The sequence below is a fragment of the Calidris pugnax genome, unplaced genomic scaffold (assembly GCF_001431845.1).
Source record: "Calidris pugnax isolate Ruff unplaced genomic scaffold, ASM143184v1 scaffold2, whole genome shotgun sequence".
Taxonomy (NCBI): Eukaryota; Metazoa; Chordata; class Aves; order Charadriiformes; family Scolopacidae; genus Calidris; species Calidris pugnax.
The window spans coordinates 2,960,824-3,028,174 of NW_015090766.1; the positions used below are offsets into that span (position 1 = coordinate 2,960,824).

The window sequence follows — 67,351 nt, forward strand, 5'->3', positions numbered from 1 at the left end:
GAAATTTCCTCTTGTCCTATTGCCTCTGACTTGTGCAGTCAGGTGCAGACAAATAGTCTAATAGATTGGTTAGTAGCCAAATACTGTACTTTACTCTGGCCTTTTAACCATTACTTGAACATAATTAAGTAGTAGGAGTAAGTAGCTTAAGCCTGATTCTCTAGTCACTTAGAAAACCTTGTAGGTGCTATTTCTAAAAAACCTCTTTGGTGTTACAGATCTAATACAGAAGATCTTTGTTGCCAGGGTTCTCTGGTCTGACAAAGAATTATCCTAACCATCTGGGAAGCTACAATTACCTTGGAAAACCTTGTGCAAGTTAGGGCCAAATTCAGGCCATTATTCTGAATGTCATCTCGATTTATCTGCTTATTAGTCTGCAATATAAAAATGTGTCAGGGAGGGGAGAATGCTGTACGTGGAAGCTACAGGCTTTAACCAGATCTTTTTTTCAGTTGCAAAAAGAATTTGAAGATGATTCTCACGTCTTTCGAAGACCAGCGAATGATATAACATCTCAGCTGGATATTAATTTTGGGAGTCTTCCTCGCCCTGGTGGTGGATCAAGAGGAGCACAAGGCAGTCGTGGTCATAGCAAACGAGCTGAGGAAACAGGACCTCGACCAGAAGTAGTGGTAATGGGTTTTATGGTTTGGGGTTTTTTTGTCGTTTGCTGGGAGATTTTTTTCGGTTACTGGTATGTTTGTGTGTCCTGCCCCTTTTTGTGTGGAATTACTGATATCTGTAGTGACAGACTTTTTTCTGATGTCTGCCTCATAGTGTTGTTGGCCTGGTTGTTTTAAGTCCCTGATACATATCATTCTACTCAAAATTAAATACCAGCTCATGTTCATAACTCTTAACACATAAATTTCAAAAGGTCTTATTACTAGTAGCTGTAATGGTAACTAGAGAAAAGGATGCAATGAAGATTTGTTTCTGCAGTGAGTTTTGATACAAATTGGGAACTAATTAAAATAACTCAAGGCTTGTATCACTTACCAAAAAAAAAATTCAATATAATACAGTGATAGTACTTTGATTACTGAGAGTGAGATCATCAAACTGGGATCCTACAGATGACAGAATGAATTGCACAGCATTGTACAGAATGATACAAATGTTCAATATAACCATTAAAAAAAACTTCCTCTGCCTTTTTCTCTTAAAAAAAACCCAAACATTTGCACACTGAAAAATGACATCTTTATTTTTCATACTGACTAAAGGTCTCAGTTTATCTTTGTCTAGTGTAAGTAAAATACTTTAAGGTTGGGAACTTAGAGAATGAGATGGAAGTGATTTAATGCATTTGTTTTATCTGAATGAAAAAGGCTCTGTGTAATAACAGAATATAGAGTTTAAAACTATAATCCAATATGTGCAGTAGCCTTAAAATGGTTAAAAGATAATTCTAAAACCAGACAGTATTTTGGGTGAGATTGTTTTACTCTTCTTTTTTTTTTTTTTTTTTTTTTCCATCACTTTAGTGCAGCAGAACTTGCGATCTTCTGGTCCTCCCCAGGCAGTACATCAGCATTAAATATATATTCCCTGGATAAATACTGAAGAAACTATAGTAGTTATAACTTCTGAGATAAATGCTTTGCATTTCTGTCATAGTGATGGATACAAAGCATTTACCTTTAATAGAAGAATGTACCCTTTTCAGGGGTAAAATACATATACATAGCTGTCAGATGCTTTTGAAATACATTCAATTTTATAAAGCTTCCTTTCTTACTTTATAGGTGCAGCTTGTTGCTCCAGATCCTGATGATCCTGAGGATTTTCCAGCTTTAGCTTGAGGAACTGTCATGAATGGTGATACCTCAAACTGGCTTTGGCGTAGCTGTGAAGAGACCAGTTTTATGCTGGTGTGGATAAAGAAAGTCTGTTTCTACTGGAAAAGCTGTTTGGGTGTTTGGTGGGGGATGGTAGCAGCCATCTGCTAATGGAGTTGGGTTCTGGAGATACCAGTGGTCCTGGATCCTGTCAGAGGTCCTGGTGTCTGCCTCCTTTTGTGAAAAGTGAGTGAGAGCTTAGAGTATTTCATTACAAAGATTCAGATGAAGTTCAACAGTCCAGTGTTTAAAAATATGTATATAGAGATTATGTCAAGTTATCCTCGACACCATGGTGAAAAGTAAACTGTCCAACATGATCTGCAGTTGGGACCCTGTTTCACTGCATATTTGAATGCTCCTTTGAGTGAAGTGTGTATTTTACACAGTCACAAGTTACAGTTCTTTATAGAGTTTGACAAGTAAAGGAAAGTGCTCATTGATTTGGGTGTGAGGTATTATTGGCACAAATCAGAGTAGCACATTGAAGCTTTTGCTTTTTGGATGTAGTGTGGAAAGAGAAACAAAATCCAAATGTAAACAGTATGATTTACTCACACAAAACAGTGAACATCTTTCTAAACTAAGTGATCTTTAGAGCAGCACAGACACTTATAATTGATAGCTAACAGTAAGTCTTGCTTCAGTAACATGATATAATCTGCAACTACTTTGAAGATGTTGAAGGTGAAATCATATAATCATAGAATTGCCCAGGCCGGAAGGGACCTCCAAAGGTCATCTAGTCCGACCTCCCCGCAGTCAGCAGGGACACCCCCAACTAGACCAGGTTGCCCAGGGCCTCATCGAGCCTCACCTTGAATATCTCCAGGGAAGGGGCTTCAACTACCTCCCTGGGCAACCTGTTCCAGTGCTCCACCACCCTCACAGTAAAGAACCCTCTCCTAATCTCCAATCTAAATCTGTTCCCCTCCAGCTTGAAGCCATGGTCCTTCCTGTTTTCCCCAACTTTGTCCTAAGGGCTGCAGGCAGCCGACAAAAATTAGTATCCATCCACTTCTGACTTAACCAAGGCTGGGAATCAACCCTGCGTGCATCGGCCCCACACACGGATGGGTTCCTTGCACTGTCCTTGGCTCCCTCCTTTAAGTAACTTACGCAAGTAGGATATAATCCTCCTAGGAAAACTACGGACTCTTTTATATATGCTCCAAACAGGTGGTCTGCAAAGTACTGCTACCCAAAGGACATTTCTTACATTGTTAAATGACTCATATGACGATTCGTATGAGTTTGGAATGCCACAAGGAGCTCATTTTAGTGACTCTGACAACCTGTTGTAGAAAGAATGTACAAAAGCCAATAAAGTGTTGGTGTTAGAGGAACATGTGCTGCTGCTTCTTTTTGAGTAATTCAACTGGATGAAATCACATAAATGACTTTCACCTTTTAGGAGCAAGCTACTATTTGAAATCATTGCTAGTACTCTTTCAATAGGTGTTAGGGTGTTTCGGCCAAAAATGGCAATTTCATGATTATAGAACAGAAGTGACTTTTTTCTATGTGGGTCTTAGAATTTTTTCACTTCTTCTTCCCTTCCTGTCCCATCAGACAGGGAAGAACGTGCCTGAAATTTTATTTATGGTTTTGCTTGCAGGGATGAGCGTATGTATTGGTGTGGAAAGCTGCTTTGCAAGTCACAAGGTCTATTTTCTATCACGTTTTGGAGATATAGCCTCTTCTTTAACTGGCACCTGGTTTTGCTAAAGAAAGCAGTGAAATACTTAAAGGACACCCTTCCTTTGCTTACTAGAAATTTGATACCTTGTTATGCCAGTGGGCGGAATGTGGTGTAAGGCAGTTGGTTCAGTTCTGGCTGTTCTCTGGGGAGGCTGAAAGGGTTGGTTTTGTTTTTCAGTCTGGTTCCTGATGCTGCAAAGTTACTGTTTGCTCCTCTGGCTTTTGTTTGTTTTTCAAAACAAACAGGTTCTTTGGGGAATATTTTAAAGGACATGTCAAAGTGTATCTGTATAATGAGCATTTGGTCAGCAGCTTGTTTAAAAACTCCTGGTTAAAAAAAAACAACCAAGTGGGCTGGTTTTAAGACTATTTAATGAAAAAAACCCAGTGCAATCACACAAAACAAACAAACAAAAAAAAACCCAAAGCAAACACACATACACCCCCCAACCAAACAAAAACCACAACCTGTCCAACACAAAACTCTGTGAGAATAAGTTTTAGTATGGTTGGTTACTGCTCATCAAATCAAAAGTGTCTTAGAGCAGCTAGGTGTGACAATTTTCTTTTACAGTTTGTCAGACTTGAATATGGCTTCAGGGTTTCTCTAGTTGATAGTATATAAGTATAGAGAAGAAATTGCTAATTTTAAGTGGTGACAGTGATCAGATTCCTTTGCCTAGCTGTGAAAAGAGAACTAAATCTCAGTTATCATATTTAACGTACCAACATAACTGTATCTGTTAAGCACATGTGTACTGCTAACAGTCATTCCTGGTTTAGCTGTACTGAGAGCTTTACTCCTTCATGCAAAGCAGATGGTAGTATATGTACACAAATAGTAGTAAAACATGGCACACATCAAGGAAGAGATTAAACTCTGTTGTAGATCTTGGTCATGTTACTCTGTAATGCACTACTACAAAGTACTTTGCTGTTTGGATTACTGTAGTGAGTGGCCTAGGAAAAACTACTACATTTCAGCTTTGATTTTTATATAGAGTAAATCACAGTAAGTTTGCAGAGAAAGGAATTCATCTGTCTCCACAACTGTCATTTGTATATGATAGTGTTGAATTGAATTTTTGTCATAAGATGGTATAGGATTGTAAGAGTATATTCCTATGAAAGTGACTTTAAATGAAAGAGGAGAGGAATGTCTGTGCTTAACTTAAGAATGCTGAAGAATAACTAAAGAGGCTTAGAAGTAAAAAGCCCTGGAAAAAAACTTCAGTTAATAAGTAGGAATATTAGGCAATTGAGCCCCTGGGGGATGAGCTTTCAACTCTGGTTACGCTTGTTGGTGTGAAAACAGGGCTGGGGGGCAAGTACATAGAATCAGAGAATAGTTTGGGTTCAAAGGGGCCTTTAAAGGTCATCTAGTCCGACCTCCCCTGCAATGGGCAGGGACATCTTCAACTAGATCAGGTTGCTCAGAGCCCCATCCAACATGACCTTGAATGTTTCCAGGGATAGGTCTCTGGGCAACCTGTTCCAGTGTTTCACCACCCTCATTATAAAAAATGTCTTCTTTACATCTAGTCTAAATCTATCCTCTTCTAGTTACCATTACCTCTTTTAGTTTAGAACCATTACCTGTTGCACCACACCCTGCTAAAAAAGTCTGTCTCCCTCTTTCCTGTAAGCCCCCTTTAAGTACAGAAGGACCACAAGGTCTCCTTGCAGCCTTCTCCAGGCTGAACAACCTCAACTCTCTCAGCCTGTCCTCATCCCCATTCCATCCCTCTGACCATTTTTGCGGCCCTCCTCTGGACTTTCTCCAACAGGCCCATGTCTTTCCTGTGCTGAGGGCTCCAGAGCTGGACACTGCTCCAGGTGGGGTCTCACTCTAGAGCAGAGTAAAGAGCAGAATCGCCCACCTTGGCCTGCTGGCTACACTTGTTTTTGATACAGGCCAGGAAATGGCTGGCTTTCCGGGCCAGTCTGCAAGAACGGATTGCTGGTTCCTGTCCAGGTTTTCATCCACAAGTGCACCCAAGTCTTCTCTGTAGGGGTGCTCCAAATCCCTTCATTGTGCAGCCTGTATTGGTGTTGGAAGTTGCCCTGACCCTGGTGCAAGACCCTGCATTTGGCCTTGTTGAACCTCATGAAGGTTCTTGAGCTTGTCCAGGCCCCTCTGGATGGCATCTTGTCCCTCAGGCATGCACACTGCACCACTCAGCTTGGTGTTGTCAGCAAAGTTGCTGAGGGTGCACTCCATCCCACTGTCTGTGTCACTGATGAAGGTATTAGGGCCACGAAGGCGATGAGAGGGCTGGAGCAGCTCTCCTGTGAAGACAGGCTGAAAGAGCTGGGGTTGTTCAGTCTGGAGAAGAGAAGGCTCCTGGGAGACCTCACAGCAGCCTTCCAATACCTAAAGGGAGCCTACAGGAGAGATGGGGAGGGACTCTTTGTCAGGAAGTGTAGTGACAGGAAAAGGGGTAATGGTTTTAAATTGGAAGAGGGGAGATTTAGATTAGATACTGGAAAGAAATTCTTTCCTGTGAGGGTGGTGAGGCACTGGAACAGGTTGCCCAGAGAAGCTCTGGATGCCCCTTCCCTGGAAGTGTTCAAGGCCAGGCTGGATGGGGCTTTGAGCAACCTGCTCTGGTGGGAGGTGTCCCTGCCCATGGCAGGGGGGTTGGAACTAGATGATCTTTAAGGTCCCTTCCAACCATTCTGTGTAGTGTAACCATTCTGTGATTCTATGATTGAACAGTGCTGGTTTCAATACGGATCCCTGAGGGACAACATTCATCAACGATTTCCATCTGGATATTGAGCTGTTGACCACTACCCTCTGGACCCAACCATCCAACCAATTTTTCATCCACTGAACAGTCCACCCATCAAATCTGTATCTCTCCAACTTAGAGAGATGTGAGGGACCATTTTGAAGGCCTTAGAAAAATCCAGATAGATGACATTCCTTGTCCACTGATGTAGTTACTCCATCATAAAAGGCCATGAGGTTGGTCAGGCAGGGCTTGCCCTTGGTGAAGCCATGCTGGCTGTCTCAAATCACCCCCTTGTCCTCCATGTGCCTTAGCATAGCTTCTACGAGGATCCATTCCATGATGTTGCCAGACATGGAGGGGCTGACAGGTTGGTAGTGCCCAGGGTCCTCCTTTCTACTGTTTTTAAAAATGTGTGCAATGTTTCCCTTTTTCCAGTCACCAGGAACTTCACCTGACTGCCTTCTCTAATATCATGGAGAGGATCTTGGCAACTACAGCAGCCAATTTGCTTGGGACTCTGGGACGCATCTCATCAAGTCCCATAGACTTCTGTGTGTTCAGGTTCCTGAGGTGGTCACAAACCTGGTCTTCTTACAGTGGGAGGGACTTCGCTCCCCAGTCCCTGTCTAGCTGTCCATCCACTGGAGCAGTGTGGGGAGAGAGGTTGCCAGTGAAGACTGAGGCAAACAAGTTGTTGAGAACCTCAGCCTTCTCCTTGTCTGTTGTTACCAGTTTGCCAGTCTTGCTCATTAGAGGAGGGTACACTTTCTTTGACCTTCCTTTTCTGGCTGACATACCTGTAGAGGCCCTTCTTGCTATTTGCATCCCTTGCCAACCTCAGCTGCAGCTGTGCCTTGGCCTTCCTGACCCCATCCCTACACAAGTGGGCAGTGTCCCTGGACTCTTAACAGGATGCCTGTCCCTGCTGCCAACCTGTCCCTGCTTCAAATGCCTGTGCATTTCCTTCTTGCCCTTTATTTTGACCAGCAGGTCTCAACTCAGCCGTGCTGGTCTCTTGCCTTCCCTTCCTGATTTCTTACACCTGGGGATCAAGAGCTCTTGCACCATGTGGAAAGTATCCTTACATATCTGCCAGCTCTGTTCTGCTCCCTTGTCCCTGAGGGCAGCTTCCCAGGGGATCTTATTGACTAACTCCATGAAGAGCTGGAAGTTTGCTTTCCTAAAATTCAGGGTCCTGAAAAAAAAAAGGTGGTTTCCTGTAATTCAGAGATCTGAAAAAAAAAAAAAAGATTTGTATCCCTGGTAGATCTCTGTCATTGAGATTATTCTAACACAATGTTCCAGCCTTCTCCTTGTCTGTTGTTACCAGTTTGCCAGTCTTGCTCATTAGAGGAGGGTACACTTTCTTTGACCTTCCTTTTCTGGCTGACATACCTGTAGAGGCCCTTCTTGCTATTTGCATCCCTTGCCAACCTCAGCTGCAGCTGTGCCTTGGCCTTCCTGACCCCATCCCTACACAAGTGGGCAGTGTCCCTGGACTCTTAACAGGATGCCTGTCCCTGCTGCCAACCTGTCCCTGCTTCAAATGCCTGTGCATTTCCTTCTTGCCCTTTATTTTGACCAGCAGGTCTCAACTCAGCCGTGCTGGTCTCTTGCCTTCCCTTCCTGATTTCTTACACCTGGGGATCAAGAGCTCTTGCACCATGTGGAAAGTATCCTTACATATCTGCCAGCTCTGTTCTGCTCCCTTGTCCCTGAGGGCAGCTTCCCAGGGGATCTTATTGACTAACTCCATGAAGAGCTGGAAGTTTGCTTTCCTAAAATTCAGGGTCCTGAAAAAAAAAAGGTGGTTTCCTGTAATTCAGAGATCTGAAAAAAAAAAAAAAGTATTTGTATCCCTGGTAGATCTCTGTCATTGAGATTATTCTAACACAATGTTCAAGCCATTTTTTTTGCCTTCAGGGCTGTTGCAGGCACATGCATATACACCCACATCCACATAAAAGTATATATATATATATATACACATATATATATGTAGTGTTGAAAGTAATGTAACACTGACTTACTGTCACTGGATCAACAATTGAATGTGAAACACGGTTATCTTTGCAGAAAAAGTACATTTCAGTCATTGAGTAACTGGCATGGAATTAAGAGCTTTTCTCTTTAACACGTGCTGGGCAACTACTGAACAGTTTGGGCAGGAAAAGCCTTCAGTCTTTCGAAGAAGTAACGCTTTGTCTGTATTAGAATTGAATGTGAAATATGTTAAGTCATCAGCTGGGTTTTATTCGTGTGCAAACAGGCCATTTTGAAGATGTGATGCAGCAAATGTTGCAGATAGCTGTGTCTTCAGAGCAGCTTTAGATACTGCACCACATTCAATGGCAGCGTTATGTTTGAGATGAATGACTTAATGAGACAACGAATTGAATAAAGTTCTTGCTCGTAGCCAGTGTGAATATCCATATTCTGTTTTCTGTTGTCTCTACAGTGTTTTACAGCTAGTTAACAGGACTCAGTAAGCTGCTGTCTACTTTTAGCAATGGCAGTTCCTCTGTCTGGGTTTGTAGACTAGTTACTCTTTGAATGAAAGATACCGTTTTGCGTAATGTAATTGAATTGGCAGGATAGCTTTGCAAAAAGGTAAAAATGGCAACAAGATACAGATTTATTCTCTTCTGGCAAAGAGAAAAACTAAGTTGATGCTCTGCAATCCAGGAATTCTGTGCTTGGTAGTGGTTTGGTTATATTTCTGTTACTTATGGATCGAATGCTCAGAGATTTTCCTGGCGTCAGCAAAGGCTCTGAACCTTGGAAGCTACCATGGGAAAAGTGAAAACTAGTAACCTTTTCAATGAAGCTTCCACTGAAGTGAGAGAGGACCATAGGCTGGAAAAGGTCTGGTCGTGGGAGGAAGGGAAGGAACCCTTCAAATAAGGGGGAGGAAAACCCAATAAACCAACATTACATAATACTTCGCTCAGAAACAGAGATGATGTTGGTGTGGAAGAACTGGACAAAAAGCTCCTAGAAGCAGGACACCAGGACAAATGTCACCCATGTGAGTACTGAGCAGAGATTCAGTCCTAGAAGCATGACGTCTTGGGAGGAACATTTTTGAACAGAAGTATTTGAGTTGATCAATATTTTTTGCTGTTGTGTTTGGATTTTTTTTTTTAAAGACTAAACTAGACCACCATCAGCTCTTATGCAAAAATAAGTGTTCCTGAAAATGCTTTTGAGAAACTTTCACTTTCATGGTGTCAAAATGTATCATATTTAACATGATGCCCGTTTCCAAAAATGAGTACTGTATAATCATAGAGGAAAGAAACAAATTAACCATAACCCTACCTGTGTTTTTTACTCAGTAACAGTATCCCAACAATTCAAATACAACTACTGTTGTTTTCCAAAGTGAGTCCCCTGAAATATAGAGCCAGAAGCTCCCTATTTTTGAAATTTGAAAAGTATGTGTTTTCAGGATCTGTGCTTAATTAAAGGTTTTCAGGCAGCTGAGATTCTTGCATTATTTTTCAGAGCACATATGGGTCAGTGTGGTACAGATATTATGGTTTTGTGCTGAATTTTTTAAGAAAGCTGGAAATAAAAGTGAGAAAACAAACATCTGATTATTAATTTAATTTTGCACAATTCATGTTTACATTTATTACTATTCAATATTTTGTATAAAATCAAATACAATATGCAGTATTTTTAAATGAGACACAAATGCTTATTGAACTACATAGTATTACAAGGTATTATGAAGCTTTATCTTAAAAATACCTTCAGCAAAATAAACTCCCATTCTGTCAATCGAGGTTAAAAAAATATGATTAGAAATATACAATTTAAAAGTAATTAGGATGAACAGTACCGATTAGTCAAGAAATTTTAGATCTTGATAGTCTGTACATGAATTTATGCAGGACAAACAGTCTGCAAACCATGAATATAAAAACTGCAGTGCAACAAACTGGTGAAATCACATTTTTCTTTTTTTTTTTCATTTTAATGCATGAGTTTCTACAATTTTTTTATTTTTTTATTTTTTTTAAATCAGCAGCACTTCCTCTATTGTCATGTTCGGGCAAAAAGGTGAGGTCTGGGTTAACATTTGAGTTATTGATGCTGTAATGGAAGCATTTAGAACCATAGAATGGTCAGAGTTGGAAGGGACCTCAAAGATCATTGAGTTCCAACCCCCCTGCCATGGGCAGGGACACCTCCCACTAGACCAGGTTGCTCAAGGCCACATCCAGCCTGGCCTTGAACACTGCCAGGGATGGGGCATCCACAACTTCCCTGGGCAACCTGTTCCAGAGTCTCACCACCCTCACAGGAAAGAATTTCTTCCTAATACCTAAATCTCCCCTTGTTCAGTTTAAAACCGTTACCTCTCATCCTATTGCTCCACTCCCTGACAAAGAGTCCCTCCCCATCTCTCCTGTAGGCACCCTTCAGGTACTGGAAGGCTGCTGTGAGGTCTCCCTGGAACCTTCTCTTCTCCAGGCTGAACAACCCCAACTCTCTCAGCCTGTCTTTACAGGAGAGGTGCTCCAACCCTCTGACCATTTTTGTGGCCCTCCTCTGGACCAGTTCCAATAGGTCCATGTCCTTCCTGTGTTGAGGACTCCAGAGCTGGACACAGTACTCCAGGTGGGGTCTCATGAGAGCAGAGCAGAGGTGTAGAATCACCTCCCTTGACCTGCTGGCCACAATTCTTTTGATGCAGCCCAGGATGCGGTTGGCTTTCTGGGCTGCCAGCACACACTGCCAGCTCATGATGAGGTTCTCATCCACAAGCACTCCCAAGTCCTTCTCCTCAGGGCTGCTCTCAATCCATTCTCTGCCCAACCTGTATTTGTGCCTGGGATTGCCCAAATTGGGATTTGACCCAAGGTACTACAGCTTTTGAGTATACTGCATACTTTTGAATAAGAGATCAAGGGAGAATGCATCTGTCATGCATTTTAAAGAAGGGAAAGTATTTCTAAGGAAAAACTCCCAACTGACGACAGCAGAAATAACTGCTGCTGTCACAGCTCCCCAGCTGCTCTGTGGAACAATGGTGATGCAGCTGACACCACGTGTTCCATTTTGGCACTTAATACTTCACAGTTCAAAAAAGATTGAGAAACCATCCCTCCCCATGCCTACTCTTCATTCTTGTACTTAAGACAGCTTTGGTATGGCATAATAAAAAAGCTAGACAAAGTACCAAAAATTCAGAACAAACTAAGCAATACAATTAGATGGGACACAATGAGGTAATGAGGTAATTTTCCATGTAAGGCCGTTTGGAGAGTTCAATGACATCTATGTGTTTCTCACTAAGATAATAAGGTAGTGGAAGGGGTATCCTGAAACACATTGATGCCAAACATGCAGTTTTGGTTTAGCTAGAGTTGCTATTGTGTGTTTATGCATTTTTTTTTATGCAAATTTACTTCAGATGAACATGAAAGTGCTAATGGCTCTGCTGGTTACTGTAAAAGGGAAAATTCCAATTTGGAATTTGGAAGGAGTGTAAAATAGACTGATCATTTTTCGTTTAAAAACAAAGACTAAAAGAGGAAGCTCAGCTGAGAGAAGAATATTACTACTTCTTTCTTGCTTTGACTCTTATCCTCTCACTTTGATATCTATCATCAAATTTAAAATTAACCACGGCTCTGTAGTTAATTAAGCTTTTAGGTACTGACTTTATAGTTAGGGATGATTGTAGATAGTTGCTAAGGAGTGGGTCAAAGTGAATTGCTTGAAGGAACATCTGTAGCCTAATTATTTGGTCTTCCTGGGACATGTAAGACCTTAAATGGACGTGTAATCAAGATGTTTCTACAAACAATGGCAATTTGGCAGTGAAAACCCAAGTCCAGGCATTCTTAACTGAACTGTCTTCATTATAATACTAAAACACACACAGAGATGTCTAAAAGATCCATGTGAAAACCCTTCCTCCATGCAGGCACAGTGACTGAAGAGAGTGACACAGCAGATACTATAATTGTATATAAATTACTAAGCAATCCTTGTAACTGGGCATGTACTACCTTTCACTTTTGTTTAGAAATATATCAAGGAAACCAGCATGGGGTATGCTTGATTTGTGGAAATCCACCAAGCACCCAGGCCTGAATAAAAAGCAGTAACTTTCCTGTGTGTCAGAACTGGTTCATTGCACACCAGGCAACAAATGTGCTTTTTGGACAACAACCTCACCAGTTGCATCCCTTCTGCTTTCCAAGATAAGAATTTTCTTCCAAAATAAACACAGATTCATAGTTGCACAATAGAACTACTATTGTGGTTACCTGTAGTTCAGCTTTTGGGCAAGTGGCTTAAACAAAAAACAAAACCAAGAGAAGACAGGAAATTTTAACCACTGTATCAGGGTGAATTCTGTCCCTCTCTTTTAGGTGCTTTTTCACCTAGAAGAAAATGGTCGTGAGGGCGAAGGTTAAGAGGAAAACAAAAAGTATTTGGGGTCTGAGCCTCAACAGTCCTTTATTTTGCACCACACAAGCCTCTGCTATTTTCTTTGTATTCATATTTGCAAATTTTGACAATCCAAACTCATGGATGCTAACTGTAAGCTTACACTTCACATCCCACTTCCCATCTGAATCATGATGCTCTTGCCAGAAAATGTTTTCAGGCCAATGTGTGGTTATCCATACTGGCATTCAAAAATCACCAGCCTAACAGAAAGCTCAATTTGAATTTAAAAGGATGTAGACTGAAACAAGTCACTGAACCTGCCCGTTTACATTCATAAAAAGGAACTTCTCCCCTCCTTTCAGAAGTAATGTGCATCTTTAAAAACTTCAGTCATTCCATTGCTAACATTTCAGATCTCTCAATTTCTTCTACTTTCTACTGTAAGAGTCACTAAATCAACAGACAGCTATCATATTTAAGGCTATGTGGTAACAGTCCTCATCTGAAAGATATGCAGCTATAAACTTCAGTTGGCAGAGAAGGGTACATCACTGCAAAGTCAGCTTTGAGATCTCATAATGTGAAAAGTGGTGGGGAAAAAATGCTTGTAGTAGATGAAAATTTCAGTCTCAGACAGATTCCTCTAAAAATTACCCTGCTTTTTAACAGAGGTAAGCTGTATAAAAGCTATACCTACCCTTGAGTTCCACTACTAATCTCAGTGAACAGCAACCTTATTTTCCCTTTTTTGTGTGTTGCACTCATTAAGTGTCTCAAAGCTAAAAATCAGTGACACCCACATGTTAAGTGTACTGATAAAACCTGGGAAAAATTCCAGTCTTTTAGATACATTGATCTAAAGTTTCACCTAGAAGACTTGAAGATAAGAGAAGAAACAGTAATGATATTTCAATATGACAGCACTGCTTTAAATGGTACGCTGTTTTTCCTCCCCTTTAAAATCATACCAGGTTTAAAGCAATTACAACTAGTTAAAAGAGCCACCGGCTGTGAACAACTGAAAATCTGTTACTATTAAAACCAAGTTAATTATGTATAGTTAGCTTTTTCAAACTAATCAAACCACACAACCTTTGAAAATAAAGCACTCTTTGGTGGACAATATTTACTTCGTGTACTCAATACTGCAGCTTCATAAAAAACTTCATACAAAATAATAAAGAATAGCCAGTTAACACAGGAGAGTACCAATACTATAGGAAATATGCTTTTGTGTTTGATTTTCAGTCTCAAGTGGGGACTTGAGACCAGTCTGAATGAACAACACAGATTTATATACTTAAAAGCTCCCACCATCTTTTAATTTCTGGTGGTCAGCAGCTAAGTGATTGCCATCACAATTTATACACATGCATCATACATACTAGCAAACCCTCTTTATAATAGAGAGCGTAAGTATTTACACCTGAGTCTAAATCTACACAGATTTTGTTGGTTTTGTCTGGGGAAGTGATAGTACATTAGAAAAATGTCTACCAAGTATGTTGACATTCATTTTATTCTACAAGTATGGAAGAGATTCTTCTGTTTCACTTTTTTCTGAAAAATGGAGCCATAGTAATCTTCCTTGAATAGCATCAAGTCCTCTCTAGAGATCATATCCCCTTCATTCCTGAATATCCTCTTCAATGTTGGTTGCTTATTTGAAATTTAACACAGTACTTTTCTAGTCCTTGAGATGGACTGGCTGCTGAAATAAAACATATTTGAGGAAGAAAGTTAAATATGTACTCAATGTATGTAAAGCAAACATTTCTGGCAAGGTAAAATGAGCAAACAATACTTCAAAGAAAGAAACAGAAGATAAAAGTCACTGCATTTAAGAACATAGCAATATTGGTTGTAAAAAAAGCATAGGCTGGTCTGATTACAGACAGTATGAAGAAAGGAGGTGTTCCATATAGAAAAGTAACAGAGGATTGAAAGTACCATAATTTCATTAAGCGTATTTGCTGTAAGGTGTTCCTTTTCTTTCTCTCCCTCTGAGATACCAGACTGTAGGAAAAGTAGAAAGAATAGCAAAGAAACACTATTTTTTTTTAAAGCTAGATTTAGATCACGTATAGAGAAGCTCCAAAATGCTGCAGGTAGTTATCAGTGTTTGAACCACTGTGTGTAGAAGGCTGCTTTACAATTCCCAGCAAAGCAAAAGCAGATAAATTTTTGAAACATATTCCTCTTTGTTAGTTTTTGTGATATACCTCTCTGTTTAAAAGCAGTAAAGGAATCTATACAATACAGTTTTCATATATTTCTCCACATACTCCCAACTATTATTTTTTAATAACTTGACCTGCATTCCCTTGAGCACCTCGACCTACCAAAATTCTTTCACCACTCAGGATTTAATCTCGAATAAGTTACTTACTATATACATAACCCAAATTCTGTGATGTGTGGTAACACGGAAAAGACTGTTTCATTTGAGTCTTACCATAATTCAATATGTATGCATATGTGTATGCACCTTGTTAAAATAATACGAAGAGGAACTTCTCGGTAACTGGTAAATTTGCAAGGACATCTTAGGTGTAGAAACGAAGGCATCCACAGAAAAAGACTGTGGATAATGTGAATAACAGTGAATGTTATAAACAGGATTGAAATTCCCTAAATTCTCTTTGCAAAGCCAGAATAGAGCATTTTAGCTGTAAGTGGCTGTTTTGACTGAAAAATCATTCTGGGGGCATTCCATGATAGTATGCCCATGAGTCTGGAGGACAAAATGGCAAATGAATTACCCAGCTCTGCAGATTATATTGTGTTAGGATGGCCACAAATTTGATACATCTACAGTAACAATTGACTAAAACAACATAAGGCATCAACAAATAAGATTAATGTAACAATACTGCGAGATGTATCTGTTGGAACAGAAGACAGAAATGACAAGAAAACAAAAGAATAAGGGTACACAGTAACACTGGAAGTTCAAAGAAGGCAACAAGGTGTTGGCAAACACAGATGTTGGTTAGGGCATGATCCCAATTTTGTAATAATAACTATTCTCCTCTACTCTGCAATCCACCTGATCTTGAACAGGTGAATCAATTTGAGCACTATGAGGTAATGCAAACTGCACAGACTTCAAGAAATTAAATACACTCAAAAGAGATGAAGAAAAAAAAATGGGATGCTCAAAAAATAAATGAGTGAGGTTTTGCCAAATGCTACAGAAAAAATAAAAGGACACCTACAAGATTAACAACAAAGTACTGCATTTTAATTACATGAAGTTGCACAGACAGACTGAAGTAACTCTCTAGAGGGATCAGCACCCAATTAGCCTCTCAGATGACAAGGTATTTAAGAACTCCAGAACTGCAACATAACTATTTAGGACAAATTTGATTATTGGATACAAGGACAAAGTCACTGAAATTCTTTGACCTCAAAACTAATTAGAAAAGAACCTGTATGTGGAATGAAATATTTGGGGTAGAAGTTTTAGAAAATCCATTAAAATATCAAGTACTTTATGAAGTTTGAGATAAATCTGCTCTTTGGTCCACACAGTCATCGATCTAGCAATACACCTAAAGGACTTCTTTCAAAATAACTGAAATCTTCTATGAACTCTATTTTAGGGATGTTGAGTCCTACCTAAGGATACATATTATCATCTCACACAACACAAAGGTCAACTTGGGTTTGTGTTTTCCAGAAACTGAAAATCTCTGTTCAATTATGCATGTGCATGTATACAGCTACCAAGAGTTTCAAGGAGCTTAAAACTGGGAGAGGTGATAAGAATAAAAACAGCAGGCAGAATTCTACCAATCTGTTTAGACCTAAACTGATATGGTGAAAAAGACGCAAAATGGAGAAAAAACCCAACCAACCAAACACCAAACCTTGAGAAATACTTCAGATGTTTAGTAAAATCTGCATTCCGTGAAAAAGAGATTATATTTTAACATACTGTTATATGAATCAAAACATATAGCCATAGCTAAAAATTCTCTGACTAGAATTTACTGCAGTCTACTATTAATGACTATTTCTGTTGCCTGATAGAGTGAATTTTTTGTATTTCTGTTACCTTCAAGGGGGAAGAAAAGCTCTGTGGGGGAAAAAGCTGCACAAGAACATGGAATTTTCAGCAATATTTATAAATCAAACTATATAACTACTAATGTTATCTGCCACCTTTTACTCTCCTCAACAAAAGTAAGTCTCTTCAGCACCTGACAGACCCATTCAAAAGGTTTTCACTATAAGCATAAGACAAATTCTGGTCAATTTTAAGCACTGGGAATTGCTTGGAAATTATATTAAGCTACATTCCCAGGCTCATCTTTGATAATGACCTGGAGAGCTGCCATAGCTGCACACACAAAGAAATACACTAGTAGTGTGGCCGTGTGCTTCTGGGCCAAAAGGCAATTTCAGTCTTATATAAATTCATTTGAATTTAAAATTTCATTAAGCTTTACTGAACGCGTTGAGTTCGGATTATCAGTTGTGCTCTCAGCACAAAATCTCATAACAGCACACACATGCATTTTATCCACTTCACCTTTCCACTACTACTACATTTTAGTTATCCATCAAATTTCTCTTATTTTTGACTTCATGTACCGACTAATAATTGACTTAAAACTGTGACCAAGTTTTCCATCTCTTACTCCAAGTAGAGATTTGGTAAAGAAAGGCACTTTTTTGTTACCAAAATCCCTCACTTTCAGTAATTCTGACTCACATTAGGAATTACAATATAAAATTCTCAAACTTGAAAGACTAAGCGACATGAACAAATGACTTAAGATTTAAGGTTCCACATATTCTCAGTACGTGACATAAACCATAAAATTGTTTCTCATTTCCCATTCTTGGAGGAGAAGTTGAACTGTGGCAAAAGCTCCTGTAAGCAATGGATATGTCAGCTCAACGTATATGCCTAGAGAACAGTTACTGGATCTGTAAAGAGGGTAACTCTCACCTTTTTAAACTGTTTTTTCTTGCAGCAGACCTGGTAGTTCTTTTAGTAATGTCTGTACTGTCAGAAATGCTAGGTTCAGAGGTTTTATTTTTCTGAACACTGGACTGCAGAATTACTCTGAAAAGAGCAGGAAAAAAGAAAGATTATATAACCTGAAAGTTTCTAGGAGAACTGAAAAGAGGTTGCAGCAGATAAGTATCAGCTGGCTTTTCACAACTCATTCTGAAAAGCAGATTGTTCTGCCTGAAACACATCCTTCTCTCTGTAACATTCTTGTTTTAATTATGGTAATGCAAGTTGTTTTATTAGGGGCATAGTAATTTGGTTTGTTGTTTGGTTTTTGTTTCTTTGCTCTCAGTGAATGGATTAAATTAATGGCTTTGAATTTCCTGCCAGGTTTTTGGAAGATGAAAAGCTAAGAAATTGTATTTTAAATTACTGTTACAAAACAAAACAAAAAGATAAAATCTGAGGTATGCAACAAAAACATACATTATTTTCCAGACTGACACAGAAAGAAATTCAGAAACAAGCCCAACTAATTAAATTTGTGAGGGTCAAAGTCTAAATCACCTGCAATTAACTGTGAAATATTCTCTTCAAATACAGTGAGAAACTCATTGCATATGTTGGCATTTTCTGCTTATGGGGAATTACCACACCACAGTCAAAACTCAGCTTTACATGCTGGTTGTGCTTGATCACTTCTCTGGAAGACTCTAGAGCAATATATTGATTATCTCCTAAATGGGTAGATAAATCCTAGTGTTGCTTACATCAATAACAATAGAATTCCAGATTGTGAAATGCAAACTATTTTTAGCCATCAGCCAACTGGTTCTTTGGGAGACCATAGCTTCTGTATTCCTAAGTACCTGTAGTGAAATCATGATACTATGCAGACAAAAAGCGACAGCTGGTCAATGGAGTCCACAGATATCTATTTAGTGCATCATTTTCCATGTCTGTTCCCTAGTCACTGCATCTGTGCAAGTTTCCAACTATAAAACTATGCCTCATTTTAGATATTCAGAGCTAAGAATAAATTACTGTTTTCCTCCCCCTTTGACTGGAAATCAAAACCTTCATTACGTTGTATAAACTGCAGTCTGGTTGATTAATACTCTGAAGAAATTGTTTTCGAGGAATCCTAGACATGAACATGAAATGTAACTTTTGGAGCAAAAATGGACAGAAAAACATGAGAAAATATAAGTATTTTCATACTCACATAACATATTCACCAAAAACAGAAATAGAAAAAAATTCTATGATTTCACTGTTTTATATGGGTTTGATAACAGAACTAGGATGTGCTTTGGCGATAACACAATTTCATCTAAAATAAATTCTGTGCAGCAGTAAATCTGATCAGCAGCCTTATTTACCACATACTTCTAGATTGTTTAGCAAACAGAAGACTACAGAAGCACAAAGTTCAAGTATTTTAAATTTCTAATTGAACAAATCTCTCTGAATATTTCAGACTTGCAAATTCTCATAATTTAATTTGCAAAAGTCTAAGTCAAACAGTCTTCTCTTCCTCTGAGATAAGATACAAGACTGTAATGGCAAGTACTAATAAAATGCAAAGCAAACTGTACTGTAAACACAACACATTCAAAGTCGGTTATTCGAGGAATTCAGTTATTCAAGAGGCTGAAAATAAAACCCAGACACCTTCAACATCATATCATGCTTCTGTAGAAAACACTAATTATTCTAATAGAAACTTGTTCTCCTTGCATGCCCAAGGTGAAAAGGTTCAAAATCTGGAAGTTCACTTTAGAATTTCTCTTGTGTTTCAATATTAAAACTTAAAATTCTCTTTTCAGTGCCACAGTTGTCATACAACATAAGCAAATCTGGGCTACTGCACTTTCAACTAAGCTGCAAAAATGACACCAGTGGTGAAAAAAAGACCTGCATAGTACCTTTTATCTATACGTTCCAGGACTGAATTGAAACTACGAAGCTGGCTTAATCTCATAACATTTAGTCACTGAAATACAAGCATGACCAAATCATGGCACATGCTGCTTTATTAGTGCTCCCGCAGACAGAAATACGGAAAAATCATGTTTTCTCCTTAAATATATACATACAGAGTCTCTCTGTATGAAATGTATATTTCCTTTATATATATATATACACCTTTATATGAAAGGTACATATAAAGAAAGCAAGTTATTTGAAAGTCATCTAGTGGTTATAATCTTTCTCTTATAAAGTGCCTATTCTTTCTGGACATCAAAAGTTCAGAAAACAGGTCAGTATACACGGCTTAGACCTGTATACTTAGCCAGTGTGAACAGAAACACCATGAAGGGCTAAAATATCACCTTGCACAAACTCTTCATCTTTATAATGTATCATAGGTAAGTCCTTACTTCCCACAGAATTTCATTTTATCACTTCAAAACAAAGAAAGAAAAGAGGTTTTAAATGGGAATGTGACTCACAAAAAATAGTCACCACATATAATTGCACCTTAAAGCCAAACCAACCACAACATCGTCCTCCTAAGACTGCTCTATCTACCAAAGGGTAAGGATAAAAGGACCTGGCTTATGGGTCATCAGAGCCAGTTGTGAGCATGGTAGAACATATAACATCATCTGCTCTTCAGTAGATATGTCATTTTTACATCTCAGCAATATACAACTTCACACCCAAGAATAAAGATCAATTCAAATCCCTGTGAACAAAATATTTGCTGAATGAACAGATACATTTGAATCAGACTAAAATTCTAGACTTCCAAGGCTGATAGCACCTCAAGGGAAACAGACAAGGTTCCATTTACACAATCACCTGACATGATGTTACAACTAAACACCTGAAGTTGCTTTTGGGCCCAACAACTTCATCTTAGAAGCAGTAACAGTGCTATTAGAGCTTTTTATTAGCATGTATGTTTAAGGTAAAAGAAGAAACTTATCTTCAATGTATGGAATTTTGATTTAACACAATTAGACTAGCAGCCTCACTTGATAGCAGGTGTAATTGATAGGTCTTATAATGAGGTCACAGTATAGAGGAAATCCTTTCAAAGTCTCGGCACCAAAATATGAAACCACATTGAACTACATTGGAGAAGGGTAGGATCTTCAGGACACCTACCTTAATGCTTTGTAACTGTTCATGTAAAATAGCATGTCATGTTGTACGTGACAACAACCAACTTCTAGAAACACCAGCAGAAGGCCCATCTGATGTACATAAAGGTTTTCTAACTCAATTAAATATGGTATTTTTTTCTTTTTAAGAAAAAGCAGAATGTTTCCTGAACACAGGCTACAGGATGCTGTAGGCTACTCAAACTGGTAATCCGTATATCATAATAATTTTTCATCTCCAGTTAATCTGTAATGGACTCATCACTTGGCAGTTGTAAACCTAATATAATCCCCCAAACACCATACTAGTTTATATACTACTTTCTTATTCAAGCTAATACATTGGCCTTTAAACAAATCAAAACCTGCTTAAATGGAAGTGTTTGGGGTCAGTAGCACCATCTTTTCAATAGTTCTCAACTATTGAAAAAACAATCAACTATTGAGAAATTAATCCTCATAACAAGCTTTTTTAAAAGAAAAAATATTACATTATCCTAAGAAGTGATGAGGGGAAGAGAAGTTACACAGGAGTATATCTCCTCTGGCCTGCGGTGGGCACTTTATTCTTGCCAAGGCTATCCATTTTATAAGGCTATCAAATGCAATATTGCTTTCTCCTTTACTACCTCAGGTTTTTGAGGAAAACAGGCCAGAGATCTCTACCACTGTTCCAAGTCACTGATAGGCAACAAGTGACTGATACTTTTCAGCCTACAGGGCTCCAGCCAAAAGGACTGCCAGGCTGGCCCAGAGAAATTCGTGATACTGATTAATCATTTGATCTCTTAAAACACAAGGGGCACTAGCTGCATAATGGAGAGAATGTTACTCTAACTCTTAAGGGAAGCTTAAGTGTTTTCTCTTCTCCAACATAAACCAACACTGCATGATTGTCAATCCTGGATATGAGGCAGCAGCACCAGTAACCCAATTGTTTGCATCGTGGTACATTTACCAGCATCAAACAGTCTTTTCTCTTTCCCTCTAGCAAGGGAGTTTTTAGACAGAACACAAAACTGTAAGAGGAAAAAAAGGATGGCAATTGAGTGAAACTGATCTTACAGTATAGGAAAACAGGACAGATCTTTTTCTTTTTTTTTAACCAGTGTATTAAGTTCAGCTTTTTACGCGGTGTTTGGAAATCTGAGGTCTGACTTCTGGAAAACATGGGACAAGAAATTCTGCTACATTCAGTGTAAAACTTTGACAACAAGCCTCTCATTTGAACTGTTTTCTCAGACAAAGTAAAGTACCAACAGAAAAAAAAAAACCAACCAGCTAAAGTGACCTTTAGTTCAGCTTTCGTTTGGTTTATTTGTGTTTTTTTTTCTCCAGAAGAACAGATTAAGATGACCACAGCTAGGGCTAATAGGGTAACTGAATTGTTCACCAGGTCCCCCAGTTCTCATTATTTAGTTATTAGGTTATTTACTTTAGCAGAAAGAGTTCCATGCTTTTTATATGTTGTGACAAAAAGTTGCAAGGCTCAAAGTAACAAAGACAGAATCTCCTAGCCTTAATGTTCTACCAGGAGAGAATGCCTTTTCTTAGTAGAACTCTGGCGTAAAACACTTTTTCTGACCTATTCCGGTTTCCTGGCAGCTCCACGTGCTGCTGAATTTTTGTTTGGCCAAAAGATGAAAGTTGCCATTTGATGAAAAAATTGCACTTTTTAAGTGGAAGCAAGGCACAGCAGTCACTGCACCCACTCTGACAAAAGCAGCGTGTAGAAAAAGTGAAAACTGTACTCAAGGAACTAATATGTTTTTAATGCTTTACTCTGCTCCTGAATTCAAGTAACAGAAAAAAGGGATTTAAGTAGTAGTCTCATAAAGCTCTATAAAAAAATAATTGAGAACTAAAGAAGATGAAGCTAGACTGGATGGATAAACAAGTGACCCTTCACCTAATACTGCCTCATCTTCTGTTATGCTAAAAAGGAAAAAAGAAGTCTCATCTAACTGCCTCTTAATGGCACATAATACTATAACCTCTTAGTAAAAACTAAGACTTGTTGACATTCTAACAAATTCTAATTCTTGGCATTTCACATGAGTAAAACCATCCTTTGGGGAACTAAGCTTCTTCACAAATTCATGGATTTCAAAATAAAACTGGCACTAACAGCTCAATTTGCAACATGCAAAGAATAGGTTCATATTTTAAAGCAGTACTTTTTCCTTTTTACAAACATAGTTTTGCTTATATAATTTTGTTTATCTGCAGGAGCATGCAGAGAAGAAAGGCTTTAAAATGAGAAATTATCCTAATTATAGAAGCTTTGCACCTTTTTGTATTGCAAGCCAGCCATAAAAATCACTCAATTATTCCAAAGAATATATACAAAAATACGACAAAGCCAGAGCAGTGAAATTCACTCTTGCAACAAAGCCAGTAAGAAACATGACATGAAAACATGCATTTATGAGATGCGAGACAGAAAGCGTGAGGTATTGTAGAGAAATGGAATGGGACACTTACACAGTGGCTCTCTCTCAGGGGGTCCTGATGGTTACTATGTTCTTAAACCATCTAGACAGAATAGCAGGCTGGGCAGAAGGGAGCCACATACAATCCACCAGATGACAATGCTACACAATGTAGACACCAGCATAGCTAGGAGCCATCTAAAAAAGGGGTTGGAGGGGGGAGGAAAAGATGAACAAAAATTCAAAAGCAAAAGCTATTGGTGCATTTCAGCTTGTTTCAAGTTCTTCAAACACATATTGCTCTATAACCATTGCCACGCATTTTCTTACTTTTTATGACTGTAACAATCCATGCAATGATAAATTGCCAAATGTAGTATGCGTGTGTTGCTGGAATCAAAGCAAATTTTCTGAAATCCCCACTATAGTCATCTATTCCAAGGAAAGTTTACATTGCTCTTTAAAAAATAAGCGCATGCTGGGGCCGTACATCTCTGACCACTTGCTGCCATCTTTTACACAATTTGATCAGCCTGTACTCATATATCCTACTTGAAAATCACGTATTTTAACACTAAAACAGTAGATCGGATCAATTTGTAGGAACAATTTATGTACAGATGCTGATGATGGGGTATATTACCTTCCTGTGTTTAAAGTAGCAAAAGCTAATTCATAATCCTTTCCAAAGGTGCTGAACATTGCTAATTAAACACACTAAGTATAATTAGAAGTATCCATTCATCAAAGCATACAGAGTTTCTACAACCAAATACAATAAACATTAACAAATGTTATACATAAATCCCTTGCAACTTAAATGTAAGAAATGTCTCTAGCTCTCAAAGACTGTAATTGTCCCACCTTCTGGTGCTCTTACTTTGCTTTTTTTTGTTTCTTTTCTGCGAAATATAACTACATAGAGGATTCTGAAGCTTCTTTCTGTTTGCTTAGATAAAATTAAATCATTTCGCTGCAAGATTAATTGTTTTTAACAGCCTGAACTAAAAAGGGAAAAAGTCTGACACCTCTTCTAGTAAGGAAGACTTCTGACCCAGGTAAGGCAGCTAAGTATTTCTAGTGATATTTTCATTTAACAATAGCAGTACAAATAATGTAAAAAGCTATACATTCATTTTTCACCAAAATATTTCAAGCTGCAAACCATACATGTAACTCGGGGGAACAGGAGGTGGGAAATTCCAACTCCCTGTGTGACTATGCACACTATAAAACAACTATAAGCTCTAGATCAATTACTTTAATGCCACAGAAGTACAAGCTAACTAGTTTTGATTAGAGCAGTTGTTGCAGAATGCTTCATGAACGGACCAATATTTTAATAGTTGATAAGCTTTCTGCATATGAAGACAATGGCTTTGAATAGATTACTATAAAGACTACATTTATTCTGTGGAACATATAATAAACAAGACCTTTCACAACCTTTATTACATGACTTAAAGTACCTTTTATGAAAAAATATTATGAAGTGGAAACTAAGGCTCTGTGTGCCTTAGAAATTAATGTGCAATGCAGCTGTTTCTGTACTGTCTTATTTGAGTTAACCAAGGTGATGTATTTTGGGTTTTTTTTAATGTCAACTGGGTACAGGCTTTGTTCTGAATCTGTTGTTTCTTATATGATTGCCTGTGTATATGATGAGCATGAACAAAAGAGAATCTTTTAAGACAAAAGCACAATTCTTACATAGCAATCTGTGACGGTTTCAAAAAACATATTACTTTACATTCAGCGCATTCTTACTACATACGTCTCACCTTTTCAAAAAGTCTGATGACACTGTTTGGTCTTTTAAAAAAAAAAAAAAAAGAACAACAAAAAGAAGAAAGGCCAGCAGCTAGCAGCATCATCCCCTACAGAAAGACAGCACAATAAAAGCCAAGTTGCCTTTGGTCTGTGACTCTGGTGCTGTGTTATTTGCAAAAATATGACAGCTAAGGGTCTCCATTTCTCTCCTAGCAACCAAATGAAATCCAGATATGTCTTGCAAGTCCTGCATTCTCTTGTAGTTTATTTAAGGGCAGACAGAAAGTTTTTCTACCTACAGTTATTACAAGCTACAACAGATGCAATGGCTATTACAAACTTTCTTTTAGAGGTGGTGTTCCAGTTCCTGTCTAAAATAAAGGTTCCTTGAGGAGAAATGGACTTGTTTTGAATTTAGTTACTGAAATAGTGCTGCTCCCTGCCTTCCAGATCTACCAGTTGTTATCCCAAAACCCATAGGATTTAGGAAAATTTCCTCTCCAAGGAAGAGGAAGTGAAAGGAGGCTAAAGATTCTTCTTTCAAATCCTAGATAGCTGACTTTACTTCAAAAAATGCATACTTTATTTCAGCCAATCAAACACCACCATGGAGAGTCATACTCTTCCATTTTTATGCTACCAGAGGAAGCACAAGGAATGTTTGTGATTGAACTAGAAGTAAAGCATTCAGAAATACTACAGGAGCTTGTAAAGCGCAGACTACTGGAATCAGAAACAATGCAGAAAACTAGAAACTGAATGATGCAGCTCTTTAACCAAGTTCTCCTGCCTCCTTTGCACTCACCAAGCCTTCAGAGAAATTGTGAATCTCATGCTTGTTTTAAATGAGTAAAAGCAGCCTTGGCAATAAACTCTTGGAGGCAAAAGGAGGTGTGCTTAAAGAGGAGGATAAAAGTATTTCTTGCATTTATACATTCAGGAACTCACGTTAACACTGATGGAGTTGGAGCTTTTGCCTGTCTTCTACTTTTCAGAGCACGAAGTTTATCACCTTGTGTTACACAATTTGTTTCATCTTCATCACTGTACTGGATAAGTGGAGGCAGGGAAGGGGTAAATCAAGATTAAAATATAGACACTTAGACATTTAAGAATTAACCTTATCTTAAAACTTGAAGTTAGAATTATCCTAACAGGAAAGTTTGTCAGCATAAAATCAAAGGAAATTCATTTGCATAAATACAATGCTGTTCTTTCCAGTTTCCTGTTTGCTGGTTTTAAACCTGCGAACCATTAAGTGGTCTCATGAATTACATGCATCAGAATGTTGTCTACCTTTAAAACAGTTGAAACAATATCAAGTGTTTGCTTAGGTACAATTTTCACTCAAGTACGGCATTTTCCTCCTTCACTTACCTTCTTAAAACAGCAGGTTTTTTTAAAATGTAGCATCAAAAAGTATTATAGAAATTGCAGTTACTTTGAAACTAAAAAGAGCAAAAAACCTTTCATCTCTTCCCTCTAAGCACATATAATGAAGTAATAGACAATCCAAAACAAAATCACAGTGTTTTTGATTGCAAATTTTAAATACTTTTTTTGTTCTAATATCTACCTATTAAAGTATAAGGATGCTCCTACTTCACCTGTCTACTGCACTTTATTTTTCATACTTGCTGTCCATAACTTCCCCCCCCATATCCTTTGATACAAAAAGTGCAAACAGAAAACAATTTGATTAACAAAGTTTTACTGTACCCACAGGTTTCTTCAGAACCTGAGAGATCCTCAACAGCAGAAACAACTTTTATAAGAGCACAATGTTCAGATGGTTACCAGTTCTATGTCCTTTCGGCTCATTCTCCTGTTTCTTGTATCGTTAATTGAAATATCATCTACTCCTGAGAGAATTCTTGTTACAGCAATTTTACGGTTTCCTTTCAACTTTGCACGGAAAATATCTCCTTCTGTCCAAAGTTCTGCCTGTTTGCTATCATAACATGGAAAAAAAAGCCCAAACCACAACAAATTAACACTAAAGATTATTAAGTGCACAATAAAAGAAGAAGAAAAAAGACATCTAGATCTATTTTTGGAATCATTTAAAGTTAATTTACTTACTCCATCAGGAAGTGTTGTTGCGGTCCAATCACTGAACCAGGTCTATTTATTCTAATCCAGGCAATAGTTTCAGCAGCTGTCATCCGATAATGCTTCATAATATAACAGGCAATAAGTGTGCCAGTTCGTCCAAGACCAGCTGTGTAAGATAAAAAAATGGCTTCTTTTATATACCCATCTTCATCTGGAATCTGCTGTAGCTACTTGGACAAATAAGTTACTTGCCTAGTTTATTAAACAAGCCTCTTACTATGCAATCCACCTTTTGAATTTTTTTTCCATACACAAAGATGCTACCACATTCATTCGTTTTTTTTTTTCAGTGAGGTAACCTTCCAAAGCCATTGACTTTACAAATATCTTTAAGTTTATCTATCTTTTTTTACTTATCTATCTATGAATATGTATAAGAATGTTTTTGTGCACAGGATAAAACATCTGGCTTTTTTCCAAAACTCTCAAAGCACCTCTTACAAATTGTATTACGTTGCCCAGAAACCAGCTGCTCTTCCAATCCCTCCTCTAACTAATCTGTTAATTTAGTTGCCAAGAAAAAGACAAATTTTGCAAAAAGCAAGTCTGGTACTAGCTGCCTCAGGCAAAAAGTACTCCAGAATGAGGAACCTTCTTTTCAAAGGCCCTCAAAACAGTTCTATTTACCTTGGGAAACATGAGAAGGAAAGGAGGACAGCTCCAGCTAAGCAGCTTCTCTCCTCAATGACTTGCTATAAATGCCAAACCACACAACACCTTCTGTCATTTAACAAGAGACTAATCTTCAGTTCAGCCCAATAGTCAAGACAACCACACAACCTTGATGAGCTTTAAGAACAGGCTACAGCATTTTACTCTTTTCTCAAGAGTAAGAGCAGGTTGAGAAACATAAAACAGTGTAGACACTATTAGTATGATAAATACCAAAGCACAGCTTAATTTGAAAGAAAACAAAGCCTTGTACCCTTAATACTCAGTACTCAGTCATAATTACATTAAGCAATATGCCCAAATTTATCAGCTCAGTGGAGTATAAAAGTATGCATTTGCTTCCCAACAGTTAAGAGGATGTTTTTACCAATTCTACTTCACAGTATAACCTTGTTAAACACACAGCAAATGGATGGCAGATCCAGGAACAAAAATGCAGTCTTTGCAGCTTCCAGGCAAATGAGTTAAGAAAAGGCCGTTCTCCTTCAATCACAGCATTATCAGGAATGTTAGTGAGGAAAAGTTTGTGTCTGATAGACTATTAAAGATGGTGTTGGAAGGGAAACATAGTTCCTCTAGAACCACAGAAAACTCTGTCTTTATAGTTGCTGATAATCTTTTCCTTGGCAGACCAATTCTGGAGGAACAGATATTCACAACATACCCAATGTAGCTTATATAAAGGATTTCTGAGGGATAAAGATTTCTGTGGTTCTGGAAGAACACTCATACTTTATGAGGAATCTCCTCAAAAAGCTGCATTGACATTTTCAGAAGTTTATGACTTGGTATATTGAACCATGTATTTTCAGAAAGATCTATAAACCTTGCCAGGAATTCAAATTCCTTCTCAAGACCATCCTGTGACAGTGCTAACACCTTCTAACAGAAAGCTGTTAGTATCAGCAAGCTCACTTTCCCCAACCTCCTTCTTGCAAACAGCTGGGAAGATTTTTCTAGAACTTAAAAATTTAGAAGATGAAGTGCAGAACAGAAGCCTATGTATGGAATACATACGTATGGAATACATACTCTTAGCAGAGTACTTCTCTTAGAGAAGTTAGTAACTAAATATAATATAAACATAATGGAATTATAATGCAAAATACCTCAGGAACTGTAACTATAAGCATCACTTGTAATATAAATTGTTTTTACGCTATACCTTTGCAGTGAACGGCTATAACACCTTCAGCATTTTCACAAATATTTAGAAATGTTTTAACTATAGTATCACTAGGTGTGCTTCCATCAGCAAAGAAGAGGTCAAAATGCTCAAATCCAGCATCTGTAAATCGTTTGGCATCATACAGTTTTTTGTTGAGGCGTATTATAGTGGTGACCTTATGTTTCCTGAAGTATGGGAAATAAGCTTCTGGAGCATGGTGGGGATAGCCTATTTGAAAAAAAAGAAAGGAAAAACAAAGGAACAGAGTAAGGCTCAAACTACAGAAATAAACAAAGACTCAAAAACAAGAGATGAAAAAAACTTGAAAACAGAATTCATGTTCAACACAAAGAAATAGACTAACCGAAAATGGAATTTTAACATAATCACCTAGGTCAGATACAATCAAACCAAACATTAAAATTTTACCGCCAGGGTTCTTACAAAAGAAAAAGAGCCAAGGAAAAAACACACTGTTTGAGGAACAATTTTTAAAGCTTGTTCTTACTGATGACAATCAGCTAAGAAAGCAGTGGGCTTGTGTCCCCCACCTCCTCTTTTAAGCATACCATTTTCAATTTTACTTCTTGAATGAGGTCCACTGAAGGCAATGAATTTGTTTGGTATTATCCAGTTAAAATCTCCATTTTCTGCTCTCTGTCAAGAGAAAATGCTTGATTTATCATTATCCCTGTATTTTCAGGCTTTTCCTTATTGTTTCAAAACACATGCTAGATAGCCAAAGGAAGTTACGTTAGTCGCCTGCTTTCTTTTCCATCGGGAGGATGCCAGATGCTCTCAAACTCACTTTTCTTGACCGTGTTCTCCTCTTTCTAAATCAGTTTTAGAACAACACAACTGATGCCCTTCAGATTAAGGGCAGCTTCCAGTTTTTAATTTTTTATAGGTTTCTAAATTATGACCCTGACCTTACCTCTGTTCACCATTATAAATATTGTTTTTTTAGATTTTAAGAACACAATTTTCTCTTTACAGATAACTGGCAGCTTTACATTTCTGAGACTGCATATAGTCAAGAGTTGTAGTCCTTCATTGACATATTCATTTCCCAAGCCCTGAAGTGGATTTTATAGGCTTGGAATTTCCCAGCCATCTTTCTTTCTTTACCTCGAAGAGTGTTATTATACATTTGCCATGTATTCACAGATAAATACTTTAATTGTTCTCCAGAATTCAGTTAGACTTAGACTTGTATGCCCTTGAAGTTTCTCATGAGAATATGCACTGCCTCTAAAAGTGGCCCAATTGCCGCTCCCCAATCATCTTCCAGAGTTTCAATAATAATGGAGAAAAGTATTTATTTCCATTTCAGTTTCTGCTTTTCCCCCATGTTTGAGGCTGACTATACTTAAATCTGAATTTCAATATTCTCTCTCTGACCACACACCTTTACAATCAAAGTTTAAAGAGACAAAACAGAAATGGAACCTAATACTACAAAAAAATAACACGTATTATAAGCATCTTATAATTAGTAACAGCAAACAAATCAGAAGACTGATACTGAACACTTACTTCATAATGCTCATATTCATTTACATCAAACGTATTGAAATCCAGGAAACCATACTGCAAAGCCTAAAATTCAGAATACAGGTTTTAACAAAGACAACATCTTTTCAATGAGGACAGTTTATCATTCTTTCAGGTTATTGAAATCCTCTTAGTATTTTCTACTCTTTCAGATAGATTTCTTCATCTATTTGGAAAAGATAAAGATCAATTTAGTCTTGGTTCAAAACAGATTTGTAAATCGTAATATAATTGAAGTTAGACAAGCAAATCCACTCTTTTTTCATTGAATTACTAAAAAAATCCAGACTACAGAAGCATTCAGTCTTTTTATTACTGCTAGGAGTACAAAATAAAAAAGAGAAAAATAACTGGCAAAAATTATATATTGAAATTATCAGCACATTCTAAAATCTGCATTCAAGGACTGTACATATTTTTGTGCATCAATGCTATTTGCTCTCATTATGATGCTAATATCTTCACTGAATTTAAAGTGTTTGCAGACACACAGTCCTAAGCAGACACTAGAGGGGTCCCGGATGTTCTGTAATTATCCACAACCATTATATTTACTATTATATAAAAAATGTAAACATTTGGGTAACTGGCAGTTTACCCACTTGCTAAGTCAGGAAGTACACACAAATGTAAAATTTGTAAATGTAAAAATTAGAATGTAAAATACTACATTCTAATCTCTTTACATTCTAATCTCCTCATTCACTGCATAATCTGTAGCTTTACTTGCTGTTCACCGGTACTAAGAAGAATAGCAACTCACTTTAGGCATACAAGCAGCCAGTGCCAACACATCCAAAAAAGCTGAAAATCACAAATCTGCAAGAAACTTGCTTAATCAGTAAACCCACCAGTATTTGGCAGAGACACTCATGATAAAAAAGACACTAGTAGGGTAGAAGGCTGCAGAAATCCCCATTGCACTACTCGTACAGTGTAAAAAGAGTTCATATAAATTTCCTTGCCTTCAATGCCACATTACTTCACCATTATATTGCTATAAAATATTAGATTATGATAATTTGTAGTTGTAAAAAAAAAAAAGCACCTTCCTACTAACATTTGTTCTATTTGTATTACTAAAGCAAAACTTTAAGTCATTAGCACATGCTGCAAATGCCTTAAAGATATCACTAACCAATTCAAAACCACTTTCAAAGGCTATATTCAGCCTAAAATGTATCACTGGGGGAGCATAGAATAAACCTATTGTATAGCTCTTAGGGATTAGATGTCTGAATAACTGTCCTGAGAGACTACATAAAAAACCCCTCAAAATTCCTCCTTTAAAATCTTCACTAGTTGATTACATACGGTATCGGTCAACTCCTATGGATGCTGTATCTAGAAATTTTGTTACAATGCATAATACATAATAACCTAAGCAACAATCAGAAAAATCTGCTACTGCACAGCTCTAATTGGATCCTAGTTTACTAAGCCTTCTTTTTCTGCTGGGCAATATTTAGCTGACCTTTTGTAATATGAAAAATATTGTTTTACTAACCTTGTTTATTGCATGAAAACAGTCCAGCAATGTGAGATGAAAACTGCAAGTACCAAAGGAAGCATCCCTATAACATATGATGACCAAAACAATAAAATTATCCCATTTTAATCCAAATGAAAACAGCTAAAGATATTTCTCTAAAAGACCTTTAAAAAATTGCTTCAAGATAATAACAATTATGGTGAAATAATTATATCAAATGATTACTTCATTTCCCATACTTTGCATCTTACAACAATAACAAAACAAAAAATAAGTTATGTTAACAGATGATCCAAGAGTAAGGTTACTCCAGTTGTAGTTTTGGTAAAACTGACATTCAATTTCTGACATGAACATTGAAACTGGTATGTTTCAGTGTTCATGTTAACGAAGACAGCACAAGCTCCTTCTGGCAAAAGCTAATGCCTGAGTTAGTAACATATTCTAACATACACCCTTAGAACATTTTCTTCTGAAATAAACTTCCAAAAAAGCAAATTGTAACACAAGGCAAATTTTCTTCAAACTCCATGTAGAATTAAAAAAGATCCTGTGCATATGTATTCTATGTATATGTGAACAGCTTCTTCTTAATAAAACTAAGATATACATTTGTGTAGATCTATTAAAAGATTTTCCTTAAGATGCATAAAATAGTTTATGCTTAAACATGAGAATAAACTAGTTTTCATTAAAATGCCTTCTTTCAACTACCATTTTTCAAATTCCCTGGATCCAAGAACGGCATGTGCTTAGTACGTGACCATTAGTAGATTCCATAAGCATGTACAATAAGCATTCTACAGGAACACTAGAGTCAAGTCAAAAAATAAATTTAAAATGAATTTACATGAAAGAATACTGTATCTTGGCAGAACACCTTCTTTTAAAACCATGCAGCCCTCATCAGCAGAGAGTCATTAATGTTTCAAAAAAGTAAAATATGTTCAAATTTCAACAGAGAGGAGGAAGAAGTTCTGAAGAACCTGAATGGCTGCCTCTACAGTTTGTATCCTTTTCCTCCCTGATGAATCAGCATAAAAGGTGGCAGAAAAAATCAGCAGGAGAAGGAAAAAACAGAACATCATTCAGGTAAAAAAGAAGACAGGTAAAGGTGACATTGCAGTGGGTGTCTGTTAGGCCACCTGACCAGGAAGAACAAGTGGATCAGGCTCTCTACAGACAGATAGCAGCAGCCTCACATTCACAGGCTCTGGTCCTCAGGGGACCTTCATTCTGATCTCTACTGGAGGAACAACATAGCAGGACATAAGCAATCCAGGAGGCTCCTGCAATGAACTGGTGACATCTTCCTCCTCCAAGTGATACAGATGCCAATAAGGAACAGTGCTCTCCTCATACTCACCAACAAGGAGGTGGTCGTTGAGGATGCAAAAGTCAAAGGCTGCAGTGACTATGAGGTGTGCTCAGGACCCTGAGGGCAGAGAGGAGGCTGAAAAGCAAGCTGACAACCCTGGTCTTTGGAGAGCAGACTTGGGCCTCTTCAAAGGGAGAGTCTCATGGGATAAGGCCCTGGGGAGAAGAAAGGCTCAAGAAAGCTAGTTAGTATTCAAAGATCATGCCCTTCAAACTTAAGAGCAATTTATCCTAACGAACATGAAACAGGCAAAAATGCCAAGAGGCCTGCATGGATGAACAAGGAACTCCTGTCCAAACTCAGACACAAAATGATAGCATACAGAGGGTGGAACAAGAACAGGTAACCTCAGAGGAATATGGATACAGTGTTTGAGCATCCAGGAACGAAGTTAGGAAAGTTAAAGCCCAAATGGAATTGAATCTGGCCAGAGATGTTAAAGAAAACATGAAGGGCTTCTATAAGTGACAAAAGGAAGACTAGGGAAGATGTGGACCCATCAACAAGTTTGCTGATGACACAAAACTGGGAGGAGTGACTTGATACAGGAGAAGGCTGTGCTACCATCCAGAAGAACCTTGACAGGCTGGAGAAATGTGCTAACAGGAACCTCATGAAGTTTAGTAAGAAGTTTGAAGTTCTGCACCTGGGGAGGAACAACCCCAGTGATACAGGAGAAGGCTGTGCTACCATCCAGAAGAACCTTGACAGGCTGGAGAAATGTGCTAACAGGAACCTCATGAAGTTTAGTAAGAAGTTTGAAGTTCTGCACCTGGGGAGGAACAACCCCAGGCACCAGTACAGGCCAAGGGCTGCCCAGCTGGGAAACAGCCTTGCAGAAAAGGGCCCTGGGGTCCTGGTGGACATGAAGTTGAACACAAGTCAGCAATGTGCCCTGTGACAAAAAAGGCTAATGGTATCCTGGATGACACTAAACACAGTATTGCCAGCAGGTCGAGGGCAGTAATCCTTCCCCTCTCCTCAGTACTAGTGAGGCCATGCCTGGAGTACGGTGCCCAGTTTTGGGCTCCTCAGTGCAAGAGAGGTATGGACATAACAGAGAGAGTCCAGCTGCAAAGATTTTTTTGTGACTGGAGCATCTCATACAGAAGGAAAGGCTGGGAGAGCTGAGACTGTTCAGCCTGGAGAAGGCTCACAGGGGGACCTTATCAATGTATACAAATGTATACAATGTATACAAATACCTGAAGGGAAGGTGCAAAGAAGACAAAGCCAGGCTCTTTCAGTGGTGCCTAGTGACAGGACCAAAGATAATGGGCAAATTGAAACACAGAAGGTTCCCTCTGAACATAAGGAACCACTTTTTCACTCTGAGTGTGTTTAAGCACTGGCACAGGTTGCCCTGAGAGGCTGTGGAGTCTTTATCCTTGAAGACATCCATAAGCTATCTGGGCGTGGTCCTGGGCAACCGTCTCTAGGTGGCCCTGCTTGACCAGGGATGTTGGATCAGATGACCTCCAGAGGTCCCTTCCAACCTCACTAGGATTCTAAAAGTGAAAAAATAAATTGTTTGCATCCTGCTAACAAAAGTTTCAGTGTTTATAATGGCCTTAATTAGCAACTACCAGATTGACAACGACTTATCCTATCGGAAGGTACTGGTTTTTTGCAGATGAAGAAGATCTTAAAGAACAGGGCCTAGACTAACATCTCAGTTGATTAACACAGTCTGAATTCCTCTATTAGCACCAGGTTTAGTTGCACTACTAAACTCAAGAAAATGGTAAAGTTTGCAGACACTTCAAAAGACTACATTCTTTATTTCAGAGGCTGGACTTGTCTTCAGAAGTCAGCTCTCTGTACGTCTTATGTATAACACACCTTTGCATTTCTTTCAGTATTGCTGTTGAAGTGATGATCTGGGAATTTGGGCATGGTACATGACCCGAGTAAAAAGCTACTATCTCCATCACTCACATAGACCTTTATGATATTTAGAAACAAACCTTACAATCATCCTAAGGAGGACTTTTGTTCTTCTGGTAATATAAAAATGGAATTTAAAAGTAAGAAATGGGATAATGGAAGTATGCAAATAAAGACAGGTGCTACTACTACATTATATTTTGGTGGTAGCAGCGGGGAAGTAATATAAATTCAAATCATCAAAAGCCCATCTCTTGGCAAAACAGCTAGAAAACACAAACAAGCAAGGGCTGAATTAATCACCCCATGACAATATATTTGGACAGTAAACTTGCCTCCTAAGAAGTTTTTTGGCCATTCTTTTCTGCATACTGTGGCAGCCCATGGAACATTAGCTTAGTCCAACTTTTAAAAACCCTTGCTTGAAAGAAATTAAGAAGTTGTTCCTATGCACATCAGATTGACTTTATTTGCTACATTACACAGCAAAGCATATACCACAAAGAGAGGTGTGTGGCCTGAAACAGCTAGAATTACATACCCTCAGGGGTAAAAAGACGTGCATTAAAGTTACAATAAATCATAGTAAGTTAGCTAGCGTTCTCTATGCACAAAATACTTTTTGCAGGTTATTGCATACATTCCACAAGCGGGAAAACCAGAGTGCTAGAAGCATTACAAGCCATTTTTGATGAATGACAGACATTCTGATATATTTAACTATCACCTACTGGCACAAAACCAGACTGCCAAGTGAGAAGCAATGTAGATCAAAAAGCTCAACAAAAGTACATAGAAAGCAGCACAGCTTTCACCTTCTGTCAGTACCAGCTGCTAACACCCCTGTTCAGCAGTCTGCACTTAAAGCTCAGGCAGTGAACGTGTCATGGGTTAAAACTTCAACAGCCTCCCTACCCCAGAATTGGTACTGCTTAATGCTACATTCTTCTTCAAAATATCAAAGTACAGGAAGTTCTAACAACTTGCTATTTACCTGAAAGGAAGATATGAAACGCTTCCAGCCAATATAAGCCTGTACACGTCTTCTGGGGATTCTCTCAGGTATATTATCTATTTTTGTGGAAAAGGACAGAAAAGAAAAAGATTATTTTAATATTGATATTAATAACTTCAAGTCACTTGTTTAATACAGAAGGTAGAAAATTAATTATCACAAAGCTTAAAAGTGCTGGAAAAAGAGTGGCATCAAGAACAAATGTATGCAAGTGTGCAACAATAAAACTTACATAAAAAATATAAAATACTGGTCAACCTAGAGAGATATATATTTTTAACGGAAATTTATAGATTTGTGGAGGAGTTTTTCAGCTGGAGGCTACAGTGAAAACATCCTGTCCCTCTGGATTCTTCCATGTTTCTACTGCAATTCTGCTGGACAGTCTGTAGATTTTGTTTTTTTTTTTTAATTAAGCTTCAAAACACAAAAAGCCACAGACATATCAGCAAAGCTATGAATCATCTGGTCTACCAAACAGTGTATACACTCAGCAGAGAAGATTAAAACAGTAATTCTTGTATGTTTTGATTTTCCTACAGCAGTACATTAGCATGATTCCAAAGCCTGCACTTTCTCCTTTGCACTGGCAAGGCAGTATTCAGTAACTAAATCCAGATGCCATAAAGGAAAAAAAAAAAAATAAAAGAAAGAAGTCTGTAGTCTCAGAAGCAAAATCTTAAGAACAGAATGAAGTAACATACTTGAAGCACTATGTACCAAACTTTCTACTGTCAAAAACACTCAGAACAGAATTCACATTGGATGAACTCACAACAATTACCATATGGTCTTCCATCAGGACATGCCTCATCCCTTTTGTGTAGCCCCTAACACTAACCTCTCCTTTAAGAATTCCACAAAACTCCTCTTTTATGCAAATCATGTCTTCCAAGAGTATCAAACACCATCCCCAGAAGGGCCAGGAGATAACAAATGTGAATAACAAGCTATCATTAACAGGTCAATATTCAGTCATTTCAGGTTAATATTTTTTCTTTAAAAATGCATTTACTGAGATTTACACACTACAGAAAGCTCTATTTTTCATCAACATTCTGTAAAATTATTTACATCTCTTATACTGATGACTTTTTTCCTTAGAGGTTTTTTGGAAGTATGAATCTGAATTAAAAACCACCCAAAAATCTAAGTGTGGCATTTTTTATTTCTGTTGCTTTTGACACTTTTTCTTTTAAAAGTTGGCATTGCCTTTCAAATTTCTTTGATGCTGCTGCAAAGCCAGTTTGAAGAAATGGCTTAGCATACCTTCAACATCCTCTCTCCACACTCACATATATACTTGTGAGGTGGGAATGGCTGGTGGAACAGATGTTGATAAAAAAAAAACAACAAAACAAACCACGAAACAAACCCAGCTCGAAACACATCCTAAACAGACAGCTAAAACATACATGGCAACAGCTAAACACTTTTGTTTTCCCTCTGATTCGATTACTGTGTTAAGTATGTTCTGATAATTCTTCCTGTGCAATTAGCAAAACCAAAGAAAAAAATATCTGTCTTAGGTAGTTTGGTCAAGTAATGAAAACTGCATGTTTTGTCTGTGTGTATGCTTTCACTGGGGAGGGGTAAGTGACTTTTGCATTTATATTTGCAAGCATACACCTGGAATAGAAAAGAGACTTTAAAAGGTAGAATAGAAAAGAGACTAAAAAAGTCTTAAAAACGCAGGAGGCAGGTCGTCCCTGCGTGCTGTAAAGTGAACTGTCAGGGGAAAAGACTGGCCTGGCTGAACAACGAGATATGGTCACAACTCAGGGAAAAATGGAGAGTTTATGGCCTTTGGCAAAAGGGGCAGACCACTCAAGAAGGTTACAACAGTGTTGTAAGGCTATGCAGGGAAACGATTAGAAAGGCCAAAGCTTAACCGGAACTTAATCTGGCCTTGGATGTTAAAAAACATAAAAAGAATTTCTATAAATATAGTAGTAACAAGAGGAGAACTCCAGAGAATCTCCATCCTCTGTTGGATGGTAGGACAAAAGATGAGAAGAAGGCTGAGGTACTTAATGCCTTCTTTCCCTCAGTCTTCAGTAGGAGAGTTGGTCGTTCCCCGAGTACCCAGACCCCTGGGGCAGCAGATAAGGATGGGGAACAAACTGAAGACTCTGTAATCCACAGGGAGGTGGTGAGGAACATGCTCCAACACCTGGATATAAACAAGTCTATGGGCCCAGATGGGATCGACACGAGGGTACTGAGGGAGCTGGTGGAAATGTTCACTGAGACACTTTCCATCATTTACCAACAGTCCTGGCGAACTGGGGAGGTCCCAGCTGACTGGTGTCTAGCAAATGTGACACCCATCCACAAGAAGGGTCAGAAGGATGATCCAGGGAACTCCAGGCCTGTCAGTCTGACCCCGGTGTCTGGGAAGGTCATGGAACAGATCATCCTGGGCGACACTGTGCAGCGCATGAAGGATGCCCAGGACATGAGGGTACTGAGGGAGCTGGTGGAAATGTTCACTGAGACACTTTCCATCATTTACCAACAGTCCTGGCGAACTGGGGAGGTCCCAGCTGACTGGTGTCTAGCAAATGTGACACCCATCCACAAGAAGGGTCAGAAGGATGATCCAGGGAACTCCAGGCCTGTCAGTCTGACCCCGGTGTCTGGGAAGGTCATGGAACAGATCATCCTGGGCGACACTGTGCAGCGCATGAAGGATGCCCAGGTGATGAGGCCTAGCCAGCACGGGTTCACGAGGGGCTGGTCCTGCTTGACAAACCTGATCTTCTTTTATGATAAAGGGACCCACATGATGGATGAGGGAAAGGCTGTGGATTTTTTTTAGTGGATTTTAGTAAGACCTTTGATACAGTCTCCCACAGTATCCTCCTGGAGAAACTGGCTGCTCATGGCTTAGATGGGTGTACTCTCCACTGGGTAAAAAACTGGCTGGAGGGCCGGGCCCAGAGAGTGGTGGTGAATGGAGTTAAATCCAGTTGGAGGCCAGTCACGAGTGGTGTCCCACATGACTCAATGTTGGGGCTGGTTCTCTTTAACATCTTTATCAACAATCTGGACTAGGAGATAGAGTGCACCCTCAGTAAGTTCGCAGATGACACCAAATTAGGTGGGAGTGTAGATCTGCCTGTGAGTAAAAAGGCTTTGCAGAGGGATCTGGACAGGTTGGGTCCTGCACTTGGGTCACACCAACCCCATGCAGCGCTACAGGCTGGGGGCAGAGTGGCTGGAGAGCTGCCTGGCAGAAAAGGACCTGGGGGTGTTGGTCGACTGTCGGCTGAACATGAGCCAGCAGTGTGCCCAGGTGGCCAAGAAGGCCAACAGCATCCTGGCCTGTATCAGGAACAGTGTGGTGAGTAGGACCCGAGAGGTGATCGTCCCCCTGTACTTGGCACTGGTGAGGCCTCACCTCGAGTACTGTGTCCAGTTTTGGGCCCCTTCCCACAAAGAAGACATTGAGGTGCTGGAGTGGGTCCAGAGAAGGACTGGTGAGGGTAACCAGGGAGGTAGGGAGAGTAAGTCTTATGAGGAGAGGCTGAGGAACCTGGGGTTATTCAGCTTAGAGAAAAAGAAGCTGAGGGGAGACCTCATCACTCTCTACAACTACCTGAAAGGAGGTTGTATAGAAGCAAGAGTTGGTCTCTTCTCCCAAGTCACAGGTGATAAGAAAAGAGGAAATGGCCTCAAGGTGTGTCAGGGGAGGTTCAGATTGGATATTAGGAAAAATTTTTACATTGAAAGGGTTATTAGGTATTGGAATGGGCTGCCCAGTGAAGTGGCTGAGGCACCATCCCTGGAGGTTTTTGTATGACGGGTTAACATAGTGCTTACAGACACGGTTTAGTGGTGGTTTTTTATCAGTTAGGTTGATGGTTAGACTAGATCTTCCGAAAGGTCCCTTGCAACCTAGACAATTCTATGATTATAGATATTAAAAGCCCCATAGTATTATTGGATAGCTGCTCCTCAGAGCCAGAGTTCACTTTCTATTCTGCAGACATATACATTGCCTGAATTGGATATAAAGTTTATATTCCAAGAAATTTCAAGTTGTGTGCTTGATACAGTCATACTTTGCAAGATGTAGCACAGGGAACACATATTGCTAGCAACCATATGAATGTAGCACTGCTTGCTTATCAGAAAAAAGAGCTCTGCCCCAGAAAAAGTTACGAACCAGAGACAGGAAATGGCATTAGCAAACCGAAGGTAATTAAACAACAGAGACAGAGTTTCTAGCCAGAAATGAGTCACCTGGAAAAAACCTGGGATTCAGTGCCGTAAGGCTGGGAAATATACAGAGAGTACTTCTCGTACAGCAGGCAAATAGAAATGCAGCTAATACTGTAAGCACATGAAGCTCTAAAAGGCCAAGGATTTCTCCCATACCTCAGCTGAGCTTTTACCAGCCTCTTAAAGAAAACAACCTTCAATGCAGATGCATTTGCTTCCAAGTGTAACAGCTGCAAGAGGCAAGGTTTTTCCATAATTTTAAGTGTTGTATTAAAATAAGCCTAAATAATGTTACAGTATACTGAAACATGTTAGTTCTTAAGCACAGATCCAACTTCTGAAATTACATTACCATTAGAAAGACCTTTTCAACATACATGCACGTGTGTATGGACTTTCCTTAACATATGAACACTCACTATACACAAGGACGCTTAAAAAAGCCAATCTGATTTCAACACAAAAATCCAATGACTACAAGCGTTTACTACATACAAAAAAAACCCCACTGCAAGAAGATGGCATTTTTTAAAAAATATGCAGTACTTCTGTACAGCTGAAGCAATATACAATTTATTCACTGAAGAAGGAAGCTCTTCAAGCTGGATTTCTCAGAATTTTCTGAAATAGAGATCCCGCTACACTTCAGCTGTGACACTACTAAACAAAAGAGATACAACATGTTAACAGTTGCAGTAACAGCAGTTAATGAAATGGTCAAATAGTGTTCTCACTGAAAAGTGGCTTACAAAAAAAAAATAGGTTAGTATGAGGGTATCTAGACAGGTGCAGTGGTATGTTGTGCTTTAAAAGGGAAGAACGGCATTCAGTCTCTACACAGAACAGGAAAGACCATAAACAGATAATTACTTCACAAGGAAAGCACCCTAGCAGTAACACAACACAAGAAGCTGTGACAGTCAAAGGGGACACAGGATCAGTTTCTGTCACAGCTTTGGACCATAAGAGGGTACCCAGCTGGAAATCTTGAATGCAAGCAACGCTGGATGGAGGCTGAACGTGAGCCTGGGTTCAGGCTGTGAGTGAACCAAATTCCAGATACGGAAACAAGTAAGCTTAAGGAATGAGGGAAGGAGCAGGGAAACCCAGGGAATCAACAGATGTCAAGGCAGCAGAGGCCACATCGGCATTAGGAAGTAGTGTGCATGAGCAGAAATGCATCTGTAGTCTGAGAGCCAGCACTGAACATCTGACATCTGCACTACCCACTTCCAGCAGCTTTTAAACTTAACAGCTAGTCCTGCGGACTGAACACCCATTACCTATTGGGATTGCTCCTAGACTGCTCCATGAAGTGAACCAAAATGCAGTGAGCAGGGTTTAATGAAAGACTCACTTCAAAAACATTCTCCTAACACAAACAGAAATTGTAATATAGTTATATATATATGACAATATATATATAGTTTTATATATATATGACTATACATGTAACTATATATAAAATATATATAATATTGTTTCTGACCAGAAGGAGGCCACTAAAGCCTTAACAATTAACAACTTCATTGGAATGTGAGTGAACAAATGATTAAAGAAAGCTAGTAAAAGGAACGTAAAAGTGATCAGAGACCTGCAGTAGGCAGACATGTTGAAACAGAGAAGGACTTTCTAAGGCAGTAAGCAGAACTGAGTTTCTGAAAGGAAGAAAATGGAAATGTTGATCTGATGAATAGCAAAACAAAGATGTATTTGTAAATTTGTGAGGTATGTACTGGGGTAAGAAGAGGAAATAGAAAAAGACATAACCTTCAGAAATCAAAACATACAACAGCTGAAACTCATTTGTGCAGATGTTGATTTTGTTATGTTCCTGCTGTGCTTTCTAAGATGACAGCAACTTTCACAAATAAAGTTGTTTTCTTAAGATTAAAAAGTTTAAAGTTAAAAGATGTGTAGATGTGGCACTCAAGGACATGGTTTAGTGATAGACTCAGCAGTGTTAGGTTAAAGGTTAGAGTTGATGATCTTTTAAAGGTTAAAGGTCTTTTCCAACCTAAATGATTCTATGATTCTAAGCTAATGCTAATAAAGCAACCAACAAAAAGTACTATTAAAAAGATGAAAAATAATAAAATACATTTCAAGCAATGGTATTAACTGTTATTTATCAGGAGGCAGCAATTTTTGGGATAAAAGCTTTAAAAAAAGAGAATTCAGCAGACCCAAAATAAATCCTCCACAAGTTGCACTGATTTTAGAATATTTCTGAAACCATATGCAAGTGCAGATGGGTGTACATACACATCTACATACAAACATACACACAAATACACATGGAAAAGCTCTTAAAATCCTTTACAAACCTTTTACTTAAGTACCTTCTAGGACAATTGTTACAATAAAGAACTGACATCTTTCAAACCAAAAGTAACATACCATTTTATCACACTGTTTAATCACTTGTGTACCAACAATTTAGAAATTTGCTTTCTTTATGCATACAAAAAAAATATCCTACTGAACTCCTAAATACAGCCAGAAATTTGTGATTAGCAGTTGAACCATTAATATTGTTCTAATCATTCCTTTCATTTAGGACATCTGTTTCTAATTAAGGGACTGCAGGTGGCTCTGTGAATGGTCAAGAACCATCCAAGCGTTACTCAACTGGGAAAGGTGCACTCAAGCACTGCACCTGCCAACATTGCTGTGTAGTCAAACAGCTGCTGTAATGTTCATTGAATGAAATAGAAGGACTTGCAGGGCTAGGCAACCCAGTCTTTATTTATAAGCATTTAAAATCAACCACAGAATGTCAGTGTTTTTAAGAAGCCATGTCATTGCCTGATTCATATTAGTGTACTATGTCAAATCAGCCCTATTTTTCAAAGAAAGGTTCCCTACACTAGCGTTACAACCATGAACGCAGTATTCACAATAGGATGGAAAGGGTTCCTTGTAGAAAAGCAAATGAAGCTCTGGTTGAAAAGGCACTGTAATCTTCAGTACAGGGGATTGCCAAGTAAAACGGTAATGCTGCATGCAAGACAAAATCTGTTTGACAATAATCATTTATGACATAACTTACTGCTTTTTCAGGAAAATTAAATAGGATATTTAATTATGTGGTACTGTTAGAAACTATCAACTCAAGTGTGTAAATAGCACTTTAAATTCATGTCTACTGGATATGCTAGTCAGTTAATATGTTAGTTTTTCTAGCAATATTCCTCAGAAGAAAAGGTCAAATATAGCAAAATTAAAACAGAAATATCATGAAATAAAAAGCTTCCTGCATGGGTTTGTGGTGTACTGAAGAAGTGCACACATGACCAACAGTCCCTTCATAAGCAGAAACACAATCACTAAGTGGATAACAGTGGCAGAGAGGGAATAACTGCCTGTATCTGACAACTCTCTTTATTCATCATAAACAACAGCAAGAAACCCCCAATTACTTTTTAAACAGTGGAGAGGAGGTATAGAAAATCCTGTCAGCTGGGAACTGGTTGGGCTGGGCACATCAGTACTTGACAACAGCTAAGAAAGCAAGCTAGTACTACCTTGAGGGACTGCCAATGAGCCATCCCTGTTCTCCTATGGAAACATGCAGTCTGGGAAGAACATCATGAGGAAGAACTTAGTACAAGCAGCAGGAAAGGCTGCTGTCATGAAGGCTAATCATAATTCCCCAAATACAGTTCAGAGAAGGTAGCTTTTTAGAGGACACGAACACAAAGCCAAAAAGACTAGAGGCAACTTTTGCTTAAATGAAAGGCCAGTACCTTGTCCATCTCATCTCTGCCACTTGCTTGTCGAGCACAAGCATCTCTCACTAAAATTTTACAGAGGGTAAACACGGTTTACCCACCTGTAATTTGCGCGCTGCCACAGTTACCCCTTTATCACCACTCAGCTTGGATCACTAAACAAACAGGTTTCCCTGCTGTCCCACAGCTTAGCCAGAGACAATCCTGCAAATGCCACAGTAAGAACAGAGCAGTTCAACATCACACAGAAAGGTTGTAATTGCTTCTGCAAGCTCCATCTTCTACCCAGCATTAGGCCCACAGCTAGGAAGGACACTAACAAATTGAAAAGGCAAAAAAAAACAGTACTACAGATCAGAATGGTTGAAGGAAACGCTGCTTACCCTGAAGAAAGAAGATGAGAAAATAGACAAAGTACAGAGATGAGTCCTGGAGAAGATGACCTGAATTACAGCAGCTCATGGGGCGGTACCCTCGGAGGGTCAGCCTCCAAGTACATAATTAGTGCCAGGCCTGAGAAAAAAAACACTGTTACTAAGTTAATGCAGCCAAGGGGAGAGGGGGGGAGCTTGGGAATTGGGTGGACAGGGCACAGAGGGTACATTTTCTTTCTTAATATAGAAGGAGCAGAGATGGAAGAAGCAGACTTTCCTCACCCACAGACAAGTCCTGGCGAAAATCAAGAGAAGCCACTGTAGAGATCAACTCAGAAGATCACTGCTGCTTTGGTAGAGCGGTAAGGCCTGAACAGTGCAGATAGCTTCCAAGGAAAAGCAATTTTTCTTTAAAAGGTGAAGAACAAAGGGTTTTTTCACCCCCCTCCCTTCTTTCCCCTCACCCTCTCTGCCCATGTAAAGTGTAAACACTCAACCACACACACAGAATTCTGGCTACCCTTTGTGCGGCTCAACATGCCAATTTTATGCTAATCTACACGGAAGAATATTATCTCCATAATGCAGTATAACATCTGTAAAAACGAAACAAAATACAGAATTAAAATAGATGGAAGATGAACATTAAAGGGACTTAGATCTACATTGTTAAGATTTACTGTAAAAATTCACATTTTATTCTAAAACTGTATATATAACAATGTGTCTGAAAACTTTTGTTATTCAGTTTTAAGGTCATGTTATACTGAACAGCCCTGTAGCTTGAGTTAGGCTCTGCTGTCACATCAAACTACACCTGGAAGGAAGCAGCAGATGCTGGATGGGGGAGAAAGAAGTGTGTAGCCTGGAGAGTTCAGAAACTACCTCCACTGAAGAGGAAAGAAAGGCAAGTTAGATGAAAGGGAGGGTGAAACATTAAAACACACCAATTTTGAAGAAAAGACTGGAGACAGACTTTGCTTGTAAACCAGGACACTAACAGCTGCCCTTATACTCCACCATAGTTAATGAAGACTTTCAAAATTGCCTTAGTAGTCAAAATAAGCATATCTCCACACAATATATATACACACATTCATATTTAGACAAAATATGTTGAATGATAAATCATGCTAAAATATCCCAAATCCTTTAAGCAGAAGTTAAATAATATTCTGTTTAAGAATACAAATTTAAGGTCAACAAGCCATTAAAATGACAGGCTTGAAAGCTGATAGCATAAAAATATTGAAGTTTATGAGGACATACAAGTTCCAGAAGAGAACTAGTTATATACAGTTCATTATAGTTTAACGTAGTTATGTGTTAAAATGTGACCGTGTTTAAAAAAATGGAGAACAAAACCATAAAGCACACACACTTATTGTGTCTGTACTAGTCCTGAAAACCTTGCAGCCTGTTATTCCTAACAAGTAACTTACAGGGCCTGCATCTACAGAGCATCTTGCACCCAATATTATGATGAAGTTATCAAAGGCCTTATCAGCACATGCAGACAAGTGCTATTTTCATGACTAACTCTGCAAAGGCAACTTTTCCTTTCTACTTCCTTGCTTTTCCCACCTGAACTCCTCCAACCTGATACACTCCCACACAGTTCCTCAAACTAACTCAAACTATTGAAATGGGAACCCACCATGAAGCTAAAAAGAAAAAAAAAAAAAAAAATCAAAGAAGAAAACACATTCAACCCACAGAAAACAAAATACAGTGGCAACCTACCACTTACACTGTAAGGGATTAGAAATTAAATGATGTTACCCAGTTCAAACAGCAAAGAGCATTACCAACAGGACCCGGTCTGATTAAAATTACAGAAAAGCTTCTTAAAATTTTGACCGAGAGCTGGATGGGTCCTTTGTCATTAAAAAGCGAAGCACTCTGAACTGAAGAAGCAGGTGGATGCTTAAGCCTACATATGTTTAAAATAAAGATGCCTCAATGTATTTCCTTTCAATCAGGAAATATGCTTATAGACATACATTTATCATGCATTCTGAACAGACCCCATACCATTGCTTTCCCCATGGAAAACTACCCATTTCTCCCTGCAGAAACCAGAAATGTGGGACTGCATGTCTGAACACTTCAGCAGTGACTGCTGCAATTAAGCCTTAAGCCTGTCCCATCATGAAAGAACATCAAAGGGCAAAAAGTACTCAGGGGTACAGTCTTTCTTTTGCGATCTTCCCTCACTGCAATCCCTCCCACAGGAATCTGGGAAGAAACCGTACCCTACTGCATAGAGAAAACAGTACGAAAGCCAAAGTCTGTTGCACTGTAAAGAAAATCAGCACCTGCCTCGAGCTACTTCACCATCTAGGACTTGTGATGATGCAAGACAGGCATCCCACAACCAAGGCCAGGATTGACATTCATATAGTGCTTCACTATGCACTTCTCATATCAGATTGTTTTGCCATTTTTGCCAACTTTCCGTACTGTGGATTCTGCTCAAAATGTCAGATGCTGTGCTGCACAATACTACTACACATATTCAGAACAAAAGCTTAGGGAAAAGTGGCTATTATCAAGTCACTAGGAAGAAGTACTTTTCCTAAAAGCTGCAGCTGTTTTGTCACCATAATGCCTTAACTGCAAACAAGTTTAATAACTCACGTTCCTGGTTTCCATGCGGTTTAAGAATGCATGTGTTTCAAATACCCAAGTGACATTGTAATAAATACTGTAGGAAATAGACAACAGAGAAATGCTGTGGAGCAGGAAATGGACCTACTGCATGATGAAGAGGCAGCAATGAGACTGCAAGCATCACAGTAAGTACTGTACAGCCTTGTACCTAAAAACAGGAATGACCCTGAGATCATTTCTTTGGACTTCAGGAGGGCTATCTTTGACCTCTTCAAGAAACTGCTTGGAGAAATCCCATGAGTGAGGGCTCTGGAAGGTAGGGAGGCTCAAGAGAACTGGTTGATATTCAAATACCACTTTCTCCAAGCTCAGGATTGGCACATCCTTAAGAGCAAGAAATCAGGCAAGTGAAGCAAGAGACCTGCATTGTTGAGTAGGGAGCTTCTGAAAAAGCAAGGCTTTTGACACAGTCTTCCACAGCATCCTCACAGGTAAACCTAGGAAGCATGGGCTAGATGAATGGACAGTGGATGGATTGAAAACTGGCTGAAAGACAGAGCTCAGAGGGTCATGATTAGTGGCACAGAGTCTAGTTAGAGGTCCATAATAGTGGCACAGAGTCTAGTTAGAGGTCCATAACAAGTGGTGTTCCTGAGGGATCAGTACTGGGTCCAGTCTTGTTCAATATATTCACCAATGACCTCGATCAAGGGATAGAATGTACCCATAGCAAGTTTGCTGATGACACAAAACTGGGAGGGGTGGCTGGCACACCAGAAGGCTGTGCTGCCATACAGCAAGATCTGGACAGGCTGGAGATTTGGGCAGAGAGGAACCTGATGAAATTCAACAAGGGCAACTGCAGGGTGTTGCACCTGGGGAGGAATAATCCCATGCATCAGTACAGATTAGGGGCTGACCTGCTGGAGAGCAGCTCTGAGGAAAAAGACCCCAAAGTCCTGGTGGACAACAGGATGACCATGAGCCAGCCATGTGCCCTTGTGGCCAAGAAGGCCAATGGCATCCTGGGGTGCATCGAGAAGAGTGTGGCAAGCATTTCGAAGGCAGGTAATCCTAACCCTCTCCTCTGCAAGCAGGTCGAGGGAGGTTATCTTCCTGCCCAATTCTGGGCTCCCTGGTTCAAGAAGGACAGGGAACTGCTGGAGAGGGTACAGCAGAGAGTTATGAAGATAATTAGGGGCCTAGAACATCTCTCTTACAAGGAAAGACTGAGGGACTTCGGTCTTTTTAGCCTGCGGAAGAGAAGACTGAGGGGGCATCTGATCAATGCTTATACTTAAAGGGTAGGTGTCAAGAGGATGAGGCCAGTCTTTCTTCAGTGGTGCCCAGTGACAGGACAAGATGTAACAGGCACAAACTTGAACATAAGAAGTTCCATCTAAACACGAGGAGGAACTTCTTTACCTTGAGGGTGGCAGAGCACTGGAACAGGCTGCCCAGAGAGGTGGTGGAGTCTCCATCTCTGGAGACATTCAAAACCTGCTGGGATGCCATCCTCTGCACCTGCTCTCGGTGATCCTGCTTTGGCAGGAGGTTTGGACTAGACAATCTCCAGAGGCCTCTTCCTATCCCTACCATTCTGCAATTCCGTGTGATTCTGTGACCTCCAGCAACATGAACTCTGACCCCTCAAATCTCCAACATCAAAGAATGCATAGGTTCTCACTTCACTTTATTACTCAGTAAACAAGAGAGATGGTTACAATCAAGCTGTTTTACAAGTCAAAACAGAACATGAATATGGTACATCACATCTTTCATTCTGAAGCATTCAGAGTTTTATTCCTTGACTACACTTTTGTGTACCAAACACTGATTCTTTAGATGCAGTTGTGGAGCAAAGTCAGTTGTTTTCCCCTCTGAAGTAAGGGAACTGGCTCAGTACATTTCCAGCGACCTTGTATATTCCTAGCCTTTATACCAGCTCTAAGCCTACCACACGATCTCACTCCTTCTCTTAGGTTAACTAAACAGATCACCTTGCATTAGAAAAGAAGCAGCTGGGGAAGAAACGGTGTATTTAAATATGCATGCAATTAAAAAGCATACACTGTACTTCATGGAAGATAATATTTCTCTATTTTAACAAAGAAGAAAGACACTAGGGTAGGGAAAGCGAAAAACATAAACAGTCATTTTTTCTAAATGAAAATATTCACAAAGAATTTTTATTAGTGGTGTTCTTATTTCTTAGGAGCAGAGATTGCAGTAGAGAGGAAAAAAACCAAACCCACAACTCCACATACTTGCTAAACTTCAAAAACTGTCCTAGTATGTGATACCTTACTATAAAATACATTAGTAGAAAGATTATTCAAAAGAAAATAGCTGGTTTTATCTTGCTGTTTTAGAAATGGAATACGAAAATATGAACACATTTATCAAGCTGAAGTAATGTAAAAATTTAAATACTTACTGCGTAGGAGCCTATGAGGAATGCAGCATTTGCTTGTTTTTTCTGATCAAAGCCAGTATAATGAATTATTTTCTTCCTTATCAATGAAAATGACTGCATCAAGAAATGAGTAAGATTATGATTTTGCATTTTAGACTTTTCATGCCTTCTTTTATAAAATTAGACGAATGAAAGGGAGTGTTCACCTACTGTCAGCCATCACTTCAGAAGTCCAAGTATACTGTAGACTAGTCCTTCAAAAGCTTTGGAAGACTGTATCGCACCTCTACCCAGATTGTTCCAGTATTCTTCCCAGTATCCAGTGTAAATAATCTTTGATACACATTACAGTAATCTTTCTCTCCTTGAATGCATTTGCTATTTCTGACTTTGAGCCCTATGTAATAGGTAGGTGTTTATGGGAAGTAAATACACAGTGGCATTCTCAAACACATCACAGGTATGTTAAAGTTGCCAATGGTTTTGAAAACACAATTTAGACTTTTTTATTCTTCAAGAATAAAAGACTGGCTCTAGATAAATAAACTAGCAGTTGTTTCTAAGGATCAGAACCACTGGAAAATACATGCTTAGATTAAAATATTTTGAAAGTATTTCTAAGCTTCATCACAAATAAATTTTTAAAATTTTATCTGGGCTTGGCATATGGTTTCTAAATTATCTCAGAAAGGGGGTGGAATGGCATTGCCAATAGGAAGGACACCTATATCTGTGAGAGCAGCAAAAACTATCCCCTGACTGGCCCTTGAAACAAATTTTGATGCTCTTGAAACTGTATACTCTGATCAACTGCTAAGCAATCATAAAATGTCACTATTTAAATAGCAATGTTACTTGCTCAGATACTATTCAATGCACTCAAGAGAAATAAACCACAGATCCCTAGCAGTAGTATGTTCTCAGCAATCCTAACATGCTTCTCCAATACCAAACCCAATATTCAAAGGGATTAAAATATAAACTTGTCTCACTTCAGAACATCCTGTAAGCAAAAACCAGAGAATCTGGTCTCCAGCAAACCTCTTCACAGTGCCACAAGGACAAAGCAAGTCTGAATTATGTAAACTAACATCAGTGACAGTCATCAAGGCATTAAAAAAAAAATCAAATCTCTGCTATAAAAAAAATATAATGTTCTGCATACTTCCCAGCTTTCACAGTTCACTGGCAGTTTCAAGATCTAAGTAGTTTTGAAGAGGCAAACTGCGATTCACATTAACTCTAATAAGCTTTTTTATCTGCCTAATAGGTTTTACACTCTAACATCTGTTAGAGGTCAACTAATTTGAAGTCATTCATGTTAATTAATATAGGAACTCTCTATTTTAAAGACACTACGCTCTATCAAGAGCCCAACCCCGAAATTTACTGAGCACCTTTCAGACAAGATAATCTGCAGTAAGAGCACGGCAGTCTCCTTCAGGACTATGGCATAAATGCTATCAAAGATCAAGTGTTGCTTCTTACAAAAGAGATGTCAGGACCAGAAGAGAAGCCCAAGTCAATAAAAACCATCTACAATAAAAACGTGTTTCATTGCATCCGCAAGCTCACTTAATGCTGGCAGACTGCCAAGAAGACTGAATTCAAGGAGGGCAGCTTTTCATTTAAAGAAGTCTGTACCCACTTAGCAACTCATCTTTTAGGAGCTTAACATTACTTACTGCCGCAGTGGTGCATCTTCTGGGTCTTAGAAGTAAGTGGGTTTTCCCTCCTGATGCTCCTCCTCCCTAAATTCACCTTGATAAAATTTAGCACTTATATTCAAAACTTAGCTGGATTAGGAACACAGGAAAGCACCTAACAAAAAACTTTTGGCCCATTTGTTTTTGCTCTCTAAAAAGCCAATAATATTGAATAAAAAAAATCCAAGTGTTACCTTTAATTTCTTATTTAGCTTGCAGCAGTATCTGTAGACCATTGCCAGATTGAGTGGTCCAAAGTCTGCATAGAAGCTGGTAGGAGAAAGGGGGAAAAGCATACATCATGTCTGTAAATGCCTCCTTTTTTTTTCTTTCTTTTAAATTGAATGGACAAAGTAAGGAGTAATAATATATATGTGATTTATGCACATAATTCTAAATCTTTAATGCCTTCTTACATACATACTACTTTGTTGGAGGAAACAGTTCTGTCATCTTTAGGCAGGGAATAAAACTTTTTTTTCCCCAGAGACCACCACTCAAAATCAAACTGGAATACTCGAGGTTTGAAAAATTCTCACTACTGTATCACCCTGTGACACCAGTTTAGGAACTCTATTTTACGAGCAACCCAAAAGCTTTACTTTAAAGGAATGCAATTAACATCGCTAGAGAGAAGTGAACATAGAGAATAAAGATTGATTCGTACTTTAAAAAAACAGTAAGCACACCCTTGGTCAAAAATATTTAAAGAATTACAAAGACATACAAAGGCATACACTGTTCACTACAGGGGAAATAATACAACCATTGCCAGCTCATAAAGGCTTGAATTGATTTTGCCATTTTTTTCTCTTATTCTAGGAAGTTAAGACATTCCATTTAATACTTGAGCAACCAAAGACAACTTGGCAGCCCAGTGCATACTTCTGGATATATATTGTTGCGTCATGTCTTCTGACAAGAATGGATACAAAGAAAGATTCTGCTTTGAAAATATTTTTCAGAAATCCTGATGGGAAGCCAAGAAGCCATTCTAAGACATATAAATCATCATGGCAGTCTGAGAGGACTAAGTCATGTAATTAGTTCTATAATGGAAATGGTATGTTTCCCTCAGCTACATCTGAAAACAGAATGTCAATTAAACTGGTTCCTCACTGCTGTTCTTCTGACTAATTTATTTCTTTAAAAACTCGGAAAAAATAAGTCTGTACTTACTTCTCATATACAAGTTCATCATCTATGCAGAAATAATGGCTATTTGCAGCTCCACTCTTTGGTTTTTGGCAGAGAATTGCAAAATAAAGGCGATCTGAAATGTAAGAAAATTTAAAGCTTTTATAAACATCACACTTTTCTGCTGAAAATCTGAAGCACTACCTGTCAACAGCACAACTTTAAATGGTTTAAAATGAACCAAGTCTTCTTTTAAGTATTACCAAACTAGATATTATTATTTCTCCAGTGCTAAGCAACAAGGCACACAAAGATTGAGGTTTTTTGCTCAGCAGTGTTCCTGTAATCCCAAACAAAGTGTTCCAGGAAAGCTACCTGTTTGATGACTTTGCAATATGGCAGAAGCCTGACTTGCATCCACACAAAGAGCAGACACCCACCTCCTTTTGGCAACAGACCCCACCTGTTGCACTCCAAACACCAACATACACACCGGCCCCCACCAACCAACCCACGAGTCCCTCACCGCGTCATAGCACCTACGTTAAATTAAACGGCCAAGCGCCAAAACACAAGCACTTTCCATCTTTACGTAAAACGATTATTTTGACAGTAGTGGCATGTGATTACAGCCTGCAGGCTACAGATGCCAGGGGGATGTGAGGGGGCGAGGAGGCAGCCGACTGCTGCCCACTGGAGCACCAGCAGAGCTACCAGCTGGACATCCCCACCCATATCCCTATCCCGGCCACCCCTCAAAGCCTGTCTGCAGGCAGGCAGGAGGCACCCTGCACTTCTCCCGGATTCCTTTGTTAAGCTGAGTGGGAAAAAAAATGCCAGTGGTATCCACAGAGATATAAATTATTTTTATGGCCAGGGGAGCCCCGGTGAACTTTAAACACTGACTGTGCTGCTGCTGTAAATTGCTCTGCTTGTCAATAAATTGGTCAATAAAAATTGAGGCCTTGCAGCACCACAGCAAGACTTTTCTTTACCTTGCTGAAAAAATATCATTATAAAATACATGGATTAAAATTCAAACCTAAAAGAAATTATTTTAATTTTTGCAAACTAGTTGCCTGGAACAGATATACTACTTAAATAGCAAAAGAGATCACCTGAATATAAATGTACAGTTTCAAGGTATAATTTCTGATAAAGAAAAAGTGTATTTTTTTTCCAGAAAGTAGGAAAAAAAAATCACTTCATGCTTCAAAGCAAAATCCTCCATGACTAGCACTTAGAAATCATTACTTGTATCTTGAAAATACAAGGTAAAGGAGTATTGAAAGGAGTCTCCACATCTATATTTCAACACTCCCATACTCAGCTCTCACCTATGTACAGCAATCTCAAGGGGTGGAGGCAGATAACAGCACCAAAAAGTGTACATTTGCTAAATGCACATTTCAGTAGAGCAGCAGTCTGATGTGAATTGTTTGGCTTAAACATTTACAGGTCAGATGCAACCAGTGCGATGTACAGTAACTCCTGAACAAGTCAGGCATCTACTTCCCTACCCTCTCAGCAGAAGCAAGGCACTCAACTTGCTTATTCAGTTTCTAATAGTCCCATCTTGTAGGCACAGCAGCTGCAGTACTAGCTGGGAAGTGCATTAACTACTTAGGAACTTTTGTACGTCCCAGCATTTACCAAGGCATGTCCTGGAAATTAACCAAAGGATAAAATTTAGAGTAGCGCTGTGCATTTTTAAGAAGTGACTAAACTGAGGGAAATACGAGTGGAGAAGCAAGTGCACTGATACCCAAACTGGATGCAACATACACTATGGGGAAAACTGCTTCAGAGAAAAGCAGTCTCAGGAAAACATTAAGACCAACATTTTGGGGGTAGCAGGAGCCCCAGCTTCCCATAGCTCCCGTGCATCCATCCCCACCACTGTGTTACTCCCTGTGCTGTGTCAACAGGAATTACAGAAACTGTAATAGATGTCCTAGCACAGTACAAAAAAAAAAAGAAAAAAAAAACCAAAAACGCTGTTTTGCTGATTTATTTCCCTCCACCCTGAGAATGAGAGCTAACATGGTGGGAGCAGGATCAATGGCAAAGGAGGAAGCAGAAAGGAGAGCTGAGAGGATATGATATCTAGGGATTGCATTTAAACTGGCATTGCTAGATTAAACATGTCACACTATAGCCCCAAGCTATACCACACCACTTCTAACCCGATTTAATGACAAGCTGCCACCAGGTCTCGCACAAGGAAAAGTTTTCTGCAGTTAGTTCACTCAACCAGCCCACTGGGGATTGACAGTGGGAATACATAGCCAGAATGGGTGGCAATCTGTCCTTCAGATCCAGTCTAATTATTGACTTAGATGGAGATCTCCATGTACACAAACAACATCCTCATCCAAATCTGGGCAGAATGGCCATAGTACTCAAACTGACACCCTACCTTCCTTGCACACTAGTTCCTTCATATAAACTTTACATCACTTTTGAAAATAGAAAAGCACTACACAAAGAGTAATCCAAAATCCTCAAAGACAACACGAGGATCAAAATGAGAAGAAATACATTTGCACAGGTCAAAGGCCTAGAACAATTTGCATGTTGCTCCTGGACAGGATTTGAGTAACAGAATCACTTGCTTCCTCAGCATTCCTACTTTTACTGAAAATCTTTGCAGCTTTTTCAGCAACAGTGTGTTCTAGGCCTTTTGAATTGCTGTTGGCATTCAATTCAGTGCTGGTATCTCTGGACTGCGTTAATTGCTGCTGTTCAGTGTTTACCTGAAAGAAACTTGAGTTTAAAGAATTTACAGAACTACCACACAGGAACAGCAGTGCGTGACAAATGCCAATATCCTGACAAGCTGTCCTTTCCTGAGCACGGCTAACAATTACTCCCTCATTATGTAAACAGCAGGCTCCATCCTTTTAACATGTTTCCTATAGAGAGATTTAAGAGAGGAGCTACACAGAAAAGTCCTTTCCCATAAGTGTGTTTACCTTTCCACTGGCTTACCAGTCCGGTATCAGACAAATGCTGCATTACTTACCATGTCTGGTTTTACCTGTATTTTTGCAAACTCATTCCCAGTTTTATTTACAGTAGCCAAGGATCAGTGTGTTGAGTTTTGAATAGAAGTAACACACACCGAGAAAGGAGAATTCCTTCGTTAAGGATCTGATTGCAGCATGCACGTTTATACAGAAAATACACCAGAGCACTGATTAATTGATTTCATTAGGACTCCACAAAAGTTTGGACTGCAGGAGCAAGGCTTCCATTTTATTATTTTTATTCTTCCTTCGCTAATTTTAGCTTTTTAGTACTTCATTAACATATAGTGTGCTTGAGCACTTCCAGATTCCTGCAAATTTCTGATAAAAGGTCATCCTAAAACTATCAAACTAAGCAGACCTTTCTAATCATTTCTCAGAAGAATGAGAGCGTAGGGCTCGCTGCCTTACAGACTGCTTCTGCACTGCAAATTAGGAGATATGACTGCAGTATGTTAGATATATTTCAATTACAGTTAATTTTGTTAGCCTCAAACAACAAAAGTTAAAATACAGAAACATGGACGTCACTGCAGGTAATTAATTTGAGTAAGCATCCAATATACAACAAAATGAGCCTCCGTACCCATAACCAAGGACTGTGTTACCACAGCTTTGCTAGAGCTGGTACACGAACTAATGAGATTAAAGCTAGCACAAGCGTGTCTGCACAAGCTGTAATAATCATGCATCTGATTGCAGCGTGCATACAGGAGGAAAAGCATTTTGCTTGAATTTCTAATCGACAATGTACCGTGGCAATAGACATGTAAAAAACTGAGGGATACCACTTCAAAATCATGTTAATGTGAATTAACATAGAAAACTAAATAATATCCTTCCCTCTACTCTCAATACGCCTGATGATTCTCACGATCTGCTGCACAGGCCTTGGAGAAAGACATTTTAGCAATTCAAGGGACAACTAAATACCAAACAGGCACTTGCTGTGAGACAAATCTGCATATGCTCAGTGAAGATTATTTAATAAAAAAAGATAAATTCTACAGTTCTATTGTTAAACAGATGCCTTAAATGAGAAATTCAGGTAAGACTGACAGTACAAAAACCACCATGTTAGACTGTTTTGAATCACCAGGAATGTAACCAGAGAGTTATTTACTATCGTAAGAGGAGAATATTTCTAAATTCATAGTTGTTACATGGTATTTTGTTGCATTTGATTTAAAAGACTCCAAAATATCAGGAAGACACACGAGAAAACATAAAAGGCAAATTCTGTTGCAATGTCAAGACAAAAAGCAAAATTGTCTGAGATTTTCTTTTTAGTTGTTCTATCCTTGAAATGAGTCATTCACTTATCATTATGATATTTCAAATATAAATGATGATAGAGATAGCAATTGGAACAACAGCCTGGCCTCTGCAAAAAAAACCAAAAAGCACACTAAAAAGCTAAAGGAAGTTTTTATTTAACAGAAAACCACGAAAAAAAATATATTTTCAGGGCCATGTCATCATTTTACTCAAATACCAGTCTTTGCACTCTGTCGCTCTTGTCTGATACACAAGACGACTTCATAAATGTGGATGTACTTTCAGTGCTGGATGAGAAACTAAAAGCTTTTAACTCAGATTTAAAATATTAACTTCCAGAAAGACTCACAAGTAAGTGAGGTCATGTTGATAAAAGAGTAAATACAACTTTTGTACCGATATAGTTTTACAATGAAAACTAATTGAAAGTATTATTGGAATGTTTGAAAGCCAAATGACACTCATTAGAAGTGTCCTTAGCATTAAACAGTTTTTTACATAATACACAAGGTGTAGAATGACAAGCCAGCAATATCAGAAAAACAAGTCTATGGTTTGGGGAAAAAAACAAATCAAACATAAAACCAAAAAACCAACCCACCTATCAAGGAACCTATAAACTGAATGCTATTTCATAAAAACTCCAAGCAACAGTGTAAGTAAAACAGTTCTCAATAAGGGAAAAAAAGGCCATACAGTACAACTTAGAGCACCCTTTAAGATGTTGTTTCTCACTGTAAACAAACTGGATATACATTTAGCAGGAGGACACACAAATGTCAAGGAATACCCCAAGGTGTTAGATCACTTCAAATTTAACCCCATGTACAGTTATTGTAGTTACTTAATTTGAGAATTAACTACTGAAAAGAAGTGAGAGCGAAACACACACCTTTTAGCTGAGGTTTATTAAAATTTGCATTATAATTCCACATCTTCTTTAAGATATTATTTATAAAATCAGAGCAATGACAAAGAAAAGCATCCAAAGAAAGGAAATCAACAGCTTTCAAGCACCTCACACAGAATTGTTAAGTTCTCTCTAGATCATACAAATTAATTCTTTCAGAGATTAAAAGGATATGGGAATATGCTTCTAATAAAGAGAAAAAAATGCATTCAGTTCCATCAAACTGAATTCATACCAGCTAGCCTCACACATTAGTTGACAGAAAATAGTAAGGTTTACCATGCAGCTTAACAGACCAAAACAATTTTTTACAAGAATAGCCTTCCTGAACTAGTCTTAACAGTAAAAAAAAATATTTAGATTATCATGATTAAAACTTATTCTGACATATGGCTGATGCATACGACTCATTAGGAAATAAAGAAATGGGATAATTACTGTGTGTATTGTGAGTATAAAATCTATGCAAATAATGGATTGCAAACTTTGCTATTTATGAATATAAGGTCATGCAAGAAAAGATTCATAGATCTTTAGAACTATTTAGGTTTGTTTTCTGCCTCTGTCTTACAGCAAAGATGAAAACTAGGGTAGCCTGCAATGTTCATGAGTTTGGCACTGTTTCTGTAAGCAGGTAAGCTAACGCAAATCTTTCAGCCTTTACAGAGGCTAAAATATTTACCAGTATGTCCATTTGCAAGAATAAGGCCTTATGCTTTAATCTACCTCTAGTCCAGAACTACTAATTCATTTCTCAGAACTGCATTAGAGAAAGCATTAGTGACAGTTCAAAATTTGAAATAACTTTAAAAATAGACAAATAAAAAGTTAAGCCTGTGGGCTTATTATTTTAAGGTTTCTCTTTAAAAAATATGCATGACATACCAGCGCAATAAAAAATAGACTATAATTGTTCCATTATTAGAACAGCAGCCACCGTGCGCAGTAAGAAGATCCAGACAAAATGAAATATTATTAAATATAATAATCTATTGCGTTTTAATCAAGTTTGTTACACTGTGTACTGCTGAATATGGTGAAATCCCTCTGAAAAAACACAAGACAAAGCCTCAGTGCTCAACTGTTATTACTTAAGTGGAGGAACATTTCTTTGCAGGAGAAAATACAGTAATTTAAGGGGCCTATTGATGCCAGATGTGTATCATCAGATCCAAGAAACTGCTGTGTGAGAATGGTTAGACAGACCTGTTTGCTGGAGGTCTGAGCTGGACTGGGCTGCACAATGTTCTAGATAATGACATTACTTTGATATCAAAAAGTCATCACCTGCGAAATAAGGGGTTTCTACATTTAACCTTAAAATTACACCATCATCATTTCCTATATAAATGGTTGCAGTTGTAGAAAAATACACATAAGGAGTTATTGTAGCATTACAGTTCTGCGCGTAAGCACACCAGTGTGTTTCTCTGTGTAGATTAGGCCTAAAATGTTTTATTTTAGGCTGGAGTATTTAAGATTAGATTTCCCTGACAGTACTAGAGCTTTTTAAAAAGAGGAATCCGGTATGCTTTGGGAGTTTACATTCTTTCTACATCGCTATGCCTAATTTTTAAAACAAAATCTTACAGTTTTCTAAACATATTGTTGTCTAGGAGACACACCAGTTAATTTAAGGATCCCCGTTTCTTAGCACAGGTAAGACTGGTGCCTTTTGTTCATGCTTGCTCTTCACATTTTTGCTTGCTCTATCTACAGAAAATTTTCCATGTCCTTCACAAACAAGTGGCAAGTGTGGTTTATTTATTGTTTTTTTTAAGAGAAGTTGTAAATACTACCACTCTCTGATTCTGAATCAGGACATAAGAAGTAAAGTTTGGGGCGGTTTGTTGTTCATTTGGGTGTTGTTTTTTTTTCCTACTGAAACCTAAACCCAGAATTATTCCAGCGGCACTCGAGTGTCGAGGAGAGGTGCGACACTCGCCCTTTATTTTACCCAGCAAGCACAGCACGGGGGGAAAGATCTACACCCCTAATACAAAGAAATCTGGTATTTCTGTTCCCCCACAGAAGCACATTTTTCCCTAGTTCAAACACATTTTCCCTTTACCCTCTTTACGAGCAGAAACAGTCAGCACAGGGCACGGCCGGAGTTACTAACAACTCCCCCGTTCGCTTTTTGGGCCGGACACGCGTTTCTAAAGAACACTTCGCTGTGACAACGCAACAGGGACGGAACGACCGACCCACGGCACAGACGGACGCCCCGGCGGGGACAGCGGACACCCCGCGCTGAGGGGAAGCTGCCGTCCCCTGTGACGGGACCCCCCCGCCACGCTGAGGGGAAGGTGCCATCCCCTGTGACGGGACACCCCCACCACCCCAACTCCGTCCCGCCGCCGGCGGCCCGGCCCCGAGCTGCGCCCCAACTCTCCCGCCGCGCTGCCATCCACCCCGCACGCCCCCCGGCACGCCCCTCACCGGCGATCCTCAGGCAGGTCTCCAGCCCGGCGGGAGGAGGAGGAGGAGGAGGCGGCGGTTCCTGCTGCTGCTGCCGCCGCCGCTCTGCCTCGCCCCCCGCCGCTCGCGACGCCGCGCCCCGAGTTCTCTTCAGAGCCGGCGGAGCCGCCGGTGCGCGGCGCCGGGCCTCGGCCCAGCTCTTCCGCTTCATGGCGGAGGCAGCCGCGCCGCTACGGCGGGTGCGAGGCGGAGTGGCACATCGCCGTGGCGCCGCTCCCGCGGGGTTCGGGCCGCCGGAGGGGAGGGATCCCGCGACGGCGACAGCGGCGGCGGCTGACGCGTGTCCTCGGACGCCGCCCCCTCCCTCCCGCCTCATGCACCTACGCCCCCTCTCCCCGCCCCGAGCTCTGGGGGCGGCAGCTCTCGGCTCCCCCGCCTCCCCCTCCTGCGCCGCCTCTGATTGGGGCAGCGTGGTGTGGCGTCACCGGCGCGGAGCGGCGCGGGCGGTGATGTCATAGTGGCGGTTGTAACAGGTGGGTCCGGGGAGCCGTCGGGCGGCCGTCGGACGGCGGGGCTCGCTGTGGGGTAAAGCCGCCGCCCTTGCAAATGAGCATTTTCGGCTGCGTTTCTTGCGGGGGTCACGGCTTTCCAGGTTCCCCCTGCGGCACGTGGGCCCCGAGGGGACGTGACGTCGTGTGAGGCTGGCTGGAAGCTGTCTGGTACGTGCAGCAGGCTTTCGGTGCGCACGTTAAATGGATTTATCTGCCGAGTTAAAAGAGCTGGGTTTGAGCCTGCTGCTCAGACACAGCGCTGCTTTAAAACATACCTTTATTTTAAGTAGGTGTTGAAATAGATCGAGCTGGTAGTTGACTTCTGAAAACCACTCCCTGCTCACCTCTGTCTAATTGGCTGTGACAAGTGTTCTACCATCTACTGAGTACGAGGTCAGGGGTACCCTCCTGCTGGTTTCCACCTTTTACTGCATAACTTTATAAAAATACTCTTTCTAAGTAATAGCAGAGATGTAAAATTCTAACTGACACTTCAACAAACGTTTACGCCAGGGAAGGCCGTGGCCATCGTTGTTCCAGTTCACGACACACATGGGAATCATTGTCTCACAGGGCACTGGGTGAAGCTGTGGCCAGGTGCCACAATCCATCTGCACGCAATAAATGCAGGGCAGATGCCCTAATTAGGATTGTTCTTCTGCTGAATCCTCCTGTCTTCCCTCTTTTTGTTTGTCTGCATTTTGCACATCCTTCTGAAGAAGTGGTTTTGCTGGGGTAACGCAGAGGCCGTGGTCTGGTTCCTGACAGGATTGACATGGTGAGGGTGGATGACTTCAATTTACAGAGCTGTCAAACTACAACTTAATTCATTCCAATCCCTTTTAAGAGTCCACAGTTCCTTTTACCTATGGCTAGGTATTTATTTAAATGCAGCAGTAGAACTATTCCTGCTGTATTTCAATTCTACTGAAAGCAAAACAAGCAGAAAAAGAGGTAGCCAAACACTTGCTTTAAAATCAAAAGCACCAAGAACGAAAGTGAGATGATTGCAAACCAGAAGTGGAACTAGAGCCAGTGTAGAGCCTTGGCAGTAATGATCGGGTGAATGAAGCAGAGTGGAAGCACTGCAAATAAACTGAATATTTAACATTCTTTCTCTTTGAAAATAATTTTTGTGCATTTCTTGTCTTTGTTTTCTAAACATAAGACCTCATTTATAGCTTGCTTTCTGCTGTGGTTTAAGTCACATTGAGGCAGCTGCCTTACAGAGTTTCTGACAGGCTCAAAAATACTGGTGAGCTGGCGGAGCCTGGAGGGAAGGCAACTCCTTATTTAGGAATGTAGGGACAGTGGCCATGAAAAGTGGACTTTACTCCCCAGCTGCTGGTCCCAGCCCATTTTGCCAAGTTCTGAGGAAGCCTCTGGCAAGCCCTGAAATCACGTGTATTCTGATTCTGCATGTGACTACTTTTAGCCCTGTGTTGAGTGCTGGTTAGTCACCACACAGAACCGAACAAAGCATTTTTACATTAGTAATATCCTCCTGTAAACACACGGTATCAAAATATGTATGTAATTAATAAGGTGCTAGAGCATAGAACCTTTAATGGAATGACATTGCTCAGTATCACTGTTTCTTAAGCCTTTCATTTTTTGTCAAGGAACACTGCATTTATTGCACATGCTCTTAACGGTGTAGAGCTTTCCGGAGCTTGCTCTGGGCCTGCCAGTGACCTTAGTGGACACAGGGACAAACCTATTCAGAGAGTACTGTTTTACAATTATATTAGCGTTTAGGTTTAACAGGAGAGAGAATTTGCAGATAAGATATGTATGAACAGTAGCATTTTACAGGCAGGGCTAAAGATCAGAAACTGCAGAGGAGAATATGCTCCTCCATAAATCTCGGACAATCTTATTTTGCAATTGCTAAAAAGAAGTGGCTCGTGGGTGAAAGAAGGCAGATCTACTTTAATGAAAGCAATAGATTCTAAACGTAAATATTTCTAGAAAAATGGATAATATGCAGGCTGACAGAACTGCAAACCGTAATACTGTTGTCCGTAGCTCAGTTGTCTAGGACAGAAATAACTAAGGACATTTTTTCAGGGACCTCTTGCTTTGAGAGAAAGTACATACACACAGAGGAGAATATTCTGCTGCAAATCTTTATAGAAAAACAAGTAATTGACTATGATGTACTCCAAGTGTACTCCAAAACTGACAATCTGATCAGAAATGTGTTTAAGACACACCCCTCACTGGACTGGTCTTAGACCCACCTTCTCATATGATGCAAAAGAATTGCAGACAATGGATGACGCATTTGAAATGTTTATTTAAAACTCTAAAACGCATTTCATAATGTCTGCCAGCTCCAGATGCAAAAGTAGACATAAGCTTCGGTCCCAGTGTTCGAAGCCGTCATTTTTCAAGGTATATTTTAATACAAGATCGCCACACAGTGCTGGAAGCTTTAAAACATTGCTGGGAAATATTGGATTGAAAGCTGGTGTCATCTACTGAAGGCACGAATCTCAAGTTCCTCCTGAGCAGAACCAGATTTTTCAGTTCAGTATGTCTTGAACACCGGCTTTTAGAATATATCAGCAAGGTTGTTTGATGAGGAAATAATGAGCTACGGGATTTTTTGCAATAAGCCTCAACTGTGTTTTAGTTATTGTTATCTTACACACAATGGAAATGGCATTTTCGTGCCCATCTTCTGTGCCAAGTAGATTATTCTGTGCTCTCATTTTCTAGATGGGGTTTCACATGTCCCATTAAGACATGACAGTACTGATGCTGGTGGGAATTCGCTGGAGAATTGTCCTTGTAGAGTACAAATTTAAAAAATTATATACTGTGTGAGTGTCATATGTCAATAATCTGGGGTTTGTGGGTGAAGTTTACTGTTTTAACTCCTGCCAGCTGCAAAACTGTGTTAATGGGAACGTGATCCAGCCTGTTTTTATCAAGGTGCAAAAAATGAACTTCATTACCTGAAATGTAATGAGAATAAACATGTAAATGGCTGAATAAAACATTTACTTATTCAAAGACATAACTGAATCAAAGAAGCATCCTATTTTACTAATAGTTCTTCTACAAATGTGTACTAGTTCTATACATTGTACAATACACTGTATTTTAAACAATGACATAGATTATTTTTTTTAATTACATTATAAGGGCAAGGAACATTGAGGCATCTAATTGAATTAAATCTGATGTAGCATAATGTTTCCTAATGATTTGATGACTTTGTCGTGTTACAACATCATGCATTATTCCTCTACTAAAACCGCATTAAATGGCTAGAATCAAATGTGAAAACAGAATGCAGGTGAACACCATGATGTCAAGAAACCCCTCCAAGCTTTGAGCAGTTGTTCTATCTACACTCCTATGGATTTCTGGAGGACTGCGATCAGCTTTGTGCCACCTCTGTGGGAAGTGGGACTACACAATGGCACTTCCACAGGTTCCTTCAGCCAGCAAAATCACACCATTCCACACAAGACTGTTTCCTTGCGATCCACAGGGGCAGCAGCGGAGATTTTTGCATTAAAGCGAGATGTTTGCGTCAAACCAAACAGCATCCGGCAAAGACTCTAACTTTCAAACAAAACAAAGAAGATCACCTGGGCCCAAAATCAAAGCTCCTCCCTGCTGAGCAGGGTCTCCTTGAAAGTCAAAAGCTGGGCCAGTCATTGCTCTCCACACGCTCCTAATGCTTCCCAGGAGTGCATTTGATTTCACGTGAGGGCTTTGCACTAAACAAAACAGCAAAATACCTGTTACCTAGAAATACAAGAGTATATAAGGAGAACTATGAAATTGATCGGCTACTATGAGTAGTGTAGAGTTTCCTGATTGCAAGTGTTTTGACAAAATAAAGCCTACAGGAGACTATCTGGTGGGCAACTCCCTTCCTATTTACTGTAATCATACTATTTTGTCTGAGCATTCTTGTTTTGTTCTGTGTAAACCCAAACAAGGTTAGAAAATTATTCTTACCTGATACGTTATTACCTTCGCCTCTTTTCATGCCAAGTATTTTATAAATTTCCCTTTGTGGATCTACATACATTTCGTGGGTATACCCAGTTAAACTGCAAAAGGGCTGCAAAATACATGCATACAAGAAAAGTAGTATTTTTAAGGTTAAGACAGTATTTAATTAGGATCTACTGACAGTGGAATACTGCCACTCCACCCCCAGCCAATTCGTAAACCTCTGGATTTGCCATGTTAAATTAAAGGCCAAAAATTTTTAGCCCTGGCGTTCTTATTAAAACAAAGCTTCCAGTGAAATCAAGAAAAGATGTTTCCTTACCAAGCCCCAGTGGTTTGTAAACGGAAAGTTTTAGTTATTTGCTTAATTAAGGTACCACTATTAGAATTGCTTCACAAAAAATACTACTGTCCTCTTTTCCTGTGGGTGCAAATGACCATCTTTTTACTCAGGGCGAAATCCCTCAATGCAGACCATTAAGACATAATAGAGGATACAATGTATTTAATGACTACTTTATTTACCTTGATGTGATGATAAGATGACTGTCCAATAACTATAAGCCTCACATTTGCTTCCTAGAACAGAACACAGGTATTGAGACTGTGTTTCTGCATGGCTGCAAAACATTAGCAGAATCTGGTGTCCTGAGTTAATGATCACAGTGCACTCAGTTAAAATTATTTGATATTAACATCACTTTAATGTCTGGAGTCTACACCTTTGTCTAGCAGCCACAGTTAGCAGCTATGTTAATTTATTTAGTGAAAAGTTATTTTTAAGGATAATTTTTAAGTTACAGATGTGTAAACTTTAATTTTTCTGTAGCACTAGTTGTATTATCTTTTCAGTTGATTGCAACCTGCTATGATTTTGGAAATTCAAAATTTCTACTCAGTTGTACCTGCATCTGAAGAAGCAGCACGCAAATACCGGTGCACGTACACCTGTGATTTACATATACTGATGCTCATTAATAGATATGACTTGCATCTACTTGTACTGCTGTCCTTTGCAGGTGCAACATTAGGCCTGAGTCTAAAGTAGAGGCCAAAACTTAAGCTCATTTAGATGCTAGTAAAACAGTTAATAAAATATAACAATGCTTTAATATTAGGGTATAGTACTTGACTTTCCCATATAGAATCATTTGGCTTGTTATGAAAAGAAGCCCTCCTAGGAACAGAATACTCACACTAAGAAAAGTATGGACGGTTTTGATTCCCTGTATACATTTATTTGAGCAGCCAGATTAAGAAAATATTGTTCTGAGTAGCACTGATTGAGCAGTTTAGAAAAAACTGCCCTGAGAAGGAAAGCCACCAAAGAAGTCACCCCTTTTCATCCCCAAGTTCCTAGTCCACCTAAGCCTTGATTGTCAGCAAGTAGCTGAGTATCTGTCATCAGCTATGCTGCTGTTGGGAATAAAATATGACAGAATTTCAATCAGCAGCCTAGAAGAGAGAGATTGACTTTCCACATTTAGCAGGGGATCATAGCCTTTCCTTCGTATCTCCTACCACCCAAAAATACTGGTCCATAGCAACCCCTGCCCACTCCATTTCTCCTTTCTGTCACTTTATCACCCCTATTTTTAATCTAGATCAATTTTCTGTTTTTGTTCCACGCACAACCATCAGTCAGCCGTACCAGTATAATGGAAAGGGCAGTAGTTAGTTAGTGGTCAGGAGAAGACAGCTGCCCAGGGCACTACTAATACCAACAGAAATACCTGTCAGATGATGTCTAACTGTTCAGAACACAGCAGCAAAAATCAGCACCAAGCTAATAGGGCAGGGAGAAATAATGCTGCTGCAAGAAAGCATGTAGTGCAACAAATCTTCTCCTGTGTCTCCTTGGGAGATACACCAGGGCTATTGTATTCAAACAATGAAAGCACTAACTTTCTTCTGAGCCTTTATTTTGATTCCTAGAAGGTTAAAGTCTCACGCAAGCCTGCAGCAGTACATAGCAAACCTGCTTGACGACAGCAACCCCATGTGCATATTAAGGGCAGAGTACTTACTTGCAAAAACGCCTTGGGGACTTTTGCCAGGTCTTCTACATACTCCTTACAGGTGTAACATAAAAAGTTCTGCAACACAGCCAGTTGGACTTGTCAGAAACAGACGTAATTGCACAGCAAACGAAGCATCAGATTCATACTTGGGGCACAAATCACTTTGGAGGTGATCAGGAACTGGGAACAGGAACAATTACAGTTCTTTGTAATCACCACGTTTTTATTAGGATCCCGGTTTAATCCAGGCCTGAACAAGGACCTTAGGCTTGGGGCCCTGCTTTTTCTCTCTGGCTATTTTAGGAACGTGAGAACTGGCTTCCCAGCTGCGAAACCAGGGTGCACAACGCTTGTTCCCTTGAACACAGGGCTGGAGAATTATTTCGTTTCTGGCAAATTCTGTGCCATTTTACCGAAGAATGGGCGTTCTTAGAAGGGAAGGGCTGTGTCAGATTTTCTTTTCTCGCTGCCCCGGCCCCGCCTGTGTAAACACCCCGCACACCCCGCCCCTCGCACAGCCAAGCCGGGCCTTCCCTCAAGGAGCCGTCTGACCGCCCCCGCCGGGGCCGCCGCTCCCTCCTTACCCGCACGAACACCACGATGGCTTTTTGCTGGCCGTACAGGGCCTCGAAGGGGACGCTCCTCCCGTCCGCGTCCACCACCGGGCAGCGGGAGGCCTCCCTCAGCTCCCTGG

The 67,351-nt window shown here is 39.5% G+C and overlaps 3 protein-coding genes across 10 annotated transcripts in view; 1 reads left to right on the plus strand and 2 right to left on the minus strand.

Moving 5' to 3' along the window:
* Positions 1 to 2,287, plus strand: part of HABP4 (hyaluronan binding protein 4) — a 24,736-nt gene extending 22,449 nt beyond the window's left edge. For both annotated transcript variants that reach the window (XM_014936286.1, XM_014936291.1), the window contains 2 exons: positions 456 to 635; positions 1,752 to 2,287. In XM_014936286.1, the coding sequence (XP_014791772.1) occupies positions 456 to 635; positions 1,752 to 1,808 (237 nt within the window). In that variant the 3' untranslated portion in view covers positions 1,809 to 2,287. The remainder of the gene's footprint in view (positions 1 to 455; positions 636 to 1,751) is intronic.
* An 8,721-nt stretch (positions 2,288 to 11,008) lies between these two features.
* On the minus strand, positions 11,009 to 60,421 carry CDC14B (cell division cycle 14B). 7 transcript variants are annotated; one of them, XM_014936721.1, is made up of 14 exons: positions 60,129 to 60,421; positions 52,512 to 52,605; positions 51,527 to 51,602; positions 49,648 to 49,740; positions 36,242 to 36,318; positions 31,998 to 32,064; positions 30,473 to 30,535; positions 29,506 to 29,593; positions 28,934 to 29,164; positions 27,064 to 27,202; positions 26,779 to 26,932; positions 25,930 to 26,030; positions 17,661 to 17,777; positions 11,009 to 14,405 (listed from the first exon to the last, which is right to left on the minus strand). In XM_014936721.1, the coding sequence occupies exons 1-14, from the start codon at positions 60,316 to 60,318 to the stop codon at positions 14,369 to 14,371; spliced, it is 1,527 nt and encodes a 508-aa protein (XP_014792207.1). In that variant the 5' UTR covers positions 60,319 to 60,421; the 3' UTR covers positions 11,009 to 14,368. The 7 variants fall into 7 exon arrangements, with proteins under 7 accessions (XP_014792207.1, XP_014792198.1, XP_014792233.1 ...); XM_014936712.1 differs by having other exon boundaries at positions 11,009 to 14,408; XM_014936747.1 differs by lacking the exon at positions 17,661 to 17,777 and adding an exon at positions 23,264 to 23,409 and having other exon boundaries at positions 60,129 to 60,420.
* A 2,516-nt stretch (positions 60,422 to 62,937) lies between these two features.
* Positions 62,938 to 67,351, minus strand: part of AAED1 (AhpC/TSA antioxidant enzyme domain containing 1) — a 16,744-nt gene continuing 12,330 nt past the window's right edge. The window contains exons 2-7 of the mRNA XM_014936126.1: positions 67,242 to 67,347; positions 66,664 to 66,732; positions 65,162 to 65,215; positions 64,640 to 64,745; positions 64,264 to 64,395; positions 62,938 to 63,621 (exon numbers count right to left, since the gene is read on the minus strand). Coding sequence (XP_014791612.1) covers positions 63,494 to 63,621; positions 64,264 to 64,395; positions 64,640 to 64,745; positions 65,162 to 65,215; positions 66,664 to 66,732; positions 67,242 to 67,347 — 595 coding nt within the window. The 3' untranslated portion in view covers positions 62,938 to 63,493. The remainder of the gene's footprint in view (positions 63,622 to 64,263; positions 64,396 to 64,639; positions 64,746 to 65,161; positions 65,216 to 66,663; positions 66,733 to 67,241; positions 67,348 to 67,351) is intronic.

What these genes read in the sequence shown, in the direction of transcription:
- CDC14B (XM_014936712.1), bottom strand. Translation starts at nt 60,318, where the DNA reads ATGAAGCGGAAGAGCTGGGCCGAGGCCCGGCGCCGCGCACCGGCGGCT. An exon ending in GACCTGCCTGAGGATCGCCG is followed by an intron (nt 52,606 to 60,128) that starts GTGAGGGGCGTG and finishes CTTACATTTCAG; the next exon opens with ATCGCCTTTATTTTGCAATT. An exon ending in GTTTCATATCTTCCTTTCAG is followed by an intron (nt 32,065 to 36,241) that starts GTAAATAGCAAG and finishes CATATGTTATAG; the next exon opens with GGATGCTTCCTTTGGTACTT.